The sequence below is a fragment of the Falco cherrug genome, chromosome 1, assembly GCF_023634085.1.
Source record: "Falco cherrug isolate bFalChe1 chromosome 1, bFalChe1.pri, whole genome shotgun sequence".
In the NCBI taxonomy this organism is placed as follows: domain Eukaryota; kingdom Metazoa; phylum Chordata; class Aves; order Falconiformes; family Falconidae; genus Falco; species Falco cherrug.
The window spans coordinates 89,530,135-89,594,244 of NC_073697.1; the positions used below are offsets into that span (position 1 = coordinate 89,530,135).

The following is a 64,110-nucleotide window of genomic DNA, read 5'->3' on the forward strand; positions in this document are numbered from 1 at the left end:
CAAATGGCACAGGGTCAGTACCAACACCCCTCTCCTTGGTCTGGTTTGCTATTGACTCCTTTGTATATAGTCTTACAGTTCCTCAGCCTCTCCCAGGTGCATTGAAATCAATCCCACTGATTGCACAGGGCAGACAACCCTCCCGACAGGGCTTGCAGGGTGTCTGGCCTTAGGAGCACGGCCAAAGCAGGCAGTCTTGCAGATATGCACACCCATCTGCTGAGCTGAGCGGGCCCTCAGCTCTGCATCCCACTTTGTCCTTGTTATCCCAGTAAAACTTCCATGCCAGCGAGGCACAACCACAAGCTAATCACCCCATTCAGCAGTAACCACTTTGAAGTGACTAGCAAAGAGGTGACTGTCCTTACTCCTACTTCTTTGCTAGGACCAGGAGAGGGACCTGAGATGGTGCAGAGCCTCACGCACAGGGAACCCAGCTCAAAGTATATTGGCCACTGACAGCTACTGGATGGCAGTTGCTTTCCACTACTACAAACATATTCAGACACCCACACTTGTTCTCTCCTTGACACTTGCTGTTTTTTCTAACCAGATAAAGAGCAATCCCTACTTCTTTTAAATCCACCCCTTCTTTCCTCATTTCTTCGAGCAAAGTCTGTTCCTGTGGCACAGATCACCACTGCTGAAGAAGACAGAGAAGTGACTAAGAAAAAAGCTCTTGTCAGCCCCATTAGCTTCACAGGAATAAATGCAGGACTGGCTAAAAAGAAATGCAAAATTGGCAGCACTCTGGGAATAGCCTCAGGCTTTTCTGAGACTTTCAGTCTTTGATGCGTGTGCCAGCAACTTAAAAATCCCCCATGGGAATTGACATTTCCATTGTACCTTTCATTCTGACTCAGAGGCAGATCCCCAGTGCATCTTAAGGAATAAAATCCCTAATGCCATAATTTCCAGGCCATCTGCCTCTCATACCTATAGCCCCACTTTATCACTGAATCCAAAAGCTCTGTGAGTTTCAACGCCATCATCTCCAGCACCCCACAGGGCAGGACTGTTTGTGCTGGTTTGCAGGTGGGAACCACAGCACAGAACAAGACCAAGGGACCACAGCTGAGCGAGTCCTTTTCCAGACCCACACAGCTGACATTTTCCCTATGGGATCCTGCAGAGTGCTGGAGATGCAGGAAACACAGCAGGTCTGACCTCATCCCCACCCCCTCCCAAGACAGAAAAGCTTAAAGATAAGAAGTGCTAGAGACAGGCAGAACTTGATAGAGGGTAGCTGTCTCCATTCCTTTCCAAGCTTCTTTTTGCTGAAACTTAGCCTCATTCTGGTTTTCCAAGTGAAAAATCCCTCCCTGCTGCTCCTAACTCAACCCGCTGCCTCCATACTCCTGTTTGCAGGCAGAGCAAACCTCTAGTTGGGACTCCAGGCTGGAGAGTCAAACTGGAGGTATTCCCTCTGATTTCACAGCCTGGGGAGAACAGAGGACTGCCTGCTGCAAACTCATCACTTACTAACAACGCAGAGAGGGGTCTGTGGCCAGACTAAGAGCTCTGGGCCCTGTGAGCCCAAATCCCACACAGAGGGGTCAGGCCCAAAGTGCTGGCCAGGTACAGAGCATCTGTGAGCACAAGCAGGGACAAGGCAGCAAGGCAATGTGTGATGGAGGGAAATACAGGTCTAAAATGGGTGACCCTGCCTGGCAGCCAGGCGCAGCTGCAAGGTGTTACATAAGGCACAAAATAATTTTGATTAAATATTAAACAGCAGAGCTTCCTCTTTTAAGACTGGAGAGGAACTGGTTTATAGTTTGCGGCAAAAGATACCTGCAGAGTTGGCATCTGAGGCTGCTGCAAGAAAGTGGATGTTGTCAGGAGCAGAAAGGCAAGAAATAGCTCCTTCTTTTGAAGATACCAGGGCCTAATTTTGTCCAGCCAGGCTGTTTTTATCAGATAGGAATTCTCCACTTCCCTCTCTCTGCTAGTGGGAGTATTTTACTGTAATCTCTGTCTCTGAACCTGTGCTCTTAGCTTGTATCCTTCTTGCTGTCAAGGTCCTCTAAAAGGTACAGGTGCAGCAGCAATACTTTGAAGGCACTTCTAAAATCTAGTGGGGATTTGGGACAGCAAGGAGGAATCGGTGCATGGAGACCACATTCAGGAACTGAATTCTCCTTTTGCTTTTGTGGTCTCCTGGGCTTTGGCTTTTGGCTTTCACAAAGCTGATGCAGGACCCCCTTGTTCTTTTCTCAAACGCAATTTCCGCTTTCTGGCAGCATGTTAGATGGGTCCAGGAGATAATTAACAAGCCCAGCCATACAGAGAGCTTAAAACATCTGCCAGGTTTTAATTACATTTGTGCTGTTATGGAGATGTGGTATGGGAGATGGAAAGGACCTGCAATACTGAAGCCGGATGTCACATCAAGTGTTTCTCCCCACCACCAAACAACAAACCAGCAGGTCAGAAATGAACTAACTGTAGTTACATCCCCATCTACTCTCAGTGGGACCTGAAACATCCAGCAAGTACAAGCCTGAGCCATCCATGATAAAGCAGAAAGGATAAGATACATTTCTTCAAGTGCTCCTCCTTTGACAAACAGGTCAGAAGTGGAGTTCATACAGAAACATCGAAGGAGAACACTTATTGCAGCTCAGTGGACTCAATGCAACAGCAGCTGAAACGAGTAGGAGAGATGCAGCCTGGGCTGTGTCTGGTTTCTCTGCTTGACTAAACTGTCAAAGGTGATGCTGGGAGGCAGTTTGCCCTCTATATCCATGCCTGCGGGTGCTTGACAGTGACTGTCTCCCTTGTACAATGGTTAGCAGTGTCCCAGCTGTGTAGTCCCCCAAATACACTATTTCTGCTGCCCATGTGATACTCGGACAAGTTGGCCACACTGAAAGCAAGGGGTTCCACTCTCCTTCCCTGCAAAATCCTATCTCACATCCGCAGTTTCCAGTCAACAGCCGGCACCCCACTTGCAGCTGACCCTGCCTGCATTGGCTGCCTTATCAAACAGGGAAGCTGAGCTCTTGGGGGATTTACTCTGGGGATTTTAAAATTAAAACCTCAAAAGCTGGAGGATAAGGTTTCCGGTGAAGGGGTGTCAACAGCATCCTGGCTTGTATCAGAAATAGTGTGGCCAGCAGGACAAGGGGAGTGATTGTCTCCCTGTACTCGGCACTGGTGAAACCACACCTCAAACACAGTGTTCAGTGTTGGGCCCCGCACTGCAAGAAAGACATTGAGGTGCTGGAGCATGTCCAGAGATGGGCACCAAACCTGGTGAAGGATCTGGAGAACAAGTCTTATGAGGAGCAGCTGAGGGAACTGGGGTTGTTCAGCCTGGAGAAAAGGAGACTCAGGGGAGATGTTATTGCTCTCTACAGCTGCCTGAAAGGTGTTGGTCTCTTCTCCAAAGTAACAAGCGACACAACAAGAAGAAATGGCCCCAAGTTGTGCCAGGGGAGGCTTAGATTGAATATTACGAAAAATTTCTTCATGGCGAGGGTTCTTAAGGACTGGAACAGGCTGCCCAGGGAAGTGGTTGAGTGGTCATCCCTGGAGGTATTTAAAAAGACATGTAGATGTGGCGCTTAGGGACATGGTTTAGTGGTGGCCTTGTCAGTCCTGGGTTAATGGTTGGACTTGATGATCTCAAAGGTCTTTTCCAACTTAAATGATTCTGTGACTTTACTGCACAGTTTTCAGTCTGTTATATCCTAATGGGAATTCAGTTTTAGCACCATTTTACAGCTGTATAGATCACTCACACATAATGAGCAGAATACATCCTAGAGTGTTGCATAACTCCAGCTTTGCTTTCTCATTAAATTGACATTTATAGTGTAAAGCGTAATGGATTAAGAAATGTTCGTCTACACAGACGTAGGCTTTTTAAGTTATCAACACCACTTCTGTGGAATTTTGACAGGTGCAGAATTTCTGGATATTATTAATTCTTGTCTTCAGAAGTTTTGAGGCCTCCTGCCATGCTTAATTAAGGAAAGTTACATGTGCTAGTGTAAGTGCCTCCATGTGCCTCCAGAACAGGGACAAACCCAGAGAGTGTATTACTTTTTGAGGGCAAGACACACTGGACTGCAATTCAGAGTGGAGAGGGAAAAGGGTATCAGGTAAAGACAGCCTTTGTCTGGAGAGCTGGATTGCAGCCTAGTACTGCAGTCAAGAAGCTGTGGATTACAACTGACCTGTCTTAGCAAAGTCATGTCAGGGAACCTTACATATCTTCCACTTGCATCATCCCCAGAGCTGGCTACTTCAGTGTAACTACTTCCTTCCTCAAGCACAAAGCATCAAACCTGAATCCACAAAACACCAAGGCAGTAAACTCAGGGTGATCTTTACAATCAGGGTGTTCCTGGCACAGAAGAAAACTCAGATTTCTCAGAGTGGCTGGTTCTGGAAGAGCAAAGGCAGGTGTGTGTGGAATTAATAACTCCCGAACTGCATGCATCTGGGCTTTCCTTTTCACAAGTCTCACCATAGTTTTACTTTGCTCATCTGAGTGAATTTCATCTTGGCTAATTCAAAACTGGGTGGAGGACAGAGTATAACTTCTGGGCTCACTGCTCCATTTCTCAGTTATTGATTGATATGCGTTGCTCGGATGTTGTGGTATTAGATGCGCTTTTAAAATGCAATGAAAGCACTTGTGTCTAGAAGATTGCAAGGAAAAAGCTCTGAAGGGCTTTGGATCTTTTTTTCTTTTTTTAAAAACATCACTCAGGGCTGCAGATGACAGCTCTGGCAGATTAGATCTTGCCTTCACATGGCATGAGGTGAATATTAACGACAGCTTCATGTCACCCTTATGCAACACGGTAAATAGGCACCATCATTCCTGCTTTAGAGACAGGAAGCCAAGTTAGAGAATACCAGTCAGTTAACTGAAGACACATGACAATAATCATATGGGTGTACAGAAACTGCCCCTCACAATGCTTTCAAGAAGCTGCTGCTCACAGAGATGTCAGCTGGACAGACATGAGATGGTCAATAAGTTGTAGAGAGAGGCAGGAACTGTCCCCTCGTCTTATAGTGCAGGGGAGTCCCAAACACTGCCAATGATCAGGGTTCCCAGCAGCATAAAGAGGAAGGTACATCTGCAAAGACTGTTGGAGGTGGTAGAAAGACTCATCCTGCAGCTTGACCCTGCCCTGTCACAGATAAGAAGTCCAAGACTGGCAGGCAGGAGAAGCAGGACACTTTGATAGAGAGACAGACAGTAAGTGAAATAATGGAGGTTGGGTGGCAGATGGTAGTTAAAAGGAATCAGCAGAGACATTTTTGCCTTCATGACTCTTACATAGTTGAAGGTCTGACAAGGACATAGGCTGATATGTGACATTTACAGTGAGGAGGTAGCATTATTCCCTGCTTTGCTAGGACAGACCTAAATAATGAGGGGAAACAACCAGAGATCACGGATCAAGTGGCATCAGGAGGAAGGCCAACGGTTCACAGCTCACTTGAACACACCTTCAAGGACAGAGTAAAGATGACAGCAGAGCCAGGAGGAGAGGCACTCGGCTGCATCAGCGCCTACCGATATCCATGCCCCACCCCAGCTGCAGAGGGAAGGTGGTAGGAGAAAGGCTACCTTTGCACTCCCTTCTCTCCACAGTGAGGGATCTCCCCACAGTTGATCAAAAGAACTGGGGCTCAAGGATGGAGATGTGACTGAGGGACTCCTCATGGGAGTGGCCTGTTTGTGCACTGCCTCCGTCTTCAGAGGTGCTGGGCCCAGCCTCAGAACACCTTGGGCTGGGTTAGTCTCGTCAGTGCTTATGAGGCTTCTCTTTCCTTTTTCCTGTCTCACTAGAGGCAGCTAAAGCCAGCCCTCCGTGGCAGCACGCTGTGCCACAGGGAAGCAAAGCAAGCACATTACGCTAAGTAGGTGATTAAAAAGCCCAGAGTCAATCCCCTAAATCACTGCTTAAAGCAGAGAAGCCATCCAGACATGCCTGTCGCTAGGTTCTGTGCAAGGAAGAGCAGCCAATAGATACCTGACTCTTAGCTAATTAGCCACTACTGGCAGTGCCTGTTAATGGAGGAGATGCACAGTGACAGGAGTCTCTGGCATCAGGAATATTTTACATTTGGAGGCAAATTAAATATAACAATAAAAGGAGGAGGGGTAGAAAGCATGTAATTCCCCAGAGAGACAGGCAAAAAGTAGTGGTCATCCCTCATTATTGAAACCCTATCCAACTCATACTGTCTCCTCCCAGCCTCGATAGCAAGGAGACAAGGAAATGAGACTCCAGGAACCTGAACATTCTTGGGCTTAACAAGCCCCTCCAAACCCCATAAAGCTAACATGAGGCCAAGCACCACTGTGGCTACTGCAAGTCCCACCACAGCAAAAGTCAGGAGCCATTACACCCTTTCTCTGCAGCCACCAAAGAATTTAGCTGGCGAGCAAGAAATTGAATGGATTCAGTGCTAATAAAATAAATGTGCTGAGTCCTCAGCTTCATGGACTCAAAAAGAAGGACTTGGAAGAGGACCTAAGGGTTAGGTCCCTTGGGACAGCTCCTGGAGACAAACTAGCAATTAATTTCAGGTCTCCTAACTGTTCCATCTCATGACAGCTCTGAATTTGCTTATGTTAGCTGAGTTCCCAGGAGGCAGGAACAGTGACTGAGCCTTACATGGGGAGAAGATTATTTTTATCCCAGAAAAAAAGCCAAGGGAGGCACAAGATGGGTTCATCCCTTTCTCAGTCCACATTTCTGACTGACAGCTTTCTTCTGACGTCTGCAGGTCCCTCAGACCCCTGTGATGCCTGAACTGATCCTGGGTGGATCACATCGCCAGGCTCATGGTGCAGCCTTGGGACCGCTGGCTAATGCCTGCTGAAGAGTAGAGTTGGCACCTAGGGAAGGGATAACTGGCAGTGAGCGTGGAAGGAAGGCTGCCTGCATGTCTGTGGGAGAAAGGCCAGACCCCAAGGAGGGAGTTGGGAACTATGCAAGGAAAAATTTGTTTCACATGAGAGAAACAAGGAGATGTACCTAGAAGAGGTCTCATCCCTCAGCAGATCTGAACAAGGGTTGCAAGCAGGGTGCTGATCCCTTATAAACAGGAGGGAGGGTGGGTACTGTTCCTCACTAGATGCTGCATCTAGCTCCAGGCCGGCAAGTAGGGGGCTGGTTGCTGATTGCCCTTGCTTCTTGCTCAAAGTTTCACAGAATTTCACTTGCAGCCATTTCTCCAGTATATGAAGGAGTGGGGGGGTTGTTTCCTCTCTAAGCTTGCTGCAGATAATACAAATACAGTCTGCTTCCCTGCATCCAGGGTTCAGATCCTCATTAGATGCAAATCCTCACAATTATAAATCTGCACACAGCACCAGTTGCAGTAGCATTAGGTTAATCCAGCCTCCGGTGCTTTGCAGTCTTCTGCCCACAAGTCCCATGGGCATCAAGAGCCATGTCGCTAAGTAGCTATTTTGTCTCACACAAAGAAAACAAAAAAAGCTTCTGCATCTGAAGCAATCTTTAAGCCTATTTTACTTGCAGAAATTAGGGGATAATAGATGACCCATTTCCCTGGAAATAAACCTGGCATTTTCTCAGCTGCTGCACAAGTGTCTGAGAGCCTGCTGTCCTGTGCATTGTGCCCCCCCGCCCCCCCCTGCCAAGAGAAATAGAGCTTAGCAGAGCTCCAGAAAAATACCAAGTGTCAGATAATTCAAAGTAAAGCATCTACCCACATCTCTGTGTCCTTTTCCTGACAGCAGATATATTTACCTCTAAAGCAATAGAGGAGGAGTAGGCAGCTGTTCTGTGCCCTGCCCTAGAGATGGTATTTAGCTGCACCTCTTGGAGCTGCACAGAAGCACCAAGGAGGCAAGGAGAAGAGCTGCCAGGGTTCACAGCATGCGTGGGGCATCAGATCTCATGCTTCAGCACTTACCAGAGAGCTGGGGGGCTGGCTGCAGCATGAGGTGCTACGTCCGCCAGGGCGAGGCTTCTACAGACACATCCCTACAAAAGGCATTTTTATAGGCAAGAGAACAACTTAAACACAGGAGGAGCCCACAGTTCCAAGACAGGAAGCCTAGAGTCACCCTGGCAGGTATAGCAATGAGGGCAAAAGGAAGCAGCAAAAACACAGGAAAGGAAAGAAAAACAAGCCAGCAAAGGAGGGAGGGAGGGCTCTGGCACAGGACAGGAGGCAGGAGGTTTTAAGCACATTCAGCCAGGAGCAGTCCAGTCTGGAGAATCAATTATGGGAAGATAATTTGTCTGCCTGATTAAAGCCTCCTTGGGGTATTGGCTTGTTGCTGGGGAGAGCAGCAGAAGATACCTGCTCTGGTCAGAGCCGATCCATGACTTATTACTGCAGTCCCTGCATAACAGTCAACAGGAGGGGAGGCTTAACGGGCAGACAAGCACACTGCTTTCGTCCTTCTGACATTTCCCCTCACTTATCACTGTTTGCGCTCAGAGCCAAGTCACTCAAAAGGGGACCCGAAGAGCCACTCAGACTCGTCCCCTGTTAAGAAAGCTGCTATTGCACACCCAGCAGTAAAAACGGCACCTGAATGCTGAGGCCCGGCAGAGGGAGCGGTGCCGGCTCAGACGTGCCCTCCAGTGGTCCCCACTCCAGCCTGGTTCCCATTCCCATACCAAACTGGGAGCACCAAGGCTTGTTCCTTGTAGCTTTACAACAGGGAAGTCAGAGGAGGCTTTGCACAGACTCAAACAAGGCTTGGGGCAGGGGGTGTCCCTACATTTAGGTCTCCTTTCTGTGCTCCCCCTCCTCAGGATGCACCATGGGCTGACAACACTGGGGAAGAGAATTACCAGGAGCCACAGGCAGCATTTGCAAAGAACAGGCACTGAAGTGATTACAAGCTTGCTTCTATGCTTGTTTATCCTGTATCCCCCCACACCCCCAACAAAGTCTTGCTCTAAACTAACAACACACCAGAGAAGGCTTCTGCATCATCTCTTATGCCAGCCCCTATGGAATATAGGGGACTATTTCCCCTATGCAGTCAGGTTTACACTCAAGATTCATTTCTCCCTGCTTAATCTGACCAATATGAATGCACACCTCCACTGGGCGTTTGATGCTTGATTTTGCTAGAACAACAAGTACCCTGTACCAAACACCCAGATAAAACATCCAGCACAGCTAAAGTGATAACATTGTGCCAGGGGAGACATCAGACTCTTCCAGATTTGAGGCCAGTCCCTGATAGATTTTATACAAGTTGCATCCTCTTTTGTGGTAAATTTTCTACACCACTGCCAGTGGGTGACAAACTATAACAAAAAAGTGCACACATTGTTTTTCCAGGAGAGCTGAAGAAATACAGCTTCCACGCAGCCTGGGCTGATACCAAGCACCCCTTGTATTAGCAGGAAAAGGGAGAGTAACCCTCTGCCATCCAGACTGCAGCATGCACAGTTCACAACAACTACTGCTGTTGCAGCAGCTATGAGAACTGCACTGCTGCTACAAGCAATGTGGTTGATTAATTCTTCACAATCCTGTCTCTGGGGCCCTGATATTGGAGAGATATCAAGTACCATCTTGAAGTGAAGGCCCTTTGGAGAACTCACTTGTATGCTTTCAGACCAATTATAATCCACCAGTACATTAGTCTCTGCTGCTTGACAGCACAAACACTGCTTCCCTTGCCCCTCCTGTGATCCTGCGGAGTAGTCTGGGTCATGTAAAGTGTAAACATTTAGTAAGTAATACAGAAGGCTCTTCTAAACCTTTAGGTCTGAGAATAAGTTATTCTGTACTGTTATTACCTCTCTATCATAAGAGCTCATTAGCTCAAAGGTATGCTTGCAGATACAGCTTCAGCCTTCCACAGTGAATTCCCATTGGAAGCACAAGGACACACAGAAGCAGCCTGAACAAAGTGCTGCTAAACCCAGAGCAGGGATTTATGGGCTTGAGAATTGACAGGACAGGCCACAAGGTCTTTCCACTTCACATTCCTGCAAGGAATCACAGCTACAAGTTTGCCAGTGTTGAGTGTGTCCATGACGCACGTTTATTCACTTATGTTATCTCATAGGGGATTATTATTAACTGAAATTTCCAGGATGCCATGAACTGCGTATGTAAAGCAAAGCTATGGAAGCAGCGTCACATCCTCCCCACAGCTACAGAAGGGCCTGGCAACACTAAGGCTCGTAGGGACATTCTCACCTGCCATGGGAGCTCCTGCGGTGCTGCAGCCTCCTCCGAGGAAATTGCATGTCCCCATGTACCCATTGCTTTCAGGGACTGGCTGTGCCACAGGTGTGCAGGACACTACAGAGAGCCAGATAGGAAGAGTGGGGACCTTCAAATTGGTGGTTAATTCTTAACCCACCCGGCTCCTCCCAAGCTCAACAAGGCACTTATAGACCCACTGAGCACATGATTAATGACACTAGTGGGGGTCCTGCTAGGGCTCCCATATCCGTAAAGCTAGATGTGTCTGAAAGGACAGCAAGGCTGATAATTTACACTAAAAGATTAGGTTCTCCTGTGTTACACCAACACACATTTCTACTCAATCTTGCAACATATTCCCAACAGCTCCTTTAGCCCCACAGCTCCCACTGCTCACAGCACTCTCACAAACCCACAGTCCATCATAAAACTCCACACCCCGCTCCGTTTGCATACCCAACAACCCCATAGCACAGCTTTGCCTGCTGTACAGGTTGCCTACCTCATCCTCACTCCACTTGCCAGGCAGACAGCAAAGAAAAATGGCTGAAACCACCTCTCTAGATTTCTTTTAGCACCCTTAAGCCCTCCCTGCCTCCTCACAGCTGCAACAGATCCCAGATGATCTGCTGACCATAGAGACCACACAGGCGGTCACTGATGCTGCTTACTGACTAAGTGCTGCTTGGGAAGGCTTTTAAAGAGACATGCAGTAAATCCATTCATGGAGTGCAGTTTGCCTATAGATTGTTTTCCTGATAAAATACCCACTTCTCAGCCTTTTGACACTGCTCTCCTCTGCAGCACAGTCTGTTTGCAGCAGACCTTGTCATTCACCTGGAGAGGTGGCACACACACACAGCACAAACCAGTGCACTTGGAAAATTTGCTTGCCTTGGTTATTTTTGCTTTCTATACATGAGCCTCTGTACATGCATGTACAGACAAACCCTTTGAAATGCGCTAGTGGAAGACACTTTAGCATCCTATGTTTAGCCAGTTCTGGCAAAGTTTATGTGTAAGTGCTGAGAATATACAGGAAAACCCCAGGACACAGTCTACTGTGGGGCATGGTGCAAACCTTGTGCTTGTTTCCCCAGTGAGCTCCATTAACCCTTTGCTTAACATTCTAGCCCATGTTCTTAATGATTTTCGCCCCTGTCCCAAGTGCTTTGTCACTTGGGTGAGACATGGATGACGTCCCCATAATGATATCTCTCTCTCCCCACCTTTACATCATTAGCCTGAAGACCAGTCTGCAGAAGAAGGTGAGCCAGGACTCCATGGATTTGTCAGGGATCCCCCTGACCATGCGGGATGTCCACCGCATGGCCTACTACCTGCAGAACAACGGGGACCACCTCACCTCTGTGGACCTGAGCTTCACCGAGCTGAATGATGACATGGTGCGCCTGCTGCTGCCCTTCCTCTGGGCACTACCCAAGCTCACTCACCTTTCCCTCAATGGCAACCGACTGACACGGGCAACCATGAAGGAGCTGACTGACACCATGAAGGACATGAACAAGTTTCCTTGCCTGGCCTGGGTTGACCTCGGCAACAATGTGGATGTCTCCTCCATGCCACAGCCACTGCTTGTGGGCCTGCGCAAGCGCCTCAGCCAGCAGACCACACTGCCTACCATCTATGAGGCACTTGACTGCGACTCAGAGATCTCCAGCGGGCACGAGGGCAGCCAGCCAGAGGATGAAGCAGCAGGAAGCACCCCACCACGTGCTTTTTCTCAGCAGGGCTGCAAGAGGTGACTGGACAACAGGCCAGCACTGGCACGCTGAAGCCACCCCAAGGAGAAATCTTGAATACAAACATCAAGCAGAGGGCCAGCTTTACCGGCTTCCTTTGGCTCTTTTCTCTCACCTTCCCTGACATCTCCCCGCAACTTGCTGTGAGACAAAAGCCTGTCATCCCCCCACAACGTGCTCCATTCCCTCCCCTCACTGCCAAACCCATCGCCCACGTTCCATAGAGGAACCAGTGACTTACAGTGAACCTGGTGCCCAGGCAGGGTCTCACTGGAAGACGGGAAAAGACCTGTCGGAGTCAAGAATATCCTCCAGCAGCCATTGGGTTGAGGGAAAGGGATGGGGGGGAACCTAAAACAGAAACAGGCTTGTAGTTTACTTCCTTTCTTCCTTTTCCTATGCACCTTGGAAACCTTGGGACCTGCAGCCTTGAGTGTGAAAGGAGGCACCCCAAGAGCCTAGCTGCTGTGGAGCTTAGCTGAAGGGCTCAGAGGCCAGAGCTGGAGCCCGGCAGTGTGTCTCCCTCTTGTGTCTGGCTCCTTTTGTTTTGTTTTTTTCCTATTGTGTGTTTTGTATTAACGTCTGAACAAAGGGACTTGGTCAGAGACCATTGGATCGCATAGGCTGGGGCGGACACATGGCTTGGAACTGCAGCATCAGGATATTTGCTGTGTGACCGGGGTGAGAGGGAGGGGAAGGAGGTATGTGTTGGTGGGAGCATGGGGGATGGGATGAGTTGGGATGGGATGGGAGAAGGGGGGAGGAGAGGGAGGGGGAACAGTCTTGTGGATTAGCAGGATTGGTTTCAAAAACTGTGCTTTTGTACTAAAATTACAAGTTCCAAGTGAAATCGAAGAAAAGCAGACAGCTAAGTGCATAACTGTGGCACTAGAGGAGCAAGCAGTGAACGTGTCAGAGGTGGGCACTTCCCAAATGAAAGCGCAAAGCTTTGGCTCCTCATGGCATATTGCACACCTCGTCATACAGACATGATGTGAGCAGCTGCATCACCATTTCCAACGCTGTCCAAAAACCAAACCACTGGTGCAATATTTCTAGTGTTTTCCACATTGCTCATGCTCTATGTAAACATAATAAACAGTTCTCTTGGACATGAGCATGAAGCACTACAGAGTCTGAGTACCTGGATTGTTCACAAGTCGAGCCAGCAGCCCAGACACTGCAAGAATATGGGCCAGGAGTCCTCATGCAGTGTCCGAGCAGTGTGGGAGAAGATCAGCAGGTACCATACACATTGGTGAGAGTGGTTCCTTTGTCTAAGGAAAGTGAGACATGGCTGTTCCTTTGTGGTAGGCTGCCACCCTTTGTGTTGCAAGGTGCTGATACAAATAAACTGATCAGACTTTAGCTGATAAGTACTCTCAATTATCTGTCCCCACAGGAATTTTGAGAGCAGATATTTTTTGACAGAGTTAAACAAGTCAGACATATTAAAAAAAACATATAAATCCTGGTCCCCCTAAATTGATAGTGGTAACTTTACCTTCCTCTGCTGATTCTCTCTGGGAGTCTCAACACATATAAGCAACTCACATATACTAAGCCACACAAATCCACATTAAATAGATTTTCGTGCTTCTTGCTGATTTTACAAGACATTGCAAGGAGCAAATGGGTGATATTTTTAAAGTGATTTATCCCCTTCGGACCAAGAGTGTAAGGGCACTGGAAGGTATTGGTGTCCGTGATCAACTGCCAAAAGCTGCAAATAAATCCAGTCCCCTGAGGAAGTAAGCTGGGTCTAGAGATACTGTGCTGAGTATTACAGCCTGACACTGTAAATGCTGGACCCAGCCCTGTTTGCACGCTGGAGCAGGACCTCATAACTCATGTTGTTTAACTTGTAAATGTAGTGTTGTAAAGTCCTGTCCTGCTGACCAAAAGAGCAAAGGAACAAATATAGCTAGGGCCAGGTGCTAGCTGCCCTATCCCAGCGGAGGTGGAAAAGGCCCCAAGACAGCCAGAATATGATGTCTGACCAGGAGGATGGGGAACAGGGCACGCAAATGTAGCCAAGATGCCAACACAACCCAAGGTGGTAAGGGAGCATGTGCTCCCCTGCACAGTTGTGACCCAAACCCACTTTTTAGCCCTTTGTCATGGTTTAACCCCAGCCCACAACCAAGCACCATGCAGCTGCTTGCTCACTCCCTCCACAGTGGGATGGGGGAGAGAATCGGAAAAGTGAGAAAACTCATGGGTTGAGATAGTTTAATAGGTAAAGCAAAAGCTTTGCACACAGCTACTAAAAACATCAGTGTTATCAACATTGTTCTCACAATCCAAAACACAGCACTGCACCAGCTATTAAGAAGAAAATTATCCCAGCTGAAACCCGGATACATGCTGGTGAATCTGGAGAAGCGGAGTAATTTCTATAGCAAAGAATGTATTTGAGGAACATGAGGTTGTTTGCAAAAGGCAAACCAGAGCTGCTCAAGCAGCCATCCCTATTACTGAGGTAACGGCCATACTGCTTCAAGAGGTCACCGCCTACCTCTCTTCTCACTACCCATTTTCCCTTCTCAGTGTGGTATCTTGTAAGAATCATAGAATCATTTATGTTGGAAAACACCTTTGAGATCAAGTCCAACCATTAACCCAGCATTGCCAAGTCTACCACTACACCATGCCCCGAAGCACCATATCTAAACGTCTTTTTAAATACCTCCAGGGATGACGACTCAACTACTTCCCTGGGCAGCCTGTTCCAGTCCTTAAGAACCCTTGCCATGAAGAAATTTTTCGTAATATTCAATCTAAGCCTCCCCTGGCACAACCTGGGGCCATTTCTTCTTGTCGTGTCGCTTGTTACTTTGGAGAAGAGACCAACACCTTTCAGGCAGCTGTAGAGAGCAATAACATCTCCCCTGAGTCTCCTTTTCTCCAGGCTGAACAACCCCAGTTCCCTCAGCTGCTCCTCATAAGACTTGTTCTCCAGATCCTTCACCAGGTTTGGTGCCCATCTCTGGACACACTCCAGGACCTCTATGTGCCTCTTGCAGTGAGGGGCCCAAAACTGAACCCAGGACTCGAAGTCAGGCCTTGCCAGTGCCAAATACAGGGGAACAATCACTCCCCTTGTCCTGCTGGCCTCATTGTTTCCGATACAAGCCAGGATGCTGCTGCCTCATGTTTAGCAGGCTGTTGACCACCATCCCTGGGTCCTTTCTCACCCAGCAGCTTTCCAGCACCCTTCCCCAAGCCCATAGCATTGTGTGGGGTTGTTGTGACCCAAGTGCAGGGCCCGGCACTGAGCCTTGTTGAACCTCATACAACTGGCCTTGGCCCATCCGTCCAGATCCTTCTGCAGAGCCTTCCTGCCCTCCAGCAGATCAACACTCCTGCCCAGCTTGGTGTCATCTGCAAACTTACTGAGGGTGCACTTGACTCCCTCATTCAGATCATTGATGAAGATTTTAAAATGGACTGGCCCCAATACTGGGACCTGGGGAACATGACTTGTGACCGGCCACTAACTGGATTTAACAGCATCCACCAGCACTCTTTGGGCTCTGCCCTTGGTCTCCTCCCCTGCTGTGGAAGAGATGGTATTAATTTGTTCTTTTTCTTCTTTTCCTTCCAAAATACCTTTCAGCAAAAATGAGAAGCATTTCAGACATCAGCAAGATCTGCTTAAACTCTTACAGTCTGAGCAGAGCAGCACTCTGTGCCAAGAAAAAAACTGGGGCATGAAGCATTTAAATGAAGGCCTGGAGCCACCTGGTGAGTCAGTAACATATCTAGAAAGAGGGAGCAGAGGTGCTGAGCATTCATTCAGTCCGTAGCTCTGAGCACTGTCCCTGTAAAGCTCTGCATCAAGGCTTCTTCACAGCTTTTCCATAACAGTGGCATGCCTGTGAAATGAGGCAAGACCCCCAGCACGCAGCGCACCACTGATGCAGCTCTCCCCTGCAGAGGCCCATCCCCAGGGAAGATCTGTGCAGCCTGTTTCCAGCCCTGCTGAAAGTCCTGGTTTTGGTCTGAGCTGTACTGATCAGCAGAATGGAGATGAGACATTCAGCCCCTTGCAAGGGAATTCTGTGCTGATCGCTGGCCATGCGTGGCTCCCAGTTGGCAACTCCAGGAGCTGGAGATGAAGCATGGCTTGAAACAGACTGGTTCAGATGAGCAGCTGTGGGACCTGTGTTTATTCCTCCATATGCACTTGGTTGCTTTGCCACAAAAACCTCCCCACAGAGAACTGGATGTGAATAAATACATGCAAATGCAAGTTATGAGGTCCTGGCCTAGGAAAATGCCACTGCTTCTTGGATGAACTCCGATGGGCTGCAGCTTAGCTGTGGAGAAACTATCACAGCACACCCAAGCTGTTCCCTGCCAGCCCCTGACTGGACTGGCAGGTGAGGGCTTCTATGAGAGCACAGTGTTGTGCATCCAGCTCCAGACCCCAGTGCCCCCCCTACAGATGAGATGCATGCTCACGGAACAGGCCTGGTGGCCCCAAATCCAAAGGAAGCCATTTTCATAAAAGCTGAGTTCACAAACCAGAGACGATGACACAACCCAAACGAGCCTTTCCTTGCACTGAATGAGAAAGCTCAGAGCTCTCAAAGGGGATTAAATGGATGAGCTGCTAATTCAGGTCTCACAGATACCCAGAGGGACCAGCTTAGTTAAGCTTCTAAATGAGGGGATGCCTGCCCTGCAGTTAGCCTCTGTCTCCTGCTAGTGAACACAGCAGTAGAAACAGATCCCTGTCATACTGAATACTCTCCTCAGTTACCGTACCTGTTGGCACAGGCCTGTACCCTCAGCTACTTGAAGCAGCACACACCTCAGTATCAAGACTCATACACCAGGCTATCTCCATTATTTGCAGTTTCCCAGGCTCTCTCTCCGTGCTGCAGGGTGCAGATGGTCAGCCTGTGATGGGACCTATGTCGTGGGGCAGGGAGGAAGCTGTGGCTGCACAGGGTAGTATCACAGCCCCTTCCCCACCGCTGACCTCCCACCAGGTGATCAGTCTCACAATAGATCTTGAAGTGAGCTATTCAGGCACAACCTTCAAAATAGTCCTCTGGAAGGAGAGAGAGGTCATTGGGTGCAAAGCCATGCCACACCTCCCCACCATCTTATTTTTCCCAGGCTTTACAAAATACCCCTAGAAAACCCTCCTCCTCTTCCTGGGGTTGCTTGGTCCCTTTTGAGATCTACAAGCACACAGCGGCAGGGCATGAGACAGTGAACTCCCATCTCCACCAATCTGTGCTGACAGCAGCCTCCTACTCAGCACCCCACATAGCAGGCAATTTCCTACCTGGCACAGCACACCTCTTGCATGCTCCCAGGGCCTCCTGTAGCATCTCACTTGAAAATGCTGGTGAGCACTGTCAGCTGGGGCTCTGTGTGGGGTCAGACTAGCAGCAGAACCCTAGCAGAGCCAGCCTGCAAAGCCCAGACACAGGGAGGTGCACATATGTGGCGATGCTGAGCAGCACTGCAGGTAATGAGGGAAGAAGGAACAGTCCTGATCTTTTCAGTTACTCAAACAGAAATGCAATTGTTCCCTCCCTACCTCAGTGGACAACACCTTCCTCATTCCTCCGTCCTGTATTTTACCCCAGCCTCTGACTACAAAACCCAGGGTAACCATCTTAGCATGCTCCAGGTAGCATATGCATAGCACCGAGGCTGCCACGAGCCTCCCTCATTTCTGTGACTGTCTAAATAACTGGTAATCATTTTGTTGAGGTAAGGATGCTAAAAGCAGCTGGAAGCAGAGGTTTGTCTGATCTATTTTTATCTCACAGGCTTCAAAACCTGTCAAGGTCCTTCACTTCTGCACTGCCAAGGCTCTTTTTTCAACTTATTCCTCATCACAAGCACATGAAAGGAGTTTGCACTGTTTGGGGCAGGCTGACAGGCTCATTAGTGGACAGCTGCCTACAAACATGCCAAAATATAAATTGTTTCATCTTAGGAAAGCAAACAAGAGGATTAAACATCTGCCTTTAGACATCACCCCGTCGACCACCACACCACATTTGTTTCACAGGTCAGAAGAGGCAACGGTGTGTCTCAATACAAACTCCTATCACTACTCTATCTCAACACTAACAGCCTTCGGGGGCAGCTGGCAGAAAGCCCGGCCACCCCAGCTCTGAGCAGTTGGGGATGGTTATCAACTGACAAGAGAATCTGTTTTGCAGTTTACTGGCATTAAACAAGTGCTCTTGAAATAGATGCAATAGCTGGTTTAAGGCTGCCAAGAGGCAGTTCACAAAACAAAATAGACCGGAACATTCTTAGCTGAGGCCAGCGCTCCAGGAAGCCATAACTGCATCTTGATCTACTTTGAGACACTAAGTACTCAATTATGAATCTCTTCTGTTCCTCTCTGACTTGATAGTATTCCGGTTCAGTGATGCTGATTCAAAACCAGAATAGCCACAAAACACAATAACCACACAGTAACTCTTCCCCCCAGGAGAAGAGTGAAGAGGAAAGTCAGCTTTTCTCCCACATGCACTGACTCCTCTTCCCAAAGCCCGCACTCCCCCTGCTGCATCCAAACTGGCCTCAAAAGCAAGTGAACCACAAAACATTGATGTTTCTCTCTACAGCATCAGGTTTATTCGGCCTGCATGCAGGGCATGCCATGAGGCTGGAGGCTGGATACTTTGCTGCTTACTGATCAGCCAGTTCCTCCACTTCCTGGATTGGAGGATTATGCCTCTCAGTCCATTCTTGAGGCAAGCTGCCCTAGGTTGGACACAATGATGAGAAGCATTTAGAAAGCTATGGAGTAACTACAGGGGCCTTATTCAACCTGCGTAATTGCCCTGAAACACATGGGGTCTCATCTGGAAAGCTATCGAATAACTACGCAGGCCTTATCCAACCTGTGTAATTCCCCTGAAACACAGGGGGTCTCATCAAGCACAAACATGGCACAGAAAACTGGAAAAACGTGCTTTCCCAGGCTAGCAGCAGCTGCTTTGGGTCTCCGTGTCAGACTTCTGCATGGAGCTTTGTTCAAACTGCTCATTTTACCAACAGGTTTTTGGGATTTTATTTTTTCAGGAAGCACAACTGAAAGAGCACAAAATGGAAGACACCAAAGGCACTGCTTTGACATGCAACCAGATATGCAGAGGCAACAGCCCGGAAGGTTTCCAACTGTAAGGTCCCCTCACCCCAGTCTCAGCCCTGGGCTGGCCCGTCCCTCATCTCCAGTATGAATATGAGTATTTTAGAGAGGGCTGCCCTGTGCCTGTGCAAATCCTGTCACTGGCAGCCCCTGAACCTCCTGCCTCCCCACCGCTAACAGCACGGGGACAACGGGAGCGATCGGCCATTTTGTCACCTTCTGAACTGAAAGGTCAGCAGTGGAAAACGCAGCTCGGTTTTTGCATTGCTAATCCCTGGGCTATTTATGTCCTTTAACAATATTATCAGCTCACAGAGTTGCCACCAAATCAGCAGAGCTCACCGCCTTTCCAGACTTTGGCGGTTTTCAGACGACGGTAATAGGGACTCCCCTGTGGTAACACGCAGAAAGACCCTGTTTCGAGTAGGAGGACGGCTCCGGCCTGCCGCTCCTGCTGGCCCTCAACAAGCAGAAATTAAGCCGAGGCAGAAAAACACAATCCCTAACCACTAACCTCTGCTGTCCCACATGAGGGCAGCCATTTTGCCATCCTGGGCAGGAGCTTTGGAGCTGGGTGGTCACTCGTCTCCTCCGCGCAGGGACAGAAGGGCACAGCCCCCAGAGGGCCGCTGAGGTGCGCCCGGCCCGCGGGTTCTGTGAGGAGAGGTGGGGGCTGTCCCTGCTGCCCGCAGCCGGTGCCTGCCGGTCCCGCCGCCTGGCACCGCGCAGCCCCGCACCAAAGCTGGTGGGGCCCCTCTGGAAAAATGTATTTAAGAGAGGGAAGCGAGGAAAAAAATGCGAGAAACATCTCTGCAACCCCAAGGCCGGAGGAGGAGGATGCGCGGCGGGTACACAGTGTCCCGCATCCGTGAGGTGACCAGGGTGGGGCAGGGACGGGCCCTGCGGCACCCGTGGCCCAAGATGGCGCCGCCGGGAGCAGCCTGAGGGGGAAGGCGCGGCACAGCGCTGCACGGCCCGGCCGTGGCCCCGGCCCCCACCCCTGCCCCTCCTGCGAGGGGGGCTGAGGAGTCAGGGGTGGAGGAGTGAAACCTGGGAAGAAGGTAGGGGCGGGAAGGTGGCGCTTTACTTTGTTTCTCACTATCCAAACCTAGTTTAACTACCGATAAATTAATTCTCCCCAAGTCAAGTCTGTTTTGTCCGTGAGAGTAACTGGTAAGTGATCCCCCTGCCTTGGCTCATCAAATAAAATTTTATTTTCTGTCCTTCCGCTATTGAGGAGAGGGAGCGAGAGAGTGGCTGGGTGGGTGCCCTGGGCCTGTCCGGGGAGACCCCCACTAGATAAAACAACTGGAGCCATCACCAGAGCTGGGGTTCAGTGAGAGAGAGGGAGACAAGATGTAAAGTAGGACTGGGGATCAGGGTGCTAAAGTCAAGCTAAAGCTGCTGCTAGTTATCCCCAGTGTAACCCTTAGACTGGGGGAATCTGTGTGTCCCATAGCATTAGCTTCAGCCTAAGGATAGGATCATGTTCCAAAAAGAGGGAGCTGAAACACACACTACAAGCAAGGCCCAAATGGGGATGCAGAGGTAAAGTGAGGGCTGCTACTTGGACCCTCCCAACAGCCTCTAGGCTGAGGCTTCAGCATGTCTCTTGGTATAAATCTCCACCTAGGTTTAAGATTAGACTTCATGTATTTGGAGTCAAATTCTGACATGAAAAACCTCTAACGAGTTCCCTAGAGCTTCATCCACTTTCTCCATGTCAAATTTGGTTCATTAACTAGGAAAAAAAGGTCATAGGGAAAAGACAAAACAAAGATAGGACATCCTAACAAATACCCAGAGAAAAGGAAGAAGCAACATTTCCTCTGTGTACATCCACTTCTCCTTTTCCCAAACCACAGCATTCCCTACTGCTGTATCCAAATAGCCCTCAAAAGCAAGAGGTGAACAGGACTGCAGGCAAAATGATGTCTGGTTCTGAAGAGGTCTCTGATGCACACTTTTATATAGCGTTCTTCAAAAAGGCTGCTTGTGGAGCTGTTCCAGAGACACATGAGACTTATGCAGAAAGGAGCTTATTCGATGGTGAATCGACAAACAGCAACAGGTTTTTGTTATAGAAGAGTAAAAATTTGCACATTTGAGTTCTGTTTCTCAGCTAGATATTGTGTCAGGGGAAAAACCCAAACTATTCACCCTGTAGTTTACTTGAAATTTTAGAAAATGGTAAACATATCAATAAACAACCTAAAATGCCGCCACCACACGGGTCTATGCATTATCACATTCTCAGCTTCACGCATGTCTGCTGAGGGCCATCAGTGGCAGTACTCCAAACCTCTTTGAGGCTGTAGGCTCATAGCAATTCTGGCCTGACCTGTGTCTCTAATGCAGGCAAATTCTGCCAACCTCCCAAAAAATTCACTCCCTCTCCCCCAAAAGCCCAAACACAACAACCCTGAAAGCTCCTACTTTCAGACAAGAAGTACCTTCTTTGTTATTAATAGACTCATTGCACTCAACACATTCAAAATTGGAATACAAAGCCAACGCACATTTGTGTTGCAGAGGTCTGTTTCCTTCTGCCAAGTGGGGTGGAGAGGCTTCTACCCTGAAAACAGAACCAAGCCTCCTGAAAGGAGAATTATAAATAAGCCTAATCCTCTAATCATCATCTTTAGTTGCACCTGGACAGATTTTGCAAGGTGTTCTTACCACAGTAACCAAGATAATTTGATCAGTGGATCAAACCCCTGACCTTCCCCCTATCCTTGTAAGGAAAGTAGCATGACTATCTGTCAAGCAACTTGCCTATAAACCTCCAGAACACAGGCAGACACTGTAGCCTCTTCTCCAGATTCAGAGTCTCATGTCTTTCCCTAAAAGTACTTCTCCATAAAGACATTTTTCAGTTTTACCTATAGTGAGTAAACACATTTGCCAGAAGCACAGGAATCCACAGCGGGATTGTGCCTGCAGCTGTTAAAAACTTACAGGTAACATTCTCTTATTCTCCAGAAGGGAACACCAGTCTGTGTCCTTTAAGGATTAAATTAAGGAAGGAGGATGAAAATAAATCAAGATAGCACAGATTCAGCTTCCTGGAATTGCCTAACAAGGAGTATTGATGTTTGTTGCAAGAGAGCAGAGAAATCAGAAAAAAGGGTACAAAACAGCTGTAACAGAAACACAAAACTGCACTGTTCCAGATGCCACTGGGGGACTTCCAGCAAAGCAGCCTGAGTATCTTAAGTATCCACTTCAATAAGCCACCACAAAGTAGCTTACTCTTCAACAGGAAACTGATGCAGGAGGTAATGCTCAGAGCCCATCACTTCTGGGATGATCTGGCAGTTAAGAGCACTCACTGGGCCTCTGGAGACTCTGTCCCTGAGCTCCAGGGACACTGTTAGGGCAGTCAGTTAAGGGTAAGTATTGAAAAGTACTTAGGTGCCCAGCACGGTTTCAGCAGGAGTTGCAGGCCCAAATCTGTCTTCAAATCCTGGTCTGAACCTCTTTGTGGCATGTGAGGTGACAATGTCTTTATAGCCTGTAACAGTATTGTAAGGAAAAACACATGAAAGCAACGGCTAGCCACTTTGCGGCATGGAGCCATGAACAAGCTAAAGGGCCAGTTCTGTAAAACACAACATCTCCTGGCACATCCAGGCATTCCCGTTGCCTTCCCTTTGCATCACCGGCCCAATGCTGTTGATATTCCCACTGAGTGCTCGGTCCCAGTATTAATGTTTTAGGCACTGTGGGATAAAATGTGAGGAGTTTTGCCTCACAACAAGCAGTGGTTTGCTCTGGAGTAGATGTACTAGCATCTCTCCACTGAGCTGGAAATAGGGCAAACCCCCAACCAGACAACAGATTTTAAGTCCCCAGGCAAGGGAAAATGAACAAATTAAATGTTCACTGCAAGCAGTCCACTAAACAAAAGAACAATAATAGTGTTTTTCTCCCATTCTTTTCATTTCTCGCAGCATAACTACACATCTTCTGGATACAATCTGTTTCTTTGCCAGGGCTTCAACATTCTCCCCTGAATTAATGATGCTGGAAAATCTCCACTTTTCATAGACGCTGATAGCCTCTGCTGAGCAGCAGAAGGCTGCACAATACTTGCTTATGCAATGACTGGTCCTGTTCCAGGAATAATAGCTTGTCTACTAGGAACAACCAATTCACACACAAAACCAAAATACTTTTCTCATTAAATGTCTGAATTAGATGGAATAAACCCACCCCAAACCTAATGGTCACACTGCACACTAATGTCAGCCTTCACACTGAGTTAAATAACCCCACACCCTAGTCTTTGAGGGACACTTAGCATGAGCAGGGGAGGGTGGCACTTCCTTATTCATTACCTCCAAAGTACTTTTGACACTATGAAGTGACACATGGAACTATTATTACAGGACCAGGCAACAACAGGACACCTGAAGCAGTTAAAATGCAACTTGATCTGGGAAAGCAACTTGCAGACAAGCACTGCTTTGGCTACTTCAGGCACCAGCATACGGTAGCTCTTCTGTCCACGAGATCTGTCCCCAAGTGGATGAGTAGGTAGAGAACAGTATAACCTTACATCTGCAGCACACCGCCCATATCAGCTTTTGTTTCAAGGCTGTTCTGGACCATGTATCTGGACCGATACAAAGTGGTGTATCTATATTGCCTCTCAAAGAAACACTGAAGGCAGGAGGGTCCCACAATGTTAGTTTTATCTAACGTGAGAGGAGGAAGACCAGGTCTTACTGACCAAAATCAGCTTAGTTGCAATAAGATGCAAGTCCAGATCTAAATTTTTGCCTCTGTCAGGAAGGAAACAACCCTGGGAGAACCCCTCCTCCATTTTGACCTGTGGCTGAGAAATAAGAAACCAAATCATTGACACTTTCTTGTAGACCTCAGAGTTCCACCCTTTGCTAACTTTACCAAATCATTAGTCCACTGGGATGACAGCCTTCCACCCTTGCTCACATTTTACTGGCAAGAGGAAATAGGACATCTCTACTTTAAATGAAAGCTCACTGTGAAGCTTAAGTACCAAAGAGATACAGTCCAGACATTACCATGACCACTACTAGCACCAGAAATTTTCCACTCCATTCTGCCCTTCTAAAAGACATTTTCTGGAGGGCATGGGAGATCTACAGGCCACATCCTTTTACTTCTGCCTTTCACTGGCAGAGATTAAGAGGCTGCTGCCTCTCCTGCAATTTTTAAGAGTGGGTATAAACCAAGTTCTGTTACCCTTGAGAACAGGGTTTTACAACATGGCATAAAATTACACTCAGAGAAGAGACACCATAGCTCAACCACCTATCTCAGCTACGCAGCACACCTTCCCAGCCTCTCTCAGTCATAACACAGTAACTCACAGGCTGATATTTTGCAGAGTACCCTTGCAAAGTGAACTAAAAAAAAAAAAAAAAAAAAAAAGACAGCTTTAGGATTGAATAGACACACCTGGAGAGCAGAACTGCACATATATGAGATGAAAACACCTGGTCAGTGAGGAAAGATCCTACAGTTCTGTGCAAAGAAATTTTTTCAAGTGACACCTTCCCCAGCCACTTAACTCTCCTCTGCTATTATCAGGCTCTGTCCTGGGTTTTTCTACCAGAGCACAACCTCAGTGTTGACTCAGGAAGCCTGGGTCAATTTCTGCCTGCACTTCTCCGCACATTTTACATGGCTGCAGTGTAGCTTCTTTGTGCCACTGAGTACTTCAAAGGCATCTACACTGATGATATCAAAGGGGCAAGTTCATGTCAAAGCTTCAGGCCAGTAGCTTGTCTCGGTCAAAAGCAGGAAGCTAATGGGAGCCCTGAACCCACTGAACAGGAAGAGGTTTACAAGCCCACACACAAAGCAATGGCAAGGAAAGAAAAGAAATACTGCAGTCTGTGACCAACAAAAAAAAAATTTCTAAAGGGTGAAAAATATAGGCAGATGTTAAAAATAGTCAGCCACATCTATTCAGTTTCCTCTGTCCCAGAGAATCAGATCACTTAAGTTGCTGAACTGGAGGAATCTGCACAACCTAGCTAAGTGCACATCATGCCCAATTAACCAATACCAAGGAAACATACAGTATCAATCAACAGCTGGGATACCTTGGGTGCATGTGAAGCCAGCACTCTGGGACTGAAGAGGAGAGAAGATAATCTGAGTATTTTCATGCTAGAGTTTGTAATAGCACTGATTTCATAGGTTTTGTAGAAGTCACATTTCTAGCAATTTTTCCTTCCAGAGGGTACTGGTTTCTTGTATTTCATTCTCTTCCCGACAGAGCCATCTAGTGGGTGAGACATCATTTGTTAGAAGGATGTCATAGAATCACAGAATCATTTAGGTTGGAAAAGATCTTTGAGATCATCAAATCCAACCGTTAACCCAGCACTGCCAAGTCCACCGCTAAACCATGTCCCTAAGCACCACATCTACACGTCTTTTAAATACTTCCAGAAACAGCGATTCCACCACCTCCCTGGGCAGCCTGCTCCAATTTCTCACACTGTAAGGGGATGTCACATGTAGACACGTTGCACATAGGATCTTCAAAGCAGCCTGGAACAAACTAGTGTGTCAGTGAGTCTAGTCAGAAGTTGCTAAGTGGTGTGCTTGTCTCGGCTCGCACTTCAGTTTCTACAATGTGAAACTTCCAACTTTTCAACACTAATTCACAGTATCTTTCTACAGAGGCTAAACAGTTCATCCTAGACTCAGCCTCAACCTGAATTCATAGTGCAAAGCTTTTCATTTATGCAAACTCCAGTATATTCTTCAAAGCTGATGAGGATTAGAGATGTTACATGTTTTAAATCAAGCCTAAAAGGTACAGCAACACTGGTCAGAAGAAAAAAATAAAAAAAAAAAGTTTGCTGTGTGCTCAGTAGCCAGTCACAAATACAAGGGGTGAGAAGCATCAGAAGGATTAGAAACTTCTTAAAGCAGGTAGTACTGCAGAGTTTGTTCTATCAGTCAGACCTACTGGGGAGAGTTACTGTTTCTTTATGAAATTGATGGTTGTCGTCCCCCCTCCCCTTCAGTGCTGCTGAACACACACATCAGCTGTTCCAGAGAAGAGCAGGGATCTCAGTGAACAGAAGGTTGACATTGCACAGGAAGAAGGAACAGGAATTTTAAGATAGTAGAAAAGGTAAGCCAATCATCATTAGTGGAAACAATCCCCCACAAACCTGCTGCTGCCAGGCAGCTTTGATTTGCTTAAATAGCATTTAACCATTATACGCTTTAGGGTTCCCCTTGGTGTTTCAAAGCCGTTGCCACTCCAGTAGCTGTCCATGGTCAAAACATGGTGCCATTTCTCCCTGCCCTCTGCAAAAGAAGTTAGCATGTAACCTTCAGAAATGGCTACATGCTTTTTAACAGTCAGAAGGAAACAGTGAGACACAAAGCCAATGGGCCAGATTTGTAGCCTCACCAAAATGTTGACTCTCTTCCAAAAAATACTTTTAGTCAAGTCCCCATCTGTGGCTTACTTCCTTTTCTACATATTAATAGTTCTTTTTGGAGGCTTTACAAAAAAAAGGAAGCAGAGCTTTGAGTGCTGGGAAGTACCAGGTAGTCCCAGCAAAAAAAGATGCAGCAAACCTCACCATTAAGTTTCCTCGAGAGGTTACAGGGAGACCCAATAGAAGCTAGACCCAAAAGAATTCTGGCACAGTGATTTCTCAAACTGTGAGTGTGCCTCTGGTCTCTCCTGTTATTAACCAAGGTAACAGTAACTTACTTCATCACTCACTGTACTTTAGCCTTGGCCAGGATGACACTTTTAGGCAGAACAGCTTGCCATCCTTCAACACACACTCCATCCTATACCAGTTTATGTTTATGGCAATTAATTGTTGCATTAACTGATCTCAGGTTTCTATCAGGTGTTGGCTTTGGAAGAGAAGGCAGTTCCAGCTGAAGAATCATCCTATAAAATCCTGCAGCAGATACCTGACATAAGTTATACAGAAAGTAACCATGTGCGGTGCCCTTCCTGTTCTGCCTGTTGATGGTAGCATAACTCCACTGCACAAAAATTCTCACGTGATTAGCAACACGGTCACAAGCCTGATGTAAAAGCAATAAAACCCAGTTAAAAGACTGCAAATAAAAGACATTTCAAGTAGCCATAATACTACCAACTAGGGAAGTAGACATCTTGTATGTCAGCATATAGCAATGAGCAAAGCCAGTGAATGTGAACAGAAATATCTATTCTTACCTACCAACCCATTTGCAGAGATCCCAGGCATTACAGCATGAGATATTACAAGCAAACAGGTCAATTCTTAACATGAATCTCATGATACACCAACAGGATGGAATTATTTTCTCCTTTGTCTGTTAAAGAACATCAGTCTCAGTGGGCATCTAGTATGAACACTCAAAATAGACCATGTTTTTTGAGATGGTCTTTCTCAAAACAATCTTCTGAAACTCAGAAGCATTTACTTAAGCATGGGGAGGAAATTCTGTTGAAGTGTGTCTTCTCTCACTCCCACAGTAAGAGCTAGAACCAAAGCAATTAAATAATTCCAAACAGTACAAACAGCTATTACTACTAGTGATTAAAGGCTGTAGTTTGCATAGTCCAGTACAGTTTTACTTGCCTCTATCTTATGCAGATCCGCTCTCAGAGGGAAACTAACTAATCAACTGGTATCGGTCACCATTCTCGTCCAGGTGACTGTCAATTTGAAGAATGACATGCTTCCACAAGCAAGTGTTTAATGTCGTTCCTGAAGCCCCAAATTGCTCATTTTAAGTTGAAAATTCTGTTTTGAGGAAAGCATTACTGCTATATGAACATGACTCACGCCATGTTGAAGTAGGGCTTTGTGAAAACTGTCTTGTCTTTTGGACAAGTTCCTCAGTCTCCACTATAAAAAAAAAAAAAACACATTGTGGTGTCATCTTACGCTAAGTTCAAGCATACCTTAAACACATTTTAAGGAGGTTTCTAATTAAAATATTTAGCATCATTACAACCCAGAAGAACATGTAGCAGGGTTTTTCTAGTGACATGAGACCAAATAACAGCTTTATTTACAACTTAACAATTAATACATTAGTTCAACTTTCATGTCTGCACACAAGGGAGTCTTCACAGCATCAGAGCAGAAAAGCAAGGCCTAGCTATTTTGTACATGTACAGACCGATAAATTGATTGTTTGCAAGTATGTGATTAGGTACAGAAGCGTTACATTTAAACATTTCAACCATTTAAGTCAGTAAGAACAACCACGCTATACCTTTAGCAAAATAAACTGAAGTTATCAATGCGTTTGGCTTCGTGCAGATCAGCTGATGATCTTTAGGACTGTGTATAGATGTTAAGACCAAAAGCTAAAGTTGATCCTAAGTTTTGTTCAAAAGATCAGCATTTGTATTGAAGTGTATGTAATGGCTAACCATGTGAAAGACTTTTCCCATACACCCACACCTTTCAAAACTTTTCAACTTTATCCTTGAAAATGCCTATTGTATATTCCCTCTTCTTTCCCCACGCACAGGGAAAAACTACCATGAAAGTTAGAACAGAATTTTTCACTGCAAATATAGACTCAGGCTATCAAAGTTGTGTGTTCCTAAGGAAAAATTCTCCCCGTATCTAAAGAGAAAAATAAGAAACACAAGAATACAAGCTCAATGTACAGATCTGAAGATGGGCCTCTATCTAATGTAGGTCCATATAAAGCAAAAGAACACAGTGCTTTGCTTCTCAGGAAGCTGCATTTTCCATAAATGCAGCTGCTAGCATGCTTTAAAACACAGTACTAAAAATTCTACACGAAGAAAGCCTTCTAATTCTTTGGAGAATGAATGACAAAAGAACTACACAAGAAAAAGGAAACATGATCTTTAAATTCAATGCACTATACAAATACAAAGTAGTCAAATCCAGATATAAGTCCACCGTTTTCCAGAGAAAGCTGGTTTAAGTTTGATATCAACCTACAATGTATTTGCCCAAGAGGAGTCCTGTCATGTAAGAACAGACAAGTTTTTGTCAGAAATATTTATTAAACAAAGCTGATACCAATGCACATGTAGTCAAGTTAATACTCCCTAATAAAAAAAAAAAAAGGCATGTCTGTCAAGACCAAAATTATCTTCGCTTCTGGAAGATGTTGCCACGGCCCATACCACGGCCTCTTCCTCTTGCAGCCACTGAAGAAAGAAAACACCAGGGATGACATGAATTTGACATAACTGCATTTTTATCTCAACAACTGACAAGCAAACCACAAACAACACTCAAAGCCTCTGATTTAGAGGCAAGGAAACAAGGCTATCCTAGGAAGGTTCAGAAAGCGGTATGGCAGCAAAAGCTTTCTGTAAGAAGAACCAGAACTAACGGTTACACAGTCTTGCTACTTAGATCAGATGCAGTGAATATTCACATGCTTTGTGCTCCTTCTGAACTGACGCACAATTTGTATAGCCCAAGAGGTTTACAACCCCACACTCTTCCAAGGTTTTGCAACAGAATTCCATATGTTTCAACAGATGTTACTCCCCTGTGTAACCTTCCTGCATTTGCTAGAGTTAACCAAGGACTTTGTGGCCCATTATTACTCAATCTTGTTATAACTAGATTGTTCCCCTGGGAAAGGTACAAACAAGAGTGAACTAAATAGTGGCTAATAATTAGTTTCCCAGTAGTTTTAAGTACCATCTTAATACATCTGAATTTGTTCTTCTACAAAAGCTTAACAGCACCTGCATCCTTCCCTCACTACTCCAAACAGCCAGTGGCCACAACCACTGGAAGACAGAAGACAAAGATTATATAAAAGCCTCCATTTAACACAACTACTCACTATATCTAAATTACAGTAGCATCAATATTATATATTCAGGTAATTGGACAGTTTCTTGACTCCCACCATAAGATGAAATACACAGAAAACCAGTGTATGAGCCAGTAATCTTTCAGTTTCTTACAGCTTATGTGTCCTCAGCAACAGTTAAGTTTCCAGCTCTTCTACAGCAAAATGGAGGGGGACAACAGATGAACAGACACCACACAGACGATATAAATAAATTGTACCCACCTTGAGCTTTGAGAATAGCTGCTTTTCCTCGCCCAGCCCCAGAACCCTGGTTTTTGTTCTTCATGCTCTTTAGCATAGGAGCGTTCTTCAACATATCTGGTAAAATGAGAAACCGTATCTTGCTACCTCTGATGTACACCTGTTCCAGCTGTGCCACTCGTCCATCTCTGTATGTCACTGTAATGTTGGACATCTGGAAAGAAAGTAAAGATTAGTCAGGGCTCACAGAGGCCTCTAGCACAGTTCTGAATTCCTGTTTCTCTTGCTTACAGAATATACAGCCAGGATTCAAGTACCAAAGCAAACACTTCCCAAGCATAGTGTTTCCTCAACTGGAGTTGTAACACGAGGCATCCAGGACCACTTAAGCATACTCCTATGCCTGCCACTATTCAAGCAGGCCCAGGACTTTCTCTCCAGTTTTCAAGTTAGTTTTATTACCTTTGTTAGTTTTGCTTTCTCGTATTGGATCAGTTGTAATAAAGCTGTTCTAGTCCTAACTAGAAGGAAGCATTTTGATTTCAACAATAACTTGCCTAAAGTCCATCAAAATTAAGCCCTCTTGGGATAACTAAAATAGCATGCATAAAAAAAAGCTTCAAATTTTAAAACCAAGGTTTTTTCATTCTTATGCTCACTGACTTTAAATAAAGAACCCCAGCAGGAAAAATTGTTCACAGAACAGAATCTTAAGAATTCTGATACTATCATCAGGAATGCCCAATCTGACCCAAAAACTGGGAAGAATAAGCTCTGGTCTCTACAGAGCGCTCACTAATCCTGAATCCATTTCATTATGGTAAGACAGCGTATATGTAGTGGTAGTTTCCTTTATTCCAAGACTAAAAAGCAATAGTCTTTTAGTCAAGCTGCCAATAAGCTAGCTACCAGCTTTCCCAGGCACAGATCAGATAGCCTTCCCTCCATCCTTCTGAAGCAGGTATACCTGACAATTCATGTTGTCTTCAGCTTCAATAAGTTTGCCTCGGTAAACTTCTCCAGTATTGGTCTCACATGTCACAATATGGCCTTCAGCCTCATGCAGGACTTTAATTGGCACTCCAATTGACATGGTTGCAGTGCTGTGGCTCTACACCTGAGACAACAAAGAGAACAAAGGATGAGAAAATTGTAGACTAGGTTTTATCTACACAATCTATAATCTTTCCCAGTGTAAAGCACTGACTCTCTTGCCCAAGCACACCATATGCTTTGATAATACATTTTCTCTAGAAAAATGCCCGCGCGAAAAGGAGTCTTAAAAACCCAGCAAAAGTTAAGTCTTTTCCAGGTCTTTTCTGACCTAGGAAATTGTAAACACCAAACAGACCACGCATGCCCCCAGGCGCGCCCATAGCGGCACTGCCAGCCTGCCCGGCTCGCACACCGCAGAACCCAACGGGCTGCACCACGAGGGAGCCCAGCCACTCCACTGGCACACACCGCAGCCCCGGCCACCGGTCCTCCCTCAAGTAAAGGCCGTCCACCTCAGCGCTGCCCCGGGGGCAGGGCAGGGCCGGGCCGGGCCCGGCCCGCCGCACCCCCCGAGGCCTGCGCAGGCGGCTTCACCCCCTCAGGCCCCGGCGCCCGCACCAGCCCACAGGCCCCAGGGGATGCGGGGCGGACCGGACGCTCCCCCGCAGGGCCCGGAGAAGGCGAAGCACGCTGCCACTCCCAGGGGCGCGCCGGGGCCCCGCGCTCGGGGCCGACCCCCCACCACTCACCGCCCGCCAGCCGCCGCAGCCCGGGCCCGCGCTCTCCCCTAATGGCCTCCTCCAGCTTCCCGCCGTGCACCGCGCGCCGGAACCGGAAGGCGGCTGTGGCAGCAGGACGGGCCCTGCCCTTCCCTTCCCGCCTTCCCGCCCCGGGCGCCTGGGGCCGCGCTGCCGCGGCACCACGGTTCCGCCGCAGTCCTGTCCCGCCGGCCGGGGACAACCCCGTCCCGCCGGCGGCGCCGCCGCGCTCCCTGGGCAGGGCTGGCCACCGGCGCGCCCCGCGCTTCCCCGCCCGCCCCAGGCCGCACCCCAGCCCGCGGCCCCGCGGCCCCCGCCCGCCGCGTCATGCCCCTGCCCACCGCCACGCCCGGCCACCGCCCCACACACCGCGGCGCCAGCGCGGGGCAGGCGCCCCGGGGCCCGGCCACACGCAGCCCCCGCCCCCGGGGCCGGAAGAAGCCAGCGCCGCGCCGAGGGATGTCGGGCCGCCGCGGGCCGGCTCGGCGGGGCCGGCAGTGAGCGGGCGGCAGGCCCCGCCACCGCCATGAAGAGCCCCCGGGAGCCTGGGGAGCCGCCGCCGCCAGGTCAGTGCGCCCCGCCGCGGCAGCGGGGACGGCCCCGGCCGCCTCCCGCCGCCGTTCTCCTCGCGGGCGGCCGGCGGGGCAGAGGCGAGCCCTCCGCTGGGCGCTCCGGGGGGGGAGCCGGGCACGGCCCGGGCAGCGGGCGGCTCTCACGGGCCCCCTGGGAGGTCCTGGGGCCTCCTCCGCGCTCCCGGGGCCGGGAAGGTGCCGGTTGCGCCGGCGGCAGCGCTGTGGCCCCCCGGCAGGCTGGCTGCACCGAGCTGGGGTTCAGTGTTACGTAGAGCCGCGGCACGGGCCGGCTTGTGCCTTACCGCGGGACAGCTGGCAGGCACCGCCGGAGAACTCTGCGTGTGTTGGGAAGCGGGATGGCTGGGAGCTGGACATCCAGGAAAATTAAAGTTACTCCCCTTGGAAGCCTTCCCGTAGAAAACATGTCCCTCTTCAGTTACTCTTGGGACCTGACAGAGACCCTGGGTATTGACAAAAAGGGAACAGGACCATAATGTGCCAAAAAAATGACTACAAGGTAATCTGAGATCCTTGTTTGAGGAGAATCTGGGAACTGGGTTTTCATTTTTGTTTTAGGACACTTAAGAGCACCTTCCTCTAACTAAAAAGACTGAATATAGCAATGGGTATGCCACTCTCCAAAGTCCTAGTTCAACAGTGGCACAACTATGAAAAAATATTTGGAAAGCATCCAGAATATCTATATTGGCTTACCCCTACAGTAGGCTATAGCTTTGTTAAAAATAATATTAAGGTTACAAACATTATCTAAAAAGTTATATAAATAATGTTACATCAAAACTAGAGCAGTCCAAATGTCAAATGCGTTTCTAATCCCATCTTAATGTAGTTGACCTTGTGTGAACACAACTTTTCAAAGGTCCTTTCTAGATCAAAGGTGAGGTTATTGAGAAAAGCCCTTTCTAATTAACTTGCCTTGATGGACATTGAAGTAGCGGTAACAGGCACAACTCTTCAAGTCCTTTGAGTGGTTAGGGCGTTTCTGAAACTGAAACCACCGCATTGCTGACCCTATAAAAATAAAAACAGAGGCCAGCAGGATGAAATTACTTGTATGCTGGGACTTTTTGGTAGAGATTGTTCTTTTTCCCTCTCCCTTTGTTGAATTATTGAGGGAGTTAATACAACAGACCAACTGGTGCCGTTTGTGAGCTTTGTTAACCTAAAATTACTCACGTAAATTACAATTCCTGAGGAAAAAGACGTCTGTAGAAAAGGCTCAAATGTGTGGGGCTTGTAAGAGATCAATGCCTAGAGATCGTGGTTGTGTCCGTCTTCTCATGGTTTGGTCTAACTCCTTTTGTAGCATAGAAATACATTCAGGTACAAGAGAAAGGATGAATACCTGTGCCTTGCCTGTTGTTTTTTAGGAGGGGATACAGCTTCATAGTTAGGGGCTGGCAGTTATGTCACCCTGGCAAAAAGAATACAATGAAACTTCCAGAGGAATACGGAGTAGACCATAGAGCAGAGGATCCAGGTATGGAACAGTACAGGAGTAAGATATGAAACCAAATGCTTAACTGTACAGAAATAGCAAACCTACATTCCCCTAAGAAAGAAAAAAACACCTGCCAATCAGATAAAGTAAAAAAACGTTCCCAAGTTTCCGCAACTAGAGTGCTGAGGACAAGCTGACTTTTAATGCCGAGGTACGGCAAAAATGTTCCTGTGTGGATCAACATCTGTTGCGTTTTACTCACCATGGGGTGTTTTCACTACAGTTGACTGCATCCAGCTGAAAGTACCAGTCATTCAGCAGCTGTACCACTGGGACTGTGGGCTAGCCTGCTCCAGGATGGTGCTTCAGTAAGTGACTCTTCTGGTTTGAATAGGCGGGAGATCCTGTCCCATGGGGAGGGGTAGCAGGAGGCAATGTCCAGGGAGAAGAGGTGTTTTGAAGCAGCTGTGAGTTTAACTTAGCCTTATGAGAGCACTTATTCTCAGGAACCCTGGGAGAATTGCTGCTGCTTGGGCCTGGCACAGCTCTCCAGCAGGAACAAGGGAAAATATAAACCAAGATGAACTTCAGACCCTTTTGAATAATTGACTGGTTTGACAGAGGCAAAATACCTGATCAGCTGTAAGAACTTTGCAGGATGGCCCGTTTAAGCTGATAAAAAGCTATCCCTCTTTCCTGTGGTTACAATTCAGAACTGATACGTAGCGCAGCAATTCACCCGATTCCTCTCTGTGTTGTCAAGTCACGGGCAGGTATATCCCAGTTTATGAGTATGTACCACCTCTGTCCTGCTGAGCCCCCAGGCTGTGGGATGAGTGCTTTTGTTCCAGGAGTAGTTTCAACTTCAAACGATGCACTGTATTGCCCTTTGGGTTTTTTTGGTTTTGTTTTGGTTTTTCTTTTAACTAGTAGCTGTCCTGCTGAACTCCTCTTTCCTTCCACAGAGGAACATGAGCTTAGGTGCAGGAGAAATACCTATTTAGATGTCCACTTAGTAGATATGAAGCAGAAGATTTTCATTTCTCTCCATCCCTTCTGCCAAGACGTTAGTCCGTGTGCTGGTAATTTCCCATCTTGACTACTGTAACCTCTGCCTCTTTATTCCCTTTACCTCTTTGCCACTCCAGTCTGCCCAAAACTTGGCCTCCAAGATTAATCTTCTCACCCTGCTGATCTGACCTTGTTTGGCCTGCATCCTCAATTCCAGTCCTTTCCCCCCGCCCCCTCCATTTACTTCCATTTGTTTTCTGACTTCCTGAACTTTCTGTAACCACCTCTCTGCACCCCTTTGCCATCTGTCCCAAGCTTCCTCCTGACTTCATCTCCCCTTTATTGTCTTTTGCGCCATCAGTGCCCAAGACAAGCCTCCTTTGAATATTTACCAACTTCCTTTACATTTTCTCCTTCTGAAATCCATCTCTTGCGTGAAGCAAGTTTTAGTCTTTTAACACTTCTGTGTTTGCTCTAATATGCTTGTACATTTAGACTGTAAGCCCTTCAGGACAGAGTTCTATACTTGCTCAGTATAGCTTGCCTGTTGTACAGCACCTGTACACTTCTAGCACTATAAAACAGTGAAGATACCCGTACAGTTCCAATTTTAAAAAAAGTCAGCAATAAATCCAGTTAAATATGCCCTACTCCCTTCCCTTCCCTTCAATTTGTGGCTCCTTTGTGGGTTGGGGTTTTGTTTTGGTTTTTTTTTTTGTTGTTGTTATTTCTTAGCCAAGCCCATCATTTCAGTTTTAATGCCCTGTGATGTGGAGGCTTGGGCTACAGCATGCATTTTGCTTCCCCTAAGATCTCTGCTTCCCTTCCCCTGCCTTTCCTGATACCATAGGTACCTGAATCATTTGGACAACGATGAATTTCAGAAAGCCATCCAGGAACTCCAGTTAACAAAGAGTATCTGGACTATTGACCTGGCCTACCTAATGCGGCACTTCGGTGTTAAGCATAAATTTTGCACCCAGACGCTTGGAGTGGACAAGGGCTACAAAAATCAGGTTAGTATTCTTAGCTATTGGGAGGCAGCAGACAGTTTTAAAAGCCCTTCATGTCATGCTATAAAAGCCCTGCTGTGTTACTGACAGTTAGCCACAGTTCCTGTAAATAAGGTTTGCCTGTTGCCAAAACTGGCAGAAATCCGTTCCAAAGGTGAGGCTAGACACAATCCCACATATCTTACATATCTCTGATGCCATAATATGAATTTTTTAAAAAGTTTTCACGTAGTGCTGTTGAAAGGTTCCAGCCTATTTGACAGCCTCAGAGACTGAAGCCCTCTACCTACAGAACAGGTTCAGCCTGGGCAGCAGCAGTGCTAGCTTCCACGCTTTGCCCACCACTGTGCCTCAGCCCTGACCTGGAAGAACCACCTCTAGAGGTGAGAGGGGAACTCAGCCCCCGTGTCCAGTGAGAGCCTGGCCTCTTCATGACTGCCAACAAGGGGGCCCATGAGGGCCTGCAGTAGTGGTGGCGCTTCTAATGCAAGCTCCTGCGCAGTACAAACCAGACAGGCTTCTTTCATGGAGGCAGCTGAATAGCCACCGGATAGAAATTACAGCAGTAACTGACAGGAGTGAATTTGAACTTATAAATGAGAGCTGGCACTCTTATCCTGTTACCAGTGAACTAAGGGAGAGATCTCTTATCCCATAGTCAGATCTCCAAGTTACGCAGGCCCTTGCTAGCAAGGATGGTAAATGGTGGATTACCTAAGGTAAACATCATTCCAGTTCGTAACTTCTGTTATCTCCACAGTCCTTTTACAGGAAGCACTTTGACACAGAAGAGAATCGAGTGAATCAGCTCTTTGCACAAGCCAAAGCCTGCAAGGTGTTGGTGGAGAAGTGGTAAGCATATTGTTTTCTTTCCTTTCTCTTTGGAGATTCTGTGGGCCCCATGCTTTTCTTGGACTCACCAAGCTAAACTGGTGAAAGAGACTGAAATCAAGCCCTGAGCCTTTTTTGTGAATTACAGTCTTTCTACTGTATTTGTGTCAAAAAAAAAAAAAAAGGACATCAAGAGTTAATAATGAAATTCGAGGAAAAATAATCACGACACAGAATAAGTGATTTGACAATGCTGACAGGAGTCGACTTACGTTTTGAATTTGATTTTCCATTAAAATTAGCCAGTAGGGCGTGCCTACAGCACTCTTAATTGGCCATTGTTGGAATTAAGGAGAGTGCTACATGGGCACACAACCCATTGTTCCCAAACCTATGCAAACATTATAGCTCTCTGTTCCTAGACAGACACGCAAAGAAAAAGCTACCATACAAGCTTTTGCCAAGGGGAGCATGAAATAAGGAACCTCCATGAAAGAACCACAACCCCAGGAGAAGGGGGAAAACTGCAGAATTGTTTCACAACTGACAGTGATATTACACAATGGGAAATAACTAAGCATCCATGTTCAGCTTGAGTTGCATCCCTTTTGTAGTGAAGCTGGATTTGGATCTCTGTTGTCAAAGTGGGGTAAATGATTAGGAGTAAGGAATGAAACTAGGGTACCAGGCAGCCACAACAGCATTTGAATGCTGCAATGCAGCTTTCATTTAGCAGAATCATTAAGTGTCCTTCTTAACATACAGGGAGTCCCTATGGCACCATCTGTTTAACTAGAGCTGTGACAGGACAGAAGGGACAGTCAGTCCATCTTGCTTTAGCAGTCTTAAAATTGTGGCCTTGATCAAGGCAGGGACAGAGGGCGTTATCTACCCGTGCAGTACTGAGGCTGGGGCATCAAAGAGGAGAAGCAACGCTGGAAAAGATTAAAAAGCACCTGAGGTGCACACAGCCAGGACATCTGGAATGTACCCAAGGGATGAGTTTCTAATGCATATGGAATACACCATCTGCCTCAGTAAAGGACAGCTTTTAACAGATGAGATTATAGGTTATGTTTGGTTAATCTTATTCTCTGTAGGAGGTACTACAGAAATAAAGCCTCAAGAGCATCAGGTAGTCCAAAACTGCAACTGGGAGAAACGTACTCCTGTGTGACAGAAGCAAATTTGGTTAGTGATTATACAATCTTTAACCATTCAGTCAATAAAGATTTGGTACTTCAGAGATAAGCTTTTCTAAGAGCAGGGGTTTTCTAAGAACACTTCACTTCTGATTTTCCCACAACAGAAGTATCTCAAGTTACTGAGTGAGTTGCCAGCTCCTTTAATACTATTCTCCGGGGCATCTAATACATTCCAAGGTTAGTTATATTACTGCAGAATCTAGAGATGTTGCTCTGCACTTTCAGCAGCAGCAATGAAATCAAAAGGCCTTGAATGACAGAGGTTTTGTCAGGCTTTGTCTGTAGCAAAACTTGCGGGGTTTAACAGCAAAAAGCTGTACCTGTGGTATAAAAATAACTATGCCAGCTGCACGTCATAAGTACTGTCCCACATCACACACTTCATTGTGTACCAGTCTCTTTCCCAAACTTGTTAATAAGCATGTCTGGGTTTCGGGGTTTTTTTTGCAGCACAGTAACTGTTCAAGACATCCAAAACCATCTGTCCCAAGGTCACATAGCCATCGTCCTAGTGAATGCAGTCCTGCTGTTGTGTGATCTTTGCTCAAGTCCTGTCAAATACTGCTGCTTCCTTCCCATTGGACAGAAGTGCTTCTGCAGGAATCCCGATTATCAGGGCCATTTCATTGTGTTATGTGGCTACAACAAAGCCTCAGGGAGTATTTACTACAACAACCCTGCCTATGCTGACCGTGAGTAGCCTGGTTCCTTTTGGGTGGATTCTCAGCCACTGCATTACTAACATGTCTGTAACAGAGCCACAGCTGGACTTCCCCTAATAGTGTGCATGTATTTCTAGCATCACTAACCAATTTGTCAGAAGGGGTTTTGCCACGTTAATTAAATCAGTGCTGCATTTTTTGCTGTGATTTACTGGAGGCATCAAGATAGTCATTCTAGCAAACTTGCTTGGCTTTCACATGGGTTAGCGTGAGATGCTGAATTGTTCCTGTGTGGAGAGTATAACAGGATGGCAAATTTGGTACCTATTTACAGCATTACTTCCGTGAGCACTGCCTTTGACATGAAGAGATCTACCTGAGTAAAGCTGTAACCCTAAGCTGACAGGTCCAGTCCATATACTACTTACTTTTCTTTGTAGAGGCCGCTAGACCCAGTATAAGAGCTTTCCACAGGCAAAATCTTCTGAATTTTTACTAACAGTTTGTTCCTCTTTAACAGGAACATGCTGCACCAGCATTAGTAACTTTGAGGAAGCCAGGACAAGTTATGGCACTGATGAAGATATTCTTTTCATCTACGCAGACAGCTGACATCCACACCTGATACTTCTGGTCCTTTCCTGTGCAGTCTGCATGGCAGCTGGCTGCTTGTCTCAGGACTCCCCCTGCAGAGACCTTGCTCCTGAAATGCAGTGGGATCTTAAACAAGGGAGGCTTTATAGACATTGATAGGACTATATTGCAGTGCTGTCTTTACCTTTTTTTTCCTGATGATGTATCTGATTTTGCAATGTATGTCTTAGTTTTTTGGGTTTTATTTTCCCCTCATTTTCAACGTTGCACATTTGACAGCAGTTTTAAAATACAGGCCCAGAGTCTGTTCACTTTGAGCTTATTTTCAAATTAAACACATGAAAAAAAAGCACTTAGTAACACATGCATAGGTTTAGGTAAACAAAACCAGGGAGAAAAAAATACAGTAAATACCTGTTTCTCTCTTTCTGTCAAAGCATCAAGGGCTGATCTTCATCCTAAATCTAGGGATTAGAGGTTCAGCAGGGTATCATGGAAGGAAAATAATACTAACCTAAACCACTTTTAAATAACAAAAAATGCCTTGCTGGCTCATCAGTATTGTCTGCATTGTAGGATGAAATACATTTACTCAAGGAAACTTCCCTTGTACCAAATTCACCTTACACAGATTTAGCATTTATGCCACTGCACTGAATTTTGAATTGCAGTTATTGGTATTGTTCCCCTCTACTACAAGCTTGACTTCTTTTGGCTAAATCCCCTAGGATGACTGCTCAGAGCTCTGCATTGCCCCAGAAGTTTTAAGTGACTATACTTTATTTGTACCTGGAAGTCTTTTATTGCTCTTTGCAAAAACCTCTGAACATCATGCCACCCACATATGCCATTTCCTGCAGAATTCATTCTAAATATAAATTTTAAACTTACTAAGCAAGTACAGAAAATGATCGTCCACCCTCATGGTATACATTCTGTATGTAAACTGTGAATATCTGACAGCATATACTGGATTGCAACTAAAATGCTGAATCATAATTTGAGCCAAATTTTCCTATGGGTATTAGTTCAGTGACCTTCCTTCTAAGAAGAGCTGAAATCAATTGAGAGGGAATACAAGTAAAAAGACAGGAACTCAGCTTTTCTAGCTCTTCTACCATAGCTGTATTTGGATTAAGTTGGAGTTACTGTATTCAGACATTATCAAGTGAAATTGTTAGCAGCTTATTCATCATCCTTTCATGTATTACCTGGGTTTAATCACTTTGCTGATGAGTACTGCAAAGTGTAAGAAATAGCCACCCAGTTCAGATTCATCCATCGCAGCTTCCTACAAGTCTTCATCTCCAGTCCTGCCTATGCTGAAGTGGGTAGAAACATTAATATTGATGTAAAGCTAGCAAAATTCTAGTTTGCTCCTAAGACTGAGATCCCACACCTTTGGCATGGTTTTAGGAAAAGAACTGTTCAAGTTCTGGAACTGCATGGAATAACAGTAAAAGGACATTGTTATTTAGTGGTGGAAATAATAAATAGGAATCTACTTTCAGCTTGGTAAAAAATTTTTCTAAGGGAAAACTTACCAGCTGTTGACTTACAGAAAAGTGTCTGGAAGTGGAATCAAGAGCGCTACTTTGTACAAAGGCTAAAAATGGTAACAGACATTTAAAATGGAATAGCCTTTAAAAAGTTCTGAACAAAAAGTATGTGACAAGACATTTTCACTGAATCAAAATTTCCTTATCAGTGGTGAAGGTGGAATACATTCTGGTACTTACACTTGCAAAATGAGTAAAAATTGGGATGTGGTTTGTGAGCAGTGGAACCAGTACATTAGTGCCACCAGCAGAATCCCAGAAAAAAAAATACAAAACATATTGCAGGTAGTGCCTTCCAACTCCTCCAAAGTAAATCACCAGAAGGCTACTGATATGATAATTTTTATGTCCAAGTCCAAATTCATGATGTTTGATTTAGAGAGATTGTATTAGCTATGTTACTAATTAACAGGTATGTAAACTACAGGTTGATGGAGTACTTCATTAACCCATGCATTTTCAGGTAGGTAGTTTTTCAACACCATTAAATTTCACGGGATTTATTTTAGAGCAGGCCTGGCTAGCTAAATAAAACCAGTTCTTACAGAAGGCTTGTAATTGATATTTAGCCTCTTACTATCTCAGTTATGGGAATGCAAATCTTCAGCTTTTACATAAAACATGAACTTAAGGGCATGCTAAGTGTTCTGAAGTGCAGAGATAGATGTAACAATATTGACTGTTAAATGTTTGGTACGCAGTGTTTAACAACTTGAACAAAACTGAAAGATAAAAAACAAAGCTGTTTAAGCCAATACAGACAACGGGAGAGCTCCACCATCTCACCAGGATCTCTTATAGCTGCCAAATGGAAGATAGCTGTGAGAGATGAAAGGAAGAAGCAAAAGCCAAGTGAAAAGACTTGAGTATTTATATGACATAAATTCAGATTAAAAAGCTTACTGCAGAACATCTGCATTTTCTGAAACTTTGTTTCCCATTACAAGATTGTCTATCAAAATACTTATAAAAATGTTTTGTCACTGTTTCCTTCATGATGTCAATAGCAAAGGAAGGGGTATTTTACATGCAGGGATTTTATACATAAATATATTTTTATTTGTAATTAAGCCATTCTCAATAAAGGTTTAAAGTCACAGATAACCCTGTAACATAACGTAGCAAGTGCATTTATTAACTAGATTATTAAAAATGTTGGAAAATCTTTAGAGGATGTGTTACATACTCCACTGAAAATGGCACCACTGAAATTGTAATTTGGAAAAAAAATTAAAAATAGTTCAAATATTTATTTCAGCTATAAATTCATAGTTGGTAGGCTGTAAATTGTATTCATTCTGCACTTACTGAACACCTGCATCATACAAATGCATCTGCATCACCTGATGCACTGCATCACCTGAATCATACAAAACAAAATTTCAATATAAACTAATAGCTGAGAATAGCAAATGTATTGTTGTTATCCATATTCAACCGCTGTTTTGTATAATCCACAAACACTGAGTATCCCACCCAGAATGCAGCTGCAGGGAAGTAGTTTTTAGTACACATCTGTATCCCTAAGAACATCTCATGGCTTTCTGTGTGCAACCATCTGTCTGCAGCACTACTTCTGTACCTTGAGGGAGGCCCATCAAAGATACTGGTCCAACTGTGGTTGTAATAGATAGTGTAAAGGGAAACAGACCCAAAGTGGTCTTGCTTTAAAGTACCCATAGATTTTCGGCTAGGACGTCTGGGACATTGCTTAGCTCTAATGGAACTGCATCAATAGTTCATGATTTAAAAAACAGATGAAAACAATTTATGCCTCCTTTCTCACTGAATTCTGCATTTGAGTAGAGGATGAAAAATGGAAACCAGAGGTAAATAGACACACAATGCAAAGCTTATGTAAAATTTTTTATGTCCTCTGAACTCATTATCTCCATCAAAGTATATCATGGTACTGAATAAATTTCATCAACATTTTATATCAGTGCATTCCTACTGGGTACATTCCTAGTAAGGGACAAAAGTTTGGACCCAGAGTAAATGACAAAAAGCCTTAACCCCAAGAAGCCATTTTTCAATTACTTAACGCTTTTTTGAATCCTATTATTGAAAAATTGATTACAGGAAATTAAATCAACAACAATAACTTGTGATCCACAGTAAAGCTATCATCCATCAGAACCTTTTAACTTGTTACATAACATCTGAATGTAATGAGATGCTCTCTCTTACTCTTTGATTATATTCGGTACAAAATAAGGCTGGACTGCTTCAGTGAGCTTCTCTGCATACATTTCATATCTACCAGTCATCTGGAAAAGAAAAATCAAAGCTTCAGTTCTTCTAGTGAGCTATGAAAGTACTTCAGTAGAAAATATTTATATATACTTGGGTTTTTTATGATGATATATTTAATTGCCCCAAACAGTAAAATCATAATTAACTCAAAATGCAAGACCTCCAGTGCCTTAGCACAAACTAATATACTTCTTTTATAAAAGAACTTGCATTGTGTTGCCTAAAGCTATACCTCTAAAAAAGAGTAGAAGTGCATTTCCACTCTAAAGAGTAAAACTTTAAAATGAACACCTTCAGCGCTCCTTCGTTTACAGTCATGTCCGCTGACTCATTACTTATGGCTGTTTTGGTTATCCTGAATAGCTGAAAGTTGAATGTGAAAGGTGGACTTACCTCTCTTATGCATCAACAATATTCTCTTTAAGTTATGTCAATGAAGGCAAAGGAGTGTATTTGTAATTATGTTTTCATATTATGCCCTTGACAACCGATGAACCTTGCTGCCAGCAGGAATTTTGCTTATGTGCCACTGATGTTATTTGGGCTGCTCTTACTTTATCCAATAATAATACAAAACACTGTCACTGCTTTGGGTGATACAGTAAGCTAGGAGGCTGAAATATAGCATTTTACATAGTGCTATCATCCTCTTCTGAAACGCAGAGTCTACAACGTTGGCCCCGAGAGGAACGAATTACTTCTTTTGTGCCAGAGTGTAATGAGGCCAATTCATTTAACTATTTTGCTGCTCTGAGTTTAGCAAAGACATTTTACTTCATGTCCCTTTCAGGCATCATTGAATACAAACTGCAGATACCAGAGCAGGTTAAATAGTTCCTACTTGCTGTCAAGGGTTTTTCTGCAGATAACTGATGACTTCATACTCCCTCCTTCCCCTCATAGCAAGAATTACTTCTGTCTTGGCCACAAATGAGGGGAAAATAGATATGCCCTGTCACATAAACAAAAGCCACAGCTGTGCCTTATGTGCCAAAAGACCAACAATATCAATCCACACCACCGACATAAAACTAAGGTGCTGAAAGCACAAGAGTTGAATACAACAGAAAGTAAGCAATTTATACAAAACAGCTAAAGGTCAGTGTTTTGCCTTTACTGTTTGTTTTTCATAATCAATACAATTGCTTGTGTTCAGATACCCCTACTAAGGTGTTAGAAGCAACGCTCCATGTGCTTCCTGACACACTAAACCTCTACCCTGCAATAAGGGCCTCAGACTTCAGTGGCAAAGCAAAACTAAATGCCTGCCTGACTTGAAAAAAACCTGGGAAGCTCTCAGCAATTTCATTCCACTATGTCAACAACCATATACCTACCACATGTATCTGTAAAATAACAAATACAATTCTGTCCAGAAGATGACCTGAAATTACTTCTTGTCTTTAGTCTCTATATGGATTGGCAGCATTAGCAAAGAAATAAAACTCTAGCTAAGAAATTACTATGTTTCAATTAGAAAGTTTTCAGCATTTCAAATCCACAAAAAAAGTATTTTTGCATCAAATTGAAATCAAAACACATTATATACTACACTATATTGTAATGCATAAGGTGGTTCCAAATAAGCTAGCTCTATAAAACGAACGTATGCTTGCAGTAACATTATGTACAAGAATTGACATTCCTTGCAAATGATTACTTATTTTAAATACTAGATTATCACTGAAGAACCTGCATTGTGATGGTTGCTAGCCAGGAGTTAGGACTATTAGCCTACTTACTTAGGATTCAAATCATGCTGATCTTAAGAGAGGACAGGAAATATTCTAGTCTCTAGCAGTACTGAGGACTAGAACAAAAAAACCTGCATCCACAGAAGTAAGCAAAATGTTTTGTTCATCACAAAAGCCTATGTAAGAAGTTGCCACCTCTTTTCTCCTTTTGCTTGCCTCATTTGTTGTTCCAACAGAGTATTTGTGGGGCCTGCCATAAACTTGATCAGACTAAAAGAAGAAACTAGTGCCATTTGTTTGTTTGAAAATAAAAATAAAAATCTGGTCACCTCGCTAAACCAATATACAACATAGCACCCCACACAGCTTGTACTTGCACAACTGAAGGGTTTGCAGCTGCAGTGCTGAGGTGGCAATTTCTTAAACCAGCACTGCTGCTGGGCAAATTAAATTAAATTACACCCTCAGGAAAGATGTTCCAAATTAGCTCCATCTCAGAATACAAAAAAAATAAGTAATAAATAAGTTTGTTAAAGTCACGTGGAGAGGCTTGCAGCCATCTTAATCTGATACAGATAAATTCAAAGGTGTGTTAGGATGCTTCAGAGATTAATGTACACAATTCTTTCTTTGTGGCTATCCAGAAATTCAGGGAGTTAACACTGCAATAAGTTTGCATTCAGAAAGTTCTCAGAAGCTTAAAGATTCTTTTGATTTTGGGTTTTCAGTGAATTTCACCAAAACTGACCAGTAAGGCCTATAAGAATATAAAGAACTACCATATTAGGCCTGATCAAAGGCCCATCTCAGCAACAAATGCCTACGTTTCTTGCATAAGGAAACCGCACACATTTCCCCTAGCAGTCTTCAGAGCTCAGGCAATCCACACTTAAGGACCAAAGGTTAAGTCTTTCATTTAAAGCTATTAGCCTAGTTTCCCTGAATTTGGCTGCTCCTTTTCAGAATCCATTTATGCCTTTAGCCTCCAGAACATCCTGTCAAATTAGTTCAATTTAAGCTTCAGACCATTAAAAAAAAAAAAAAAGTCTGCCTTCTAACTATTGTAAGATCATTATGAAATCTTGTTTGTTCTAATACCATATGTAAGTCTACTTCTTTATATGTAGGCTTACCTTAAAATTCCATTTGTCACTGACTTGCCTGCAAAGATTTAGATCCATCTCTACCACCAGAAGTCCATCCTGAACGCGAGAGAGACCTGGGGTCCTGCTGCCATCTGGTGCAGCTACGTAACTTGAGCCATAAAAATAGCCCAACTCATGGTGTGCTTAAAGAAATTTTTAAAAAAGAATGTTAATGCAATATGCAAATAAGTATACAACTTCACACGCAGTGTCCCATAAAACCTGGCTCAATTTCTTGTGGTTGCTTGCCTCCTGTGCTTTAAGCAAGGTATCATCCTGAAGAGTCACAGCACAATCCTAAGATAACTGCAGCTTTGACCAGTAGCTATTTTCACACACAGTACAGCTTTGACATATATCAAATTAACAGGAAAAAACTCACTGCATTGCCTTTTAAACAATGCATGATTATGCTTTCCCATTATTAAGTCTCTGAACGCAAAGGCTTTGCTTTCATTGTTTTTTATCTGGAATTTAAATGAGTTCAAATTGTCAAATCATACATTTTCAAAACAGATGACAGAGATGAACCCATTCATTTTTGAGCACAAGGTCAGAGGTGAAAACACGGGGATTTGAGGCACTGAAAAAACATCTTACTTTATGTTGCACAACTCTGAGTTGTGCCAAAAATCAGCCACATCTGTTGTACTAAGCAATGCATGCCACTGACCTTTTCCATGCAACTGCTACAAACACTTAGCTCCCAAACTAGCTAGAAAAGTCTCAGACCCACTCCAGATGAAACCAGGCGGCTTATAATTTGTCACAGGACAAATTACAGTATTTCAACATATAAGTGAAATACACACAAGCAAATCTCATGCTTTTCTTTGAGCAGTCTCTTCTTTAACTTGCAGCAAATCTCTGAAAAAGGGCAAAATGGCTTGGCTGGTGATTTAGGCTAGGGCTATTACTGTTAATCATCTTAAAACTACAAATAAAAAAGCATGCATGTACTGGCAACACTGGCTAATTTGTATGATTTTTGTCTTCCAGTGCTACAATACTGCATTGACTCCAAAACTTAGTCCTTTGAAAGTATACAGAAGCCTTATGCATCAACTTCTGGTAACCACATACCACGGTACCACCACCTTCAATAGGAAGTGCTGTTTTCCTCCAGCTTACAAAACAGCAGTCTTATGTAAGGCAGTCGCTACCTACCGCAGCTGTCGTGGGAGAGACACTTGCAGGAGAGCTATCATTTCTTTAGACTTTCTAGCTAACAATTATTAGCAAGCACTGAACGTGATTTCTGCACATACCTTCTCTACCATCTCCAGAAGTAAAGGCATTTTTGTAGTATTCCTGTGAAATAAGAAGAATCCGTAGGTGGCAGTATAATTCCATTTCTTCAAGAAATCCTTGCTAGTCTATCTTATTCAGTACGGAAATTTATATAAATCCAATAAGATTTTTTCTGGCATACTATCAGAACTGTCTAAAGGGAATCACCAGAGGGGCCTAGTTTCTACAATGTATAGGCTGGAAAGCAGTATCTCTCTGTATCACAGCCTATTCACACACTTTGGGGAACATGCCTCGTATCAGTTTCACAAGTCTAGAGAAGCAGCAAAAGAGGAGATATTTAACCAAACACATCTTTGTGTATTACAAAAGGCAGCAAATGTATTCACATAACAGCAAGAACAAGTCTAGGATTTTGCAGGGAACCTAGTAAAAGAACACACATGTAAGAATGTCCTATTGTTGGCGATAATAATTCTCATTATAGAATTTCAGTGTCCAGAAAAAGGCAGTACCTGCACAACAGCAGCCGGTTGTGTACCACTAACTTGAGGATACATTTCATTTTCAGTCACATTGGCTAAAAGAATACTGATTTCACCATAGAAACTAGGAGAATTAGCAAATGGGCGGGTGCCTATTACAAAGAGAGTGATTCAAGAACAGGAAGCAGCTGCAACCAAAAAGTAGGCTGCCAGCACAAGGCAGCTCTCAATTTCTTTTATCGCTGTCCATCTTCATATTATAAACACTAATAGAGTAGTTACACAGTAATCTATGCAATCTAGTGCTATTCAGTTTATTACCTTGAATTAACTAATGCTACAGTACCTAAATTTGGAAATGAAATAATAAAGTGAAGATACGTACCGTTCCTACCCTGTTGATGGCACAAGTAAAACAGTGATTAGCTATGGCAGCATTTCTTGCTTCAATTGGCCACAGTGACTCGCTGCAATACACAGAAGAGGAGGCAGGTATTCACTGCTTGTCTACTTCAGAGCTAAATTTAGATTATGACTGTTTCACACTGTATATATTCTGTCAAAGAAGCCAAAGTTAGCTTCTAAGATTGATCGTGCTCTTACAATCAAAACCTCCCCAGATACAGCCAAGCACTGTAATTATTTTCTGCTAAAATATAGGTATAAACAATTCTATCTGATAACTTGGTAAATATGGCTTTGTCATGGCCAAAAAAAAAATAATTAAAAAAATTAACACATCTCAAGATTTTCAAAGCAATTAAAGAGTAAAATGTTTTACTCTTCAAATTATGTAAAGGGTTTACACACGTGCTTTCACATTCCATTAACTTTCCAATACCAAATACCAATATACCAAACATAATTCTGCAGCAAAGCTAGAAGAGATTCATGCAAGTTGCCTCCTTTTTTTCCCCAAATGGTCCAAGAGAGGCTTCTGCGGCAGTGAGTGAAAAAAGAAAATTAATTATAGGAATAATAAAAAAAAATTGAAGGAGAATAAAAATCCATTTCCACCAAAATTTCCTACTTCTGTTATTTCAACCACAGTTTTCATAGCACTTTTGAGTAAGTTACCTTTCTGTGGTGGGCTGATGAAACAGAAAGCATGTTTAGCAAAAGCATCCTGGTAACTTCCCAGTAATTATCTACTAAATCTAAATTATCTCACTAAATTTACAAAAAACCAAGAACTGAGAAATGAGAAATAGAACATTCCTTCTCCTTTAAAAGCCTCTACCTCTTTTCTAAAGGAGATTTCAATTCTGACTGATGTTTAAAACTGAAATAGTCTTCTTATGAAATAGCTTGATACACAGGGATCAGACTGGTTAATAGAAGGTCTGGTAGTCCTCAGAGCTCCAAAACAAAGGTGATACAATTTGTACACTCCTGTGATAGCATGTACCTGCCACATTCTGAATATCAAGACAAGGTTGCAAGCATCTGACTCATTAATCTCCCAGTCAGGCTCAAGAATCTTGAGAGATGGTCATTGGACTGATTGAAAGGACTTGGTTTATTGCCTCTTTTCTCAATTGCTTTGAGTCTGGCAGCCACCTCTTCTAAGAAAAAGGGATTTTATTGAAAAGCTCCAGCAAATTACAATTTCACAGAAGAGAGACAGGAAAAAAGGCTAACGCCAAGAAGCGACCCCAGAGACAATTTTTACATGGGCCTCAAGAGTCCTCTTCCTGCAATAAAAATTCTATGCTTAAAAACAACCAAGTGAAAGCTAATAATTAGGAGAGTCTGAAGCACACAGAGTACCAATGAAGTGCTGTATGACTACAGGGTAATTTCTGTTTGCTCTTCTGTTAATGTAATGGGCTATAAGTAGACAAACATCACAAATACTCCAATAGTGACATAAATGCCCCAAAAGCATTGTGTATTAATTCATCTCTTTTCAAAAGACATTTCCCAACACTAAAATTATCTTTTTTTTTTTCCCCAACCTAAAATTTTTTCCCAACCTAAAATTATCCTTTACATCAAAAAATATTAAAGGCAGTTTGAATGACAGAATACTGCATCTAATCCACAGTTCTACTCTCCAGGTTTGTAAATACAGAGTTCTCTGCTTCAGAACTAGCTGTGTGTAAATTTTATGCCTTTAATCTGTATTTAACCATTTGTACCCTATTATGAATGCTTATCATCCTCAGAATTTTCTAGCAAAAAAAATTGTACTTATATTCTTGGACCTTGTTACAGAGACAGAAAACCTCCAAATTTACATTAAACAGGTAAAGTGAGAGGATTAGAGGAATCTTGAAGAACTGGAAAATGCTGGGGGAAAAAAAAAAATCCCTCTTACATTTCTAACTCTTCCATTGTCTTGCATATCCAGTTAGCAAGTCTATACTGCCTGAACATTGCATACATTAAGGTTTATAAACTTACACTGGAAAAATCTGTTCCTCTAGATTTAAAGAAATAAAAATGGAAGTATTCTGCACTTAGTCCATGCATACAAGCCTAGCTGAAGAGAGAGAGAAGAGAAATGAGAAAGAATTTTTACTGTTATAAGAGATCAATATGTCTTCTTTGTTTGCTACAGGATTTATTTACTTGTATTACAATATCATCAGTAACAATAAAATACGCTTCTGTTAGCTTCCTAAAACTTTCCTTTGGAGCTGGAAACTCAAAGACACTTCAGCTACCCCAAAATATTTTTTTTTAGCTCACAAAGGAAATGTCTTTGTTTCAAAGAACTCTGCAAAACCAGACTTCCCCCATTGACCTTGTAACAAAGCTAACCACTTATGCTGAAAAGGGTTAAAATATTAATACTTCTAATTAACCATAAACTACCATCACTTCCTCAGTCATGTATATGTAATCATCACACATTACTAAATTACTTTTCAGAGGCTACTGTTATCAGTGGGGAAAAAAGGAAACCACAAAGAAAAATCACAGTTGTTCTACTATGTGTTAAGCTGATGCATAGACACACTCTGGAATCCCATACCTCAATTTACAAATTGTCTAAGTTGGAACTTGAAAGTATCAAGTAGTACAGCAAAGGACAGAATACAATGAGAATGAAAGGAAGGCATGGTGATTTTGTCAAGAAGAGTGCTCAAGAGCCACTGAAACCATTTTTACAAGGTTTCCACCTAAAGAAAGCCCTCCCTGCCAGCACTGAAGAAATGCAGTTATTTTGCATCACATTATAGTACCCCACACAATACACAGCCTGTGTCAGACAATGCTTTGGAAGCATGGCACATTCAAAGGTTATTATATTGAAACGTGACTGATGATAATAATGTAGAGGCAAAGCATATTCAAGAGCTAATCCACAAATTAATCATTATGGGCTAGCTAAGAAGTATACTTTCTTAGCTCACTGAGCTGGTTTTCTTTTTTCTTTTAGGAAATCAAGTCAGTAGGGTGCAATTAATGTCAATCTGCAGAAGATTAATCTCAAGGGAAACAGTTTACACTGGTTCAGTCTGGTTCAAGAGGCCTGATAATCACAAAATTGCCAACAGTTTTAAAAAAAAGTTTCTGAGAAAAAGGTTTCTCAGCTTGGCTCTGAAAACTGGAATTTGATATCTACTTATTGACTCCTAGGTGGACAACGCAAGCTGGCAAGCTAAGTCTGAATGCAAATTACTACTGCCCATCATAAAACAAAAATACTACATAGATAATCTAAATAAACTCTTATTAGTTTTCAGGATGCTAGCTGGATGCTTGTTAACTCTGACTCAGAGGCAAAAGTCCTGCAGATGTACAACTGAAGTTCTGGAAGAGAATCAGTGGCTGTAAGCAGACTGGTAGCCCAAAACTCCAGGTGGAGAAGAATGCAGATTCCTTCATGAAGGCAAAACAAGGAGGCTATATCTCCAGTTCCAAGACCTTAGCAAGGTGTCCCAGAGAATGAGGGGCTCAGAGGTTCAGTTAACCAAGAAAGCATGCAACAGCCTAAATCAATTTGTATTTTACCTGAGAGATCCAATAGTGGCTGAAGGGTTAAAGATGATCTCTGCTCCATTCATACTAAACATGAGCCAGTTCAGAGGGTGATGGCGCCCATAGCAGATATTCACAGCAATTGTTCCAAACTGTGTCTGAAACACCGGGTGTCCTCTATTTCCTTCCATATAGTAAGTAGACTACAAGCAAACAAAACAAAACAAACAGAAAACCACAAAACCACTTCTTAAAAAAGTGAGAAGTACCACCTCCAACACTGCTTTGACACTTCCCATTTTCTGGTTACCAGCCTCAAGTCATTTTAGACCATGAGTAAGGACAACACCCTACATTTAGTACAGAGCTGCACTGCAATGGGTATAGAGCAAAAAGTGGCTCTCTTAGACTGCTGAGATCAAATTCAAGACACTTTCTGTTTCCTTTCACTTATACTACACCTAAGCACTGTCTGACTTTAACATAAATGCTTCTACTAATGCTAGAAACTCCTGCAGAAGCTTAAGAGAGATCCACAAGTCACCAGACTTAAGGTACCTCTCTTGGTACTTTCACCACATCAGAAGATTCTCTTGTCTCCAGGATCCTTTGATTCTGATTAAAGATCAAAAAGATTAACACTGTCTAAAGAACATGGAATTCCTTTAGAGTCAGCTTGTTACATAATGACATGCAGTAATTTTATGAATGCTATAAGGAAATAGCGTATAGCTAAGACTGGTTATTTAAATTTCCTATATGCCTGTTCCTCTGAACAAACAGAAGGCTTGAAATAACCACCAGGAAAATCACAGGATAAATCTAGAGAACACTCCTTAAAGAAACTGGAGCCAACTGTTGGCTAAAAAGATCCCGTTTACCGTATGCTGCAAAATTTTATCTTATCATATCAAACATTTCTAAACAGAAATGCACTGGTTCCTGTAAAAAGTACTGGTAAAAAGAAGGACAAGGCATTGTTAACAGCTATCAAGAGAGACAAACATTCACAGAGATATTTTAAATTAAATGTACAGAAATGGTTCTTCCCAGGTGCAAGAAAAGGGTATGTGTGGAGTCACTCACACTTGCTTGGCCAGTAGTAATCAAAACCCCAAGACATTAGCAGGAAGAGCACAAAAAACGTAACAGAAAACATCATTTTGCTGGTTTATAAGAATTCTGCGTGCCCACAGCTTGAGTACTCTGGGCAATTCTAGTGTCTGCATCTCAATAAGGATGGAATAAGCAAAGGCAACTGAAACTATGAAAGGGATGGGGCAGCTCCCTTGTGAGGAGCAACTACAAAGGCTCTTCAATCTGCAGGTGGAAGGCTGAGGGTAGTATGATGAGTAAGATCTGCAAAATCACAAAAGCGGTGGACAAGATAAAAACAGAAATCCCAAAGCAGCAGCAGTAGTGGGTATTGACTAAAATTACACTCTTACACCTGTTTTTAACCAAAGTAACTTTTTCTGTGCAAGCAGGCAGTACACTTCTGAAATGTGCTTCTTTGTTAAAGCAGGTTCAGAACAGATTAGACAAAGTCATTGATAACACATCCACAGATATGAAACGAATGAGACAGGAACATGCCACCCAACATTCCTAACACAATGACTGTGGATACCAAGGGAGTACAAAAGTTGCAGAGTGGCCAGACTTATTCCTAACAATACCTTTTTGTGATGATCTCAGAGACAGAAAAGCAAGGTACACAACCCACCAGCCTGACCCAGTGGGGCACGTCTCTTACCATATAAGAAAAGCATGTTGTAAAGCAACTCCCTTTTTACTGAAACTACCTGTCCATGGCAACAGCTGCTGCCATTGGTCTTGAAGGAAGCCGAACCACATCAGGCCCAAAGCAAGCACAGTTACAGTCGGGGAACAAACTAGGGCCTCAACAAAGTGTAGAACGGCATGCTAGACACAGGGGGATCATCTTCTGAAACCAAGGATTGGAGGTTCAGTATGCCCACTAAAAGTGACATCTCATGTTTCTTATTATCAGGTCTCATGAAATTGCACAGTCCTTGGGCACTGATTTTATCTCCTTTCATGTCTGTAGAGAACATGCCATGTGGCAGGCACTCACACAATCCTTTTTCAAAACAATTCCGCTGATTGAATATATTTCCATTTTTTCTCTATTCTCAGTTTTCTTTCATTACAATAGGAGAAGAAAACCAAGAATGCTATTGCTTCAGGGAATTCATCAGTTCTTATTTCTTTATTCCTCACCAGAGGTCATAATCATCTCCACAGCAACAAACTGTGATGTTTCAAGACGGATTGATTTTTGTTTATTTATATGCCCTCCCACACATGGCTGAAGAGGTTACAGACCAATCTCTTTCCCCTTTCCATTTAGTTCTCACCGATTCAACAAGGCTGATTTTAACAAGGCTCCCTTCCCTATCTGCTCCACAGAGACAATCCACAAAAAATAATTTCAAATTCAGGGCTTCCTTGGGGGTTAACTTTGTTGATAAAGAAAACAACATTAAAGTAACAGAGATGAGCATAAACCTTCCCTGTAGTCTTGGTGGTTTCTAAAGTTCCTCTATTAGAATTGCTCAGCTTAAAAGAATGGACTTAATGCTTTGCTAACAAAACTAGTTAAAAAGACAGTACTGTTTTGGGTAAATACCACTTGCACCTATAATGAGGTAGCCACAACAAGAAATGTCAAATCATTATAGTATACCTGCAAGATATAGACGGTTTTGTGCTAATTCTGGCGTTATAAGAACTAAGTCATTTTTGGAATTATGCAAAACTCTTAATGAAACCCTATTTATACTTCACATGGAAAAGTAAAAAGTTGCCTTTCATTACACTCTTCTTGTGCCTTTCATTACAGTTTCATAGCTGGAAACAAAAGTTTCTTGGAATCTGTTGATGCTTCACAAACCACTGTCTGGAAAACTGAAAGACATCATATTTAGCACAAGCAACAGGAATATTTTTTTGTTGTTGTTTGATTACAGAAGGAACAAATAAAGGATGTGAAAGTAACCAAAATTCATTTTTATTAGTGCTTGTATTTTATACGGGTTTGCTAGTTACTGTTTTGCTAGCTAGAAGATAGATCCGATAAAATAATATTTAATATCAAAAGAATTGTTAAACACAGAAGTCAACACTGGTGACTGACAGGCCTGTGCCAAAAATCCATTGTGTAGAAACCTATTAACAGCCGCCTCTGAAGAAACACAAACCAGTCTGATCAGGTCTGGAAGCCCAGGTCGAAACTTCCAGAAATCTTTGAACACAAAGTTCCAACACTCAAAAACCCCTTTTAAAATTAATAAAAAAGCAGTTTAGATTCTGAAGCCTCAGTTTAGTCACTGGAGCATTTGGACAGGGAACAAAAGCAACTGCAGGTATACAGCAGCCCCCAGTGCTTAGAAGAAAGGCTCTGTTAATTACTCACCTTAGCTGTCAAGGAGAGATTTAGTTAGGTAAGACAATGTATTTTTAGACTTCGGTTAATTTTTAATCTTGATCTTTCTGTTTGTGATAATTCTATGGATGGATAAACACATTTCAGATCTACCAGTTTTCTTCTGATGCTGCCTTCACTACCAGTTCACTTTCTAAAGCTGATTCTGCAGGACAGCCTAAAAACTGCTGGGGGCTTCAGTGGAAGTAATGTGATTAGTAAACAGAAGATGCCATAAACCAGCTATTCAGTTAGAAGCATAATGAATTAAGGGATTCTTTTCAAAGAAATAGAAGAAAAAGAATGTCATTTCCACCAAGACAACCTCACAGAGAAACAGAGATCAAGACCATAAATAATGCTTACACATGAACCATGAAACAGTTGCCCTCCAATTTAAAGTAAGTTCAACATGCACAAATGCAAAAACTAAGTCAATCATTCACAACTAACATAAAGCGATGACTTACAGAATTTTGTTTTAAAGATCCTCTATACTTCTCTAGTTTCCATCAGGCCAAGGAAGAGTACATGACAAAGATTCAATGTTATTTGTCCTTTAAGAGTCACCACTCTCTATTCTTGATAAATTAACTTACTATAATGTCACCTGAGGAAAACTGATTTGAACTTTGTGAACTACGTTTTCTAGAAATACATTATGTTTCCTGCCAATGACTCTGCTACAACACATGCTGACATGAACAAGAGCTGCAAGGTAAGATTAGCCTGATAATCACAATACTGTGTCTTACCTCATTGAAATCTCCAATCCTTGGAATATGATTTTTCCTACTTTTGCCAAGGACAGCTCCAGAATTAGAAATGACCACTGCAGCATTCCACAAAGTTCCCCCGTGTATTTCATCTCGCTCCAGGATTGGAGATACCACAACCATGTTGTATTTCTTTGCCAGCTATACAAATGAACACAATTCTTCTATTAAACATAAGCCTTCAGGATTTTCACTTTTTGTTCATAAAGAGGGATTAAAAAAAGTTTTAGTCTGGTACATTACTCTGACTTATCAAGCAATAACGCTTACACCCACACTGGCATGCCCACATCACCACAGTTTCTTCATCAAAGATAATTACATTACAGAGAGCTTTCCACTTAAATCCTCAACTAGAAATGCAAGGTACCAACAGGAAAAAGCATCCTAACAGCAAGGGTCAAACTACAAAGCTGACCTCTGTCTATCCACAGATATAGAAATATACCATGATCCCATCCCATTCTGGTATACCACTTAAGTGGCATACCAGATTGAAAGACAAAGACACCACAGCTGAAAACACTTATTAAAAAAAATAATATATATATATATATATAAAAGGGAGAATGTAAACTAGCATTGCATGTTAACTATGAATGTTAAAAAACATAGGTGTGAGTGAGAAATATAGCAACTTCTGACTGCAAGTTTACTAGCACAGTCTTTTCCTTCAAATCACTTTTCTTTCTCCAAAGATCCATAGTGTCATTAATTCCATAGTGAGAAGCAACATGTACTTGCCCTAGATCAGACTAAAGATATGCTGTCTACAAAAGCTTAATAGGTCAGTGCATATCTGGGAAAATTTGACATTAAAACAGTCTGCTGTTTCAATTAGCTGTAAAAGAAAATAATTTAAATTCCTTATTAGAAAAAAAAAGTTGTCAGAAAACAAAAATAAACTCTGCCACCCTTGCAATCAACACTCTAGAAAAACAAGGCAGTAACAAATCTCCTTGGTTGCATAAAAATCCCTCTACATTTTGTGTCATTTCACAGGGAGTAGCAAAAGATTTGTGTGAAAGTGTTCTTTGTTCAGAAACGGCTAGCTATTCTTCTCCTCACACCTTCATACAAGCATTGTTTAATGCTCAACTTTTCTATGCAAGAAACATCTTTTAAATGGAAATTTAAAATACTTGTGTGAAGAATCATTCTTTCCTTGTAAAATTCAGGAATAGTTAAATGGGCAGTTTCCTATGCCTTCTATGGTAAAAGGTAGTCTATAAATGCAAAGTAGTTTAAAAAAATAAATATAGAGCACAGTTGTTGTTGCCCATTTCTACTTCGCTCACTATCATATTTGTCAAGCAAGCTGAAAATTTATTTTTTATTATTTCAGTTTTCTCAGTGGTACAAGACCAGTACATAAAGAAGAAATCCATGCTAATCAGTATCAGTTATGGGCTGCGGTTGGAGGCTAGATGTAGGGGTTTTTTGCTTGGTTGTTTTTTTACCTCTTGACAGAATTTTGTTGTTGGCCCATCCTCTGCTGACTCAGCAAATTCAGTCCAAGGAAGCTTCTCTCTTGTACAAAAAGCAAAGGGCATGGCTGAAAAACACCAATGCAAGACAAAATTCACAAGAATATTCAAGTCGCTCAAGAAATACACACCATTTACATGAATACAAATTACAAAATTAAACAGTTAAGAATGATTCAACTGCTTTCCTTGTTTAAAGGCAAAAGCCATTTAAAAATACTTTCAGCAAGGGCAAAAAGTTTTGGCCCTATACAGAGCAAAGCAGAAGAGAAAGAATGTAACTTAGTAAAGTCTTACCAGAGATAAAAATACGAAGTACACCCCAGTCACTAGTGTACACTTTCTTCGAATAACCTGTTTTCACAAACATTTCACGAGCCTTCATTTTGGTTTTTGTCTCTTATTACACCTCAAAACACCATTTTAAGTGAAATTCTATCTTTTAATTTTAGTATCTGTCTAGAAAAAACCCAGAGTTTTAGGAGGAAAAAAAATAATGAGGAAAAGATCACAAAGGATGACACAAAGAAGCAGCACCCATACAAGTATCACTATTGCAGCATACACTAGTCTTCAATACAACAGACTTCATGTACATCTTCCATACAGTTCTGCTAACTGAGACTTTTTGTTTTTTCCTTTAGAAAGCAAATCAGTAAAGTTAACTGTTTAACTCAGATGACCTCTGCTATTCACTTACAAGACATACCTCCAGTACAGGATACCTGTTAGAATAGAAGGAACTTGACCTTGGACAATCTAGAAGGAATCACAGAAAATACTTACTCCAAGCCTCCTGGAAACAAATTATGTTGACACCACATAATGCAGCTACTTCCACAATCTCCTCAATTCGTCTGTGCAGTGCAGCCACCTGATAGCAAGAAGTGTCACACTGAAAAAAAAGCTATATGTTCTAACTCATTTGCACATTAACAGCCTGGATTTACAAGCTTTGTTACCGTTTAATTTATCTTGTTCTGTACTTAGTCCCATTGCTTTCAGGGAGGGTAATTCAACAAGTTATCATTCCTGAACACTGATAATAGAAAGAATTAGATACAGAATTTTAAAAGCGTTTCGGTGCTGAAAATAGAGAAAGCAATCCAACGGAATTCTAATTCCATGGTTACAACATTTAAATATATGGCAACTCATGGCTGACTGACTTGCAGATAGAATCTAAATCAGCAAAAATTATAATTCTGCTGCTCATTGTAGACAACCTACAGAAGGATGTTAAGTAAACGCGAATTCAAAGGCAAGTACTCGGAATCTTAAAACATGTGGTAAGGACAGCCTGTTTCCTTGGTTATGTGCAAATCCTGCTCACACAGGTGGATCTTGGACACTCTTTAGAAGTTAACAACTCCAAATGGTTTTCTAAACCCCTCTGTCCTAAAAGGCAAGTAGATTTTCAAGAAAAAAACATGAAAACATTTTTTAATTAGCCAAAAAACATTGTTTCAAAGTACTTTTTTCTTGACTATTCTACTTAAAAGATAATAGGTGTAGCACTTTGCATTGATATTTTCAGGTGTCAATAAAAAAAAAGGACACAAGATTAGTCAACAGTGACCTACAAACTCAACAACTGTATACTGATTTACAGCAGTAGTTAACTAGTTATTTATAAGGTAAAATCATTAATATAACTGGTAGTCTTTTCAACAGATGCTACAAAGAATACACAAACTTGATCCATTTACTGAATTGCTTCCATCTGTGACAGGTAATCTTTCCAAAACAAATTTATTCAGAAATGTTCTGTCCTGTCACTGTACAAAACTACTACTCCAGGAGATTTTATAAATGTGGTATTTTCTTTCACTTTTTTAAAGCTACTTTTAGGAGGGTGTTTCTATGCGTATGTGTCACTTCAATGCTTTTGTGTCCAAGATGTTAAGAAATGATGGTCACCTTGTAATAAGATCTAATTTACTACTGCACAAAGAATAATGAACACAGCTTTATTAATCTGTGTTTACTCTAATGGATTTTCCTATAATGGAACATTTCTCAATTAAAACAAGAACTGCACCTGTGGTTTCTATGGGTTGCCATCTCTTGATTTTGGGTAAATCATTTTTTGTTTCATTTCAGAGACAAAGGATTTTAATTTACAAAATTGGTACTAAATAAATAGCTTTAGAACTGCAAACTGGTTGGTTCACTAGGTAAACACAAGAGGTGTTTCTGAGAAACAATAAACCAGAATGTGTCATTGTGATTTCTTACAGTATGCTGTGTTAAGATAGTGATGGATCCTATATTGCCAGAACATCAGCAGACATTTCACGATGGAGTTTCTAACATCAACAACTGAAAGGTGTTTTTTCTCAATCCAGCAGAAGAGGAGTTACACACAAACATCCCAGATCCCAGTTTGGGTACCTGGACTGCCACTGGTGTGTCTGTGGGAAGTGGAATTTTATTCTGTACCAGTCCCACTCGAACAATACGTGGCCTTCTCAGTTGCTCTGGGGCAGCTTCAAATCCATAGCCCTGTAGCTCAAAATCTCTTTCTTGAGCTGCTGATAGAGCAGCAGCTGGCAAATTAAGTTTTCTGGATTGAACAAGAAACAAAGACATTTCAGTGTGAGATGTTCTTCTTTCCTGCTGTGAATGCAATGGACCAAAAGGATCACAGATACTGTCTACCCCTGAAGAGACACCCAAGCTCCCATGCCCCAATTCAGAGCTATCAGACAAGGGAACAGTCAGGCAGTAGCCAGGCTGTGCAAATCTGATGGCTCTCCTCCATGGCAGCAAACTCCCAGTGTCCTCTTCTGTGACTGTGATTTCCAGATGTTAACACCTTGCTACAGAAATCAAGGAACACATACATATAAACGTTCACCTGCCAGCCTCAGATGATAAACACTGTCCCTCCAATGTATTTTTCCTCATGTTAGATCCCCACTTTTCCAACTCGCTCACCCCAAAGCCACGACCTCCCAATTGTCCCCTCAAAACTATTCCCCTTGGGCCTTTCATTCCTGTCAGCCACCCTCTCACACAACCTCTCCAGTGCCCCACTTCCCAAACCAGGATTTACCTCCAAACCACCCCAGTTACCTCACCACGGCCCAACCCCACCGCAGCACCACAAGTGCCATAGGCCCTACTGTTAGTTCGCCTTTCAGCCCCCAGCCCTGTGTCCTGCACACCCACCCTCGCACTGCCTCCTTCGCCTCGCCCCGAGCTGGGCACCCCACAGGGGAGGAAGGCGCCGGGGCAGGACAGGGCACCCCCCAAGGCACCAGGCGAGCCTACCCCACCAGCGCACCTCGCCTCGCCGCCATAGAGGATCCGCTTCACCTCAGCGAGGTCCTCGGGTGGGATGCACCGCTCCAAGCATGCCTCCAGCGACACCAGGCCTCCCGCCATGGCACGGCGCAGCGTGGGATGAGGCACGCCAAGGGCTGCGCTGCTGCTGGCCGTCAGGTACGCGCTGGCCGTCAGGCAGGACTGCCCTCTCGGACTTTACCCCAGGGTGGCCCCCACCCTTTTCTCCTCGGGGCGTTTTGGCGGGAGCGGCTCAGCCCCAGGGGAAGGCGGCGCCACAAGGCCGGGCTCCCAGCGCTGTGGCCCTGGGCACTGGTGGCTGGCACAGCCCTGCGCCCTGGGCACTGGTGGCTGGCCCTGCACAGCCCCAAGCGGGCCGAGAGGCATGGACGTGGCCGTTCCCGGTGGCTGGCCACCTCGGCACCAGCTCCTCGGCCTCAGAAATAACTCGCGGAACGTCTTTAGGAGGTTTTAATGATACCGTTCAATAAAAAGGCTTAGAAATAGAAGGTCATAAAAATGGCAATAGTTTTCACTGATACGTGTGTGTCTATTTCAGTTGCAATAAGACTGAACAGGAGCCACTAATAAATAATTCTGTCTTTAACATGGATTTGAGGACCAATATAACTGAAAATTCATCCCAAAACGAACATTAGTGTCAGACAAAGACTGGACAAATTAAGACCTTGATCCAAGTAAAAAAAAACCGTGCATCTAAATAAAGGATATTTTCTTCTGCAGGTAGCAAGTGGACAGCCTGTTTAAACCAGTTATTCCCACTGAACAACTCGCTACACTTTCTGAGCCAAAGTGCAACTGAAATTCAAGACACGGTAACTGGTTTTCTCACTCAGGCCAGGGATGGTTATACATGTCTAAATGTATCACATGGAGTTTAATCACTGCTTTTGTGTATCTTCCAGAGGATGTAGCAACATTCAGCACTTAACATTTGCAGTTGTTAGATATTTCGAGTTAAATATTAAGCCTTTTAGGCTAATCTAAAAAAAAAAAAAAAGTTAGGGAGAGAGTGTCTAATATTTAACTTTAAACAGCAAGTGTTCAGGGATAGTCTGGTTTCATCAAGGCATTTTCAGATACGTGATCCTTTCACTCTAATCCACCCTTTTTAACCCAAAAAGTTGCAGCAATACTCTATGCCAAGTGCACCAGGGCAGGCACGCTCCTCTGCTGATTTGTTAGAGGCAAGAACTTGTCACAGTAACTCCTAACGAGCAGACTGACTCCTTTAGACAGCATTTAGGAAAATCTTTTAATCTTTGGGGGAATTTTCAAGATAAGCTAAAAATAGGGATGATAGCATGTTATAAAGCAAAAAAATGGTGAACACAAAGCAGAGAAAACCCCCATCATTTGAAAGGAAGGAACTTTTTTAAGAAGTCTGGATAGCTAGTATTAAATACTAGCTCTGTATTCATCAGTGTAGCATCTCCCTGTTCATGACCAAGGGCCTAAAAACCTGTTCTTAGGAATTATTTTTCTTTCCCAAACATATTTCTGAATGCAATAATAAGCAGTGAATGATACTTACATGGTATTTTTCATCTGATGATCCTAATTTGCTTTAATGGCCAATTTGAAAGGTACATATCAGTAACATTTTGTTCCGTTTGTGGCTGGCAGATCTTTGACCATTGCAGAATGGGAGATGAATGCAAAAAGCAGCTGACAATACAGGAGGGAAATTAGGAGACCAAGTAGTAAGTTCATTTCCATATCGGCATACTCAGGATATCATCAGATAAAGCATTTCTGGAGGATTCGTAGAAACAAACAGAAGGGCCTGAGTTTCTCTGGGAACTGTTCAAGTTCTTTTCTGCCTGGACTGCAAATTAAAGGGAAAAACAGCAGGTCTATTTTGTATCCCGCTCCTGAAGAAGGTCACATAACTGAACTTCTCTCTTCAAGCTTCTATTCTTAGTGTGAACTTTCACTGACTTCTCTATTGGTGCCTTGTTTGTTTGTAATTTAGTAAATTGTACTACATGTAGGAAATGGACTTCATGGCAATAAAACTGAAGCCCCTGAAAAGAATACTCACGAACAGTTAAGACCTGAAAAAACAGTACATTTCCTGTGCACGGTATCAACCACCCTGCAACAACACAGTGAGGTCCAGACTTCGTGAATAGGAAATGACAAGCCTAGAATTACTAATAACGATGAAAGGAGATCAGGCTATTCCATAGGGACTGCGCATATATAAAGGTATAACTCTAGCCAACACAATAAACCTTCAAAGCACAAAATGTTAATGTTGAGCAGGAAAGTAACCTAATAAAGGAGGATGCCTTCCATATCCCAGACAAAGTATATTAGAGAGTTTGGATTTAAGTCTGAATGTTCCACCTCAGTCATGGCAATTAACTATTAAGTATGATGCTTGAATCCAAACTCCGGGTCTGGTTTTGACTGCTTCAGACCTCTGTATTTAAACCTCTTCCCAGTTCTGCATTACCTGGATCAAGTAATTACTTCGGGAAATAGCTGAACTTTTTGGTATGAACCCAGGCTGTAATAACTGGTTTAGAGGAAAATAAGTATTTTATGGAACAAAAGTTCTTTAAAAAAAGGGAAGACTCCTACCAAACAGTTCTGAAGTGTGCAACTTTTCATCTCTATTGCCCTTAGTCAGGGTGGTCCAGAAAGTCGGATACAGAAGTCAGGATCACAGAGTGCAATCTGTACAGAAAGCAGTTCTTGTATGCGTCTGTGTTGAAACCTTGTATTGCACAGATACCTTCTCAGAGCTAAACCAGGGTTTTGGTAATACTGGTCCACACACTCTGTGCTGCAGGACTGTTCCCAAGAGTTCCTGTAAAACCCCACAACAGCACCCTGGCATTAGTCAGAAGCACACTGGAGAATTAATTTAAGAGCCAAATATCTAGAGTTCAGGCTAAAATTGGGAAAGACCCAAGAAAATATTTAAACAAACAAACAAAGTCTTTCCACTGTAACCCAAGATAGGAGCAAAGACTGAACAGCATCACGTATGAGAGCTAGCAGGCAGGATTGTGGGCAGCATTTCTGTCTTTCCTTCCTAAGTTAGGAGTATGTACATATACTCCTTTTGAAACACCCAGCTTCTTACAAACCTTGCTACTATCACCTCAATCATGATTCCAGACACTTTCTTCTCCTGTCATTCCTTGAAATGGCTCACACAGAGTTCCTCAGAGCAGCTAAATAAATTAATAACTTGTGTCCTTAAAGCAATAACTGTCTCAGATCACCCACAGTGTCATGCTGCTTGTTATTAACACCTATCAAGGGATTTAGGTGGATGTGGATACAGATGTGTCCTGCAAGGCCACATGATGCTGATGCTCTGTCCAAGCTTCCTTTCTAGATGCTGCAACACCCTTTAAAATGACTTTCTAAACTGTCCTTTTCCAGTGGCCACAAAATAAAGTACTGAATTGTACTGCAAAGTAGATCACTGAACTAGATCTTTACATTGCTTCACCTCAAATACAGATTCCTTTGCTTCATATGGAGATATAATTATCTCTGAACATACCTGATTCAAAACATTTCAAG

At 43.6% G+C, this 64,110-nt stretch overlaps 4 protein-coding genes and 1 long non-coding RNA gene across 7 annotated transcripts in view; 2 read left to right on the top strand and 3 right to left on the bottom strand.

Moving 5' to 3' along the window:
- Positions 1–13,078, top strand: part of LRRC75B (leucine rich repeat containing 75B) — a 22,111-nt gene extending 9,033 nt beyond the window's left edge. Inside the window, exon 4 of the mRNA XM_005445245.4 lies at positions 11,432–13,078. Within this exon, the coding sequence (XP_005445302.2) occupies positions 11,432–11,954 (523 nt within the window). The 3' untranslated portion in view covers positions 11,955–13,078. The remainder of the gene's footprint in view (positions 1–11,431) is intronic.
- Positions 13,079–28,092: 15,014 nt separating this feature from the next.
- On the bottom strand, positions 28,093–32,003 carry SNRPD3 (small nuclear ribonucleoprotein D3 polypeptide). Its single transcript, XM_055705024.1, has 4 exons — positions 31,866–32,003; positions 31,088–31,237; positions 30,142–30,334; positions 28,093–29,254 (listed from the first exon to the last, which is right to left on the bottom strand). The coding sequence occupies exons 2-4, from the start codon at positions 31,211–31,213 to the stop codon at positions 29,193–29,195; spliced, it is 381 nt and encodes a 126-aa protein (XP_055560999.1). The 5' UTR covers positions 31,214–31,237; positions 31,866–32,003; the 3' UTR covers positions 28,093–29,192.
- Positions 31,988–41,900, top strand: GUCD1 (guanylyl cyclase domain containing 1). The gene is made up of 6 exons (XM_055705012.1): positions 31,988–32,440; positions 34,192–34,276; positions 35,770–35,935; positions 36,693–36,784; positions 38,419–38,660; positions 39,151–41,900. Exons 1-6 carry the CDS (start codon positions 32,401–32,403, stop codon positions 39,240–39,242), a joined length of 717 nt encoding a protein of 238 aa, XP_055560987.1. The 5' UTR covers positions 31,988–32,400; the 3' UTR covers positions 39,243–41,900.
- On the bottom strand, positions 33,132–34,298 carry LOC114017561 (uncharacterized). The gene is made up of 2 exons (XR_003562692.2): positions 34,171–34,298; positions 33,132–33,478 (listed from the first exon to the last, which is right to left on the bottom strand). It is a non-coding gene; the product is annotated as an uncharacterized LOC114017561 (long non-coding RNA).
- Positions 41,901–42,636: 736 nt separating the features above from the next.
- Positions 42,637–60,741, bottom strand: UPB1 (beta-ureidopropionase 1). Of its 3 annotated transcripts, none has more exons than XM_005445247.4 (10): positions 60,545–60,736; positions 59,650–59,821; positions 58,042–58,129; positions 57,229–57,323; positions 55,748–55,909; positions 51,578–51,747; positions 48,000–48,081; positions 47,147–47,189; positions 45,867–46,021; positions 42,637–43,053 (listed from the first exon to the last, which is right to left on the bottom strand). In XM_005445247.4, the coding sequence occupies exons 1-10, from the start codon at positions 60,643–60,645 to the stop codon at positions 42,970–42,972; spliced, it is 1,152 nt and encodes a 383-aa protein (XP_005445304.1). In that variant the 5' UTR covers positions 60,646–60,736; the 3' UTR covers positions 42,637–42,969. The 3 variants fall into 3 exon arrangements, with proteins under 3 accessions (XP_005445304.1, XP_055560979.1, XP_055560965.1); XM_055704990.1 differs by lacking the exon at positions 42,637–43,053 and adding an exon at positions 43,346–43,991 and having other exon boundaries at positions 60,545–60,739; XM_055705004.1 differs by lacking the exons at positions 42,637–43,053; positions 59,650–59,821 and adding an exon at positions 43,338–43,991 and having other exon boundaries at positions 60,577–60,741.
- Positions 60,742–64,110: the final 3,369 nt, after the last annotated feature.

What these genes read in the sequence shown, in the direction of transcription:
- SNRPD3 (XM_055705024.1), bottom strand. Translation starts at nt 31,213, where the DNA reads ATGTCAATTGGAGTGCCAATTAAAGTCCTGCATGAGGCTGAAGGCCAT. An exon ending in AAGACAACATGAATTGTCAG is followed by an intron (nt 30,335 to 31,087) that starts GTATACCTGCTT and finishes CTTTCTTTCCAG; the next exon opens with ATGTCCAACATTACAGTGAC. An exon ending in AGCTATTCTCAAAGCTCAAG is followed by an intron (nt 29,255 to 30,141) that starts GTGGGTACAATT and finishes TTCTTTCTTCAG; the next exon opens with TGGCTGCAAGAGGAAGAGGC.
- GUCD1 (XM_055705012.1), top strand. Translation starts at nt 32,401, where the DNA reads ATGAAGAGCCCCCGGGAGCCTGGGGAGCCGCCGCCGCCAG. An exon ending in ACAAGGGCTACAAAAATCAG is followed by an intron (nt 35,936 to 36,692) that starts GTTAGTATTCTT and finishes TTATCTCCACAG; the next exon opens with TCCTTTTACAGGAAGCACTT. An exon ending in CAACCCTGCCTATGCTGACC is followed by an intron (nt 38,661 to 39,150) that starts GTGAGTAGCCTG and finishes CCTCTTTAACAG; the next exon opens with GAACATGCTGCACCAGCATT.
- UPB1 (XM_055704990.1), bottom strand. Translation starts at nt 60,645, where the DNA reads ATGGCGGGAGGCCTGGTGTCGCTGGAGGCATGCTTGGAGCGGTGCATC. An exon ending in CAACAAAATTCTGTCAAGAG is followed by an intron (nt 55,910 to 57,228) that starts GTAAAAAAACAA and finishes TCATTTGTATAG; the next exon opens with CTGGCAAAGAAATACAACAT. An exon ending in TTCTGGAGATGGTAGAGAAG is followed by an intron (nt 46,022 to 47,146) that starts GTATGTGCAGAA and finishes AATTTCTTTAAG; the next exon opens with CACACCATGAGTTGGGCTAT.